Here is a 72,089-nt window from a genome sequence, read left to right as displayed (position 1 = left end):
ATAATCGTAAGGACCAACTACCCAATTTTTAAAATTTTATCTAAGTCGGACCTTGCAGGGAGAATGATAGGTTGATCGATCGAGCTGTCCAAGTTCGACATTTGGTACAAACCGAGGGGAACCATCAAATCTCAGTGCCTGACCGACTTCTCGGCCGAGTTGACACCACTGCCCACCCTCTTGGGTGGGTGGACGCTCTACGTAGACAGCTCATCTAACAAAACAGCCTGCGGAGCAGTAGTCGTCCTGGAAGGATCGGGCGACCTCCTCCTGGAGCAAGCACTCCAGTTCGGGTTTAAGGCGACCAACAACCAGGCCGAGTACGAGGCCTTGCTCGTAGGGCTAAACCTAGCCTATGACATGGGAGCACGCGAGGTCGTGTGCAAAAGCGACTCACAGGTTATGGTCACCCAAGTTAAGGAAGAATTTGAAGTGAAGGAGCATCTACTACAACGTTACTACCATGCCGCCTAAAATAGTATCGCCCGGTTCAACAAAGCACCCTTGGAGAACATACCGAGGGAGGAAAACAAAAGGATCGACATCTTGTCCAAGTTGTCGGTGACCAAGAAGAAGAGCCACCAGATATCAGTCATATAGATATGGTTGAGGCACCCCAGTGTGTCCGAAATCGAATGTCTTGCAATAGTCGAGGCCAAAACCGATAACTGGATGACACCCATCATCTAGTACTTGGAGGATGGCACATGCAAGCCAGAACAAGAAAAAACAATGAAACAACAGTGTGCTCGATACACCATGATCAACGATGACTTGTACCGAAGAGGATACTCCAGTCATACAGATATGGTTGAGGCACCCCAGTGTGTCCAAGATCGAATGTCTTGCAATAGTCGAGGCCAAAACCGACAACTGGATGACACCCATCATCCAGTACTTGGAGGATGGCACATGCAAGCCAGAACAAGAAAAAACAATGAAACAACAGTGTGCTCGATACACCATGATCAACGATGACTTGTACCGAAGAGGATACCCTAAACCCTAAACCCTAAACCCCCACTAAAGTGTTTCACCAGCAAACGGACCGAGTATATCTTGATCGAGATCCACAAGGGGGTATGCGGAAATCACTCAGGGGCGAGAATGATGACCACTAAGGTTTTGAGAGCTAGCTACTATTGGTCGACCGTCTAGGGCGACTGTGCCGAGTATGTAAAGAAATGTGCCAAGTGTTAGGAGTTTGGCCCTCTCCACTACACAAGATCGGAAGAGCTGCAAAGTACTATCTCCCCATGGTCGTTCGCAATCTGGGGGATGGACATTATCGGTCCCTTTGCGCCAGGAAAAATGGCAGATCAAGTTCCTCCTTATGGAAATCGACTACTTCACTAAATGGATCGAGGTTGAACCCCTTGCATCGATCTCAACAAAAAATGTTCAAAATTTCGTATGGAGGAGCATTGTTTGCCAATTCGATGTCCCACACACAATAATAACTGATAATGGCTGACAATTCATTGACCGAGGCCTGTAGTCCTTCTATGATGACCTGGGCAACAAGTCAATTATGGCCTTGGTAGAATACCCGCAAACCAACAGACAGGCCAAGGCCGCCAAGAAGGGCATATTGAATAAACTAAAAAAGCATCTAGGCAAGGCAAAAGGCCGATGGACCGAGGAGTTGATAGAAGTACTCTGGGCGTATATATGCACCCCCCAGACTACCATGCAGGAAACACCCCATACAGCCTGACATATGGGACCGAGGCCATGATCCCGATCGAGGTGGGCGAGCCCACCATACAAAGGGCAGATGTTCAACCTCACCCTCAACGAGGAAAGCCTAGCGGTCAACCTCAATTTGATAAGTGAGTTTTGTGACAAAAGCAGAATTCGGGAGGTCGCCTGCAAGATCCGAGTGTCAAGACAATACAACACAAAAGTCCGTTCGAGAAGCTTCCAGAAGGACAACCTCATCTAGAGGATGCGCAGCGATGCGAGGAAAAATGAAGGGAAGTTCTCTTCCAACTGGGAGGGACCTTTCCGAGTCCGAGAAGTTGCAAAGGGGGGAGCTTATCACTTAGAGTGGCTTTCGAACAAAATTGTACCAAGGACGTGGAATGTCACGCACCTTAAATTTTATTACAGCTGAATAAATAATGTTACGCACTCTTTCCTCACCCTACCATGGAGGTTTTGACGAGGCATTTCACTCAAAGTACTGACATCATTCTCCTGCAACTCCTCGGCTAGGTCTGGATGTAGCCCTAACCGGCATACCTTGCCGAGACCGATCAACCAGGTTTGGTCTGGATGAAGCCTTAACCGGCATACCCTGTCAACACCTCTCACTCGGCTCGGTCTGGATGCAGCCCTAACCGGTATACCCTGCCGAGACCGATCAACCAGGTTTGGTTTGGATGAAGCCTTAACCAGCATACCCTGCCAACACCTCTCACTCGGCTCGGTCTGGATGCAGCCCTAACCGGCACACCCTGTCGAGACCGATAACTAGGTTTGGTCTAGACGAAGCCTTAACCGGCATACCCTGCCAACACCTCACACTCGGTTCGGTCTAGATGAAGCCTTAATCGGCATACCCTATCCAGACTGATCAACTAGGTTTGGTCTGGACGAAGCCTTAACCGGCATACCCTGCCAACACCTCACACTCGGCTTGGTTTGGATAAAGCCTTAACCAGCATACTCTGCCGAGACAGATCACCCAAGTTAAACTTATAACTTGGCACAAATAAACTCACAATTAATGGTCGACCGCCATTTAATTTGTTCGATTAACGCAAGCACAATTAATGGTCGACCACCCATTTAATTTGTTCGATTAAAGCAATCACAATAATGGCTGACAGCCAATTCAACTTGTTCGATTAAAGCAATCACAATAATGGTCGACAGCCAATTTAACTTGTTCGAATATGTCTTCGCATCAATGGTCTACCGCCCAAACAAATAAAGATCGACATTTTAACTTGTGAATTTTTCTCATAAGCAAAAAAGACCGAGAGCACAATGATAAAGAAAAGGCCGATACATTTAATAAAACCAAAAGGGGAGGTCACACCCCGACCTCGGAGGAGAGAGAAAAATATAAAGCAAGAAAAGGCCACAGCCCGACCAAAGTCAAACCTATTCTTGATTACCTTCAAGGCATTTGCCCACCTTGACCTCGATCGCTCCAGCCTCCTGTACCGCCAAAGCACTCGCCTCGGCACTAGGCATTAACCGACCTTGGTAAACCTCGTGGTCGAGGTCAAAGTCACAAGAGGCTAGCAGCCCCCCAAAAAGCATATGGGCTTGGCGCACAGCCGGAAGAAAGCTCTGCTTGAGCAACTCCTCGGTCTCCTCAAAGTTGCGATCAAGCTCGGCCTCGGCTTCATCCTTGGTGGGCTAAAGGGTGGCCAACTCATCGGCCGAGGACGAGAGTTTCTCATCTCTCTCCTCGGCCATCTTCTTTAAGTTGGTGTTCTCGGCCACCACCCTGGCCATCTCAGCCTTCAACTCCTTCAGCCGACGCTCAGCCTCAACAGCCTCTTGCTGAGCTATCTCCCTCTCGGCCGCCTCCCGAGCTATCTTCTCCGAGAAGTCAGTGTTTGTAGCTAGATCTTGCTTCAGACGCTCGGAGCTCTCGATGCCCTTTTTGCTCGGCCGCCCGCTACCTATACTTGTCTAGTACGCTTGCACCGGCCAATCTCTCTTGAACCATGACTTCTGCAAAATCAAAAAATCACAAGTGTTAAAGGACGAGAAAGTTTAAAAACCGACCGACAGAACAAAATACAAAGACTCATACCCCTAACAGCCGCCCATCGCGCCGTCTTGGCATAAGCACCGATCAACCTCCTGCATGAAAGCTTCTTCTAGAGGGCATCAAAAAAGAGCAAGAGGATCTCCAGCTCATCGGCGCCCTCCATCGGCCTCGGCCACACCTTAAAATCACAAGGTTGGCGAGTCAAGTAGAGGGGAAACCTCAACCGACCAGCCTTGTCGAAAAAATAGGTCGTCACCTCTGGCCAAATAATGACCTTCACAAACCTCTCTTTAAACCTCTTGTAAGAGACTGCGAAGGAGTCAAATAACACGTTCCCCGACCGACTGACCAAGGAGTGCCAAGAGGCAGGTTGGATGGGGTGAGAGGTGTAGTAACAAAGGAAAGAAGAAGGAATGGGGTGAAGACGCATAACATCACATAACAGGCGAAAGGCCTAGAGGGACGCCCAAGTGTTTGGGTGAATCTAGGTGGGAGCTACATTGAGCGTCCGAAGGACGTCCATTGTGAATTCGTCGAAGAGGAGAAAAACATGTAGCTCCGAGAAAAGACATGTGTACATGTAAAAGAAGGGGGAACCGGTACCCGATCGCCCCAAACACACACTCTCGATGGGCTCACAAGGCAAAACGCTAAAGTAGCGAGAATGCCCGCCCGCCTTTAAAATCGGGTGCTTGACCAAAAACTTGGTCACAACAACCTCGGTCTTATAGTTGGACGAGATCTCAACCACCTAAGGGTCCATCCAGCTAAGTTTCACTAGAGGAATGGTCGTCGGGGGAGAGTCCGACCGGTCAGTAGCATTAGCCGGATCGTCCCCCCTTATGACCTCTACCTGGGGTGGCGTCTTGGCCACCTCGACCGACAAGGAGTCGGTTGTAGATGAAGAAGAGGATGAGGATGAAGAAGAATGTCCAAGGACGAGAGGAGAGGAAAGGTGACCAGAAGAAGAGGATGTAGGCCAAGATAAAGTCGACATAACTAACCTTATGAAAAAGACGAGACTGAGTCTAATGAAGAGGGCGAGATATCACTCGGTTCTCAGAGCTAGGGCGAGAGATTGCTCGGTTATCAGTCAACTCACAAATAAAAAGCACAGCGTCTCGGCACTGTTGGGACGACTATTTATAGGGCCCAGGGACCTCGGAATTTGAAACTTCGGATTAATCTCAACCGTTAGATCTCTTGGATCCAACGGTCCACAATGCTTCCCGCTCGAAAAACCCCTCATTAATGCAGGTCATGTCATGCCGCCGAAGGTCACATCACACCTCGGGAAGCCCAATAGTCACGCACCTAAGGGAGGCTGACCGACACCTAACATTCAAGACTCATCGTGTATCCATCTTCAAGCCTGGGGGCAACTGTACCGGTATGGCCGACCGACATCATGACGTGTCTCGGTCTGCCTACCCGAGCTGGCCGAGTCACCACGCACGGTCAGGCCGACCGACATGTATAATCATTAACGTTCAAACCAAGGTTAGTGAAACTAAACTATCATTATGGATTAGGTAATGCAACCCTAAGTGTGATCCATTCCACTAATTAGGCCCAATGAGGTAAGTCCATTAAAATAATATAAATAGCACACATTTCAAGGAACAAGGTACGTCATTTATTACTATGCACCTACCCGAGTGTCGATCACCCGCTTTACTGACTTGAGCGTCGGAGTGCCTTCTGCAGGTACCTCCTCCATTTGGCATTCACCCGAGACCGAGAGTCGAAGGAGAAGCAAGAAGGCGAGAAGGATCCCAGTGAAGCCCTAGCAAGCTGCCCTACTGAAGGAGGAAGATGAAGACTTCAATAGTTCTCTAGGTCTCATCTCCCTAGCAGGAACAATAACCAAAATTCTTAATTAGTCCTTTAATGTTTAAAAAGAATGACGATTATATGCGTAATATTTAAGAGAAATTTGAAACTAAATTTTATTTTTCTAAAGAGCCACTTGATATTAAGTTATAAATTTCAAAAAGCAATTTGTATTTGTTTTAAATATTTAGAGATTAAATTGGATTTCTCTCTCTCAAAAACTAATTTGCTACCCATTAACACATTCATGAATCAAATTGTTACTAATAATAATGATTTCATACTGCTCTCAAGTCATAAACTTTTCAAAGATAGCAAGGAACTTTTGTTTTCTAAAAGTTTGCGAAGTCAAAACTTTAAAACCTTGTACGAGAAAGCAATCCTTTGAAAAGCAACAATGTTGTTTGTTTCAGCTTATATGTAAGAGTGAAGATTTGAGGGTGAGGATGGATGGACTGTCCTAGCTATGTAGAGAATATTGTTTGAGAAGGCCAAAAACAACATATGTGCAATTACACATGTCTTTCCTTTTTTCACTTTGCATCATAGAGAATTTTGTCCATGCACAGATTCCTGGTCATGCACTGCACACAATGTGGATTCTTTTGCTTTGTTGACTGATAAATATCATAGTTCATTAATATTTCATATTAAAATATAAACACTTATAAATATTTATTGATAAAATAACTATAATATAACTCCTAATTTAGGAATTTAAACTTTTTTACATATTTATTTATTATAATATGAATAAGAACGATTTATTTTCAAATTTGTGTTAATTTCATAATTCTAAGGATAAATGAAGATGAAAGGGCACAAGGAGAATATACAAAGATAAAAAGGAAAACTTGGAATGCTCCAACACTCGCCCAAGCTCGCCTAAGCTAGAAGCTTCCAGAAGATCTTGTCCAAGCGAGCTCAATCAAGCCCAGGCGAGATCACTCTGGAGACGTTGGGTCTATTTTCGTCCAACTCGCCGAGACGAGAAGTCACTTAGCCCAAGCCCAACCAGGTTAAATATCAGGCATGAGACACAACCCTAGACATCATTGGGAGAATAGGAGGTGAAAGAAAACCCTAGAGGAGGCAACTGTCAAGGAGAAACATTTTGTATCTTCTTTTCTTGCTTTCCATGCTTGTAATGGCCAACATGAGTGGCTAATTCTACCCTTTGGAATTGGGAGTAATATGTTCAAACTCTTATGTATTGAAGTGATATTTAAATATAATATTTTGTTCTTGATTGATGATTGGTATTATCATTTTATTCGTAAGGCTTGTTTACCATGATCTTGATTCTTAGATGTGACTGAAAAGTACTTCTAAGTTTTTAACCTAAATGATAATTCTTAACATATTTGAATGCTAGGAATAGATTTGAAATGTTAATTTCTATCAACATTTAATCGTAAGGATAAAGAGTTTTTATCAATATGTGAAGGATCGATATTTAGGAAACTCTCTTAATAATTTTATATGCGAGAAATTGATATAAATGAATTTAATATGCGCATCAACATCAATCAAATGATAGAATATTATTATGCTTTTCAAAATACAAAAGAGTAAGAAGGATGAACCCCAATCCCAATTGAATCAATAACTTTTTACTTTGCCTTTTTTACAATTCTTGAATAACTTTATTATTTTGTTTTCTATTTAGTGAATCGTATACTTGATAATTCAACTGTTCCTTGTAGGTGTGATATTCGTTCTTACGGACAAATTATTACATTTAACATTGTACACTTGCCGTAAAAATAGTCATCATTGACCATGGTATCTTGAGGCAGTCAATACATCATTAAAAACCATTAGTGCAGAAAGGTAAAACAACGACGACTATTTTCAATTTAAAACGACAGCTATATAGCCGCATTTGATGTATACATAGTCTTAAATCGAAGAGATAAGAAGGCGACTATTTAGCCGCATTCGTAAATTCGATTTATAAATGCGGCTATATAACACCGCATTTATAAATCGCATTTACGAGTGACGTTCAGGGTTTCTTTTCTTTTTCGCTGTTGTTTGGGTTTCTAATCAAAGTTCTCAACTTTGATCTTTTCCGAAGAACAAGGTCATTATTTTAGCATTTATTTTTATCTCTTGGTGCATCCATATCATACCTCTTCACATGCTTAGTATTTCATCCCAATGAAAGTCCAGAAAACGCAAATAAAATTTTTCCAATGAAACGCAAATATACGACGAAGCAGGCGGCAACAGTGACGAGGAAGGCACAATAGAAAGCAAACAAAAACCTTCCCGATGAAACAATGACCTTAGCAATGGCATAAGACAAAACATAAGAGAAATGGAAAACATACAAAACATAAGAGAAACAGAAGCATACAAAAATTAATGGTTAAGAAGAAGAGAGTAAGACAATGCTTACCAATGGCACGACGAAAATGCAAAGAAGAGTGGAAGAAAATAGGAAACACAGTTAATGGAGGAAACACAAAAGAGAGACAAAACGCGAGAGAAAGGAGTGTATGAAAACGTAAGTGGCACGCTTCTGAGTTAAGGTAAAAAAGATTTTAAGAAGGTGACTATTTATAATAGCCGCATTCTTAAATCAAGCACTTGATCTTGATTTAAGAATGGGGTTATTTGTAATAGCCACATTCGTACATAAAGCGCTTGATTTAAGAATGCGGCTATTACAAATAGTCGCCTTCTTAAATCAAAGCGCTTGATTTAAGAATGCTGCTATTACAAATAACCGTCTTCTTAAATGAAGTTAATTTAAAAAATGTCATCGTGTTTTGAAAGACATCGTCTGATTGTAAAAACGCATTAAATAATGAGTTGTTGTTTTAAAATTTTGTACTAGTGAACCCACAATGGTGTGGTTGGATTGGTGCATTTTTCTTCAGAGTTTGCAGTGCTTGTGCGTTGGTGTGAGTTGTGATTTCTCTAGAATTCAGTTTGGTGGTGGACGTGCTCTCTATTGTTAACAAAGGTTGTTTGTGGAGTTAGGGTGAAGACAAAGAAGATTAGTTGAACAATACATGGCTATACGTAGAAGATACACTCACATGCACAATTGTGGGAGCACACATAATCAATTATGCTTACAAAGAAACCACATAATCGATTACATGATTCACCAAATTGTTTATGTGCTTCTTTGGAAGCATAATCAGTCATATTGGCCTCCTACTTCTTTAGAATGTAATAAAATCACAAAATCAATATCTTCCTTTTCCAAATTGGAGCATTCATTAGTAGACGTTTCAGGAAGATCGTATAATGACCTTAAACACAAGGAGCGTCTAGTCCTTCCACAACTAAACTTTCCAATCTTCAAAGTGACATAATTCTTCACAGGGAAATCTTCAAAATTTTCGCAAAGGATAACCAAAAATCGAATCTTCCTCTTTCGAGCAACTTTTCTAGCATTAGATGCTCTAGGGAGGCTGTCTATGGATGTATAGGTGTGTCTATGGATGTATAGGTGAGACCGCTTCTAGTCCTTGTTCAACAAAACTTTCCAAACTTCAACGCACTATAATTCTTTATCTGGATTAACATTAATAAGTTCTAGAATCTCTGCGGATGGTCAAGATAAAGATGAGAGAAAAATATATTTAAAAAACAGATTTAAGCAGTGATTCTAATTATGGTTCAGTTTCATCCAATTATGTAGATTTCGTCTACAACAATGGATTTTACTCTCAATCACAGTCTAAAGAAATTATGTTGGATGCTTTAAGACTGAATGGAAATGTACTCATCATACATTTACATAAGAAGTTTGGATTTAATTAAAGGAAAAAACAAAGTAAGTTTTTTTTTATCAGTAAAGACAAAGTAATTAATATGAAGATTTGGAAAGTTAAAAATATACAATATTAAACTGATATGGATCATATAATAAATTATTATATAAAAAAATATGAGTTCAAGTTTCGTATATTCAACTTATTTTTATTTCATATTTTAAATTAATAAATATCCTAGGCATAATTATTTAATAAGTTGTTATGAAATTTAAGAAATTTATTATATATAACAATATATGATTCCAGTAAAAAAAATTAGTACAATTTTTTAAAATTTAAAAATATTTACATGTGCATTTGTGTTAGTATTGAAACACTAATTATTTCTATAAATTGTAATTTAGTCATAGATATGTCTTTTACTAGATTGATCCTCTATTAAAAAAAATTATTGTGCAATAATTATCTTAAACTTTAATTAAAATAAATAAACTCTAAATAAATTTCACAAAAATGGTATATTAGAAATTTTTTATTGTAATGAAACTTTTTAGATTGAATAATAAATTAGAACAAAACTAATTTAACTAGAAAATATGAAAGATCACATATGTAAATTACATATTTACATCTAAATTAATTTAATTTTTTTAAAAAATTAATAAATTACAGCATATTAAATTTTGTAATTGTATATATGAAAGACATTTTTGAGATGGAACATGAACCACATTGGTTTGGGTATTTTGAGGATGGATGGATGGAACAAGACGTAAATGCCTCACATGTTCGTGAGGATGATTATAGGATAGGCTCACAACACATTAGAGACACTATAACTAATGAAATGGGGATAAATTATGAAAACAATTAAAACTATGTCATAATTTGTATTCTAAATGAGAACTTTGGTTGTCCATGTTCACTTTATAACTAAATACTTGCTTAACGGATTATATATGTCTTGTCTTATAGTTGGATGAGTTGTTTTTTCAATAGGTAAAACATGAATTAGAATGTTGTACCAGAATCATCTGCATATATCCATGAGTTTAGAAAATGGATCGCAAAGATGGACCTACAACTTTTTCCAGCTATGGTGGACGAGGCAGAATTAGGAAATATGGTCAATGAAAGTTAGTTGACCCAAGCCTACAGTAACATTGTTTACGCTCTATTAGTCTGGTTTGGTGGGGATATAGAAAAATATGTAAAAAATAGGCAAAAAAACCTCAAACACAGATGGCACAAGATTCATGTGTGGAATGAATCTTAGTGGATTTGTGTGGAATGAATCAACAAAATGTTTTGAGGCTAAAGATGAATTTTTGGATGACTTCATGTATGCACCTTTAGTAAATAATTTCATCATCCACAATTAAGGAGATCCTAATGTACTTGAACATCTTTATTGCTAAATGTAGGGTTAATCTCTTCTACAACTTGATGGAGGAACTATGGGGAGCTTATTGTGCCATAGGCCATGGAGTAAGGATGCCCTGACAAGTCCAACATCACATTCGTAGACAAATTTTCATTGTGGACCTTAATGACAACATGAAATACATCTCGGAGGAACTTGCATTTAATGTTGCACCTGAGCAAAACTCCTCCATCATCACCGGAGACAGATCATATAACCCAAGTCCAACTCAGTTGATGTCATATAGTGGTACGTTCATTATATTTACAAAAACAATCATACCATGATTCATTACAGGCTATTAAGCATGCAAAGAGGAGCAGCAAAGGAGTGAATCACACTCATAGGTTGCAACTTACGTATTTCAACCAACATTCCTGATATTTGTGCGGATAGACATGTGGTGAATGACACCCAAATTTTGGGCAATAAACATAAATATTACATTTATTTTCATCTTCTTGGGAATGCTTAGCATGGTCCAAGCAAGCCTGACAACAACCAACTACACTATCTTTGTGATGAGTAAGACCCCATCTCACCGTGAATTCACCATAATTTTCCACTGACATGAATTTCACGCGCTTTAACTCCTTGACCTATTGAGACACGAAGACAGACCCTTTCTAGGACTTTACTCCTTGCGGTTGAAACTCTGTGGCGAGGATAGGATGCAGATCCAGTTGGTTCTCCTTCACCTACATTAACTTCTCGGTCTTCTTCCTCTTCCAACTTCACTCACTCTGTCGAGATCAAAAGCAGGACAAAAAAAGACAAATGTAGAAGCACATCAAGAAAACCAAATATAACTATTAAATAAAAAAGACTAAAAAATTATTTTCTAACTATCATCATCAAGGACATATGGTGAGCCTCCATAGTTTCTGAGGCATCAAACATGGTCAACATGTTATCATCCATACCTGTTCTTTTTCATCTTTCACTATTGTTAGAGTCCTACATTTTCACTCCCACTTTTGCCAATTTCTCTTTTCTTCACATACAAAAGAACTTATGAGAATTTGATGAGGGTGAAACTGTAATTTGGAAATTTAAAAAACGTCCAACACCTTCTAAAAATATTCAATATCTATTCAAAAATTGTTCATTCTTTTTATCTGCTAAGGATAGAGTAAAAAACTTATTTGTTTTCCTATTTTATATAAAACATATTTATGTACATGTATTTTTTTTATATGTAAATTAAATGATAGGCAGTAAATAAAACTAATCAAATAAAAAATTTAATATATCATTAATCAAAAGAAAAAAAAAATATGAGTCAACACCTCTTTTTAAAAACAACATCACTTTATAATTTATTTTATTAATAATAATAATAAAATTTCTAAATTTCACTAAAAAATATGATATTTATGACTATTAAAATTAAAAATTTCAATACGTAAAATTCATAATAAATAATTTTTTTGATAATTAATGGTTAAATTTATGTGTGAAAAAAAAATTGAGACAAAAATATTTTAAATCTATACCATGATATAAAGATAAACTATTTGATAACTTCTTTTTAAAGTCATTTTTTATTGGAGAATTTTACCCTTTAATAAATAAATATTAAATTATTTTTATTAAAAATAACTAAATAACTTTTTTAAAATAATGATTAATACTATTTTTATAAAATTATATACGTATATATTAAATAATCTTATTTTTTAATTAATTCTTTATAAAAATAATAAATTATAAAATAATATATTTTAATCTAATAAAAATGTGAACATATATGTACACAGTTGCGCATGTATTTTTTTGTATAATACTAATAATTTTGTTAGAAAATATAAGTATTTATTAACTATTGAAAATTTTCATAAAATGTATTTCTATAACTTTTTCTTTAATATTTTCTTTCTATTAAAAGTGATAACAAAATTTACTCTTATTTTATAATTATTTATCATATTTTGATATTTAATTTTTTTTATAAAATATATTATATTTTATTATAATTTAATATTAATTGAAGGTTACTACCAAAACTATTTAATTATATATTGAAGGTTTAAACAAAAACTTTGATACTTTAATTAAAATTTTAAAAGTTCCAAAAAGCCATTTATTAATTAAATTTCATCAATTTTGTAATCAATAATTAAATTATCTATTTTATTTTAAAATAATAATAATAGTTGTATTATATTAAAAATTAATAATGTAATTGTATCATATAACAAGTAATTATTTTAAAGTAATTACTCTTATGCATCTAATATTATAATATATAAATTATTTTATATTTTTTTTAAAATGCTTAAACTAATAATTCTTTTTAAAATAATATAATTGTTAACTATATTTATATATTTTTAATATTCACGCACTATGTTTGTCTCAAAGGTGAACAACTAACTTTCATAGCTGAATGAAAGAAGGATAAGAGAGTAATAAACTTTATAGTTTGTGCTTAATTTTTATAAATAAAAAAAAAAAAAAATAAGAGGAATAACTATTTTAAAAGCACTTTTTCATTGGATATTCATTTTAAAAGTTCAATAAGTTATGCAGTCTAAATTTCTGTTTAAACTGAATGATTGAAAATGGAGAAGTAGAAAAAACAAAACAAAAATGATTGAGAATGGAAATTATTTGAATTAAAAAAAATTATTATATTTTAAAAAATATTTGAACAAACTTAAAATAATCTATTATTTATGCTATCTAACACACTTTGGTGAAATTTCTCATCAAGATTGTTCATGCTAAATTTGGCATTATTAGATCTACCATTTTATTAAACTCCCTTCTTCCATATTCAGCAGATATCCTTAAATCTTGCATTACAATATATGATACTAAACATAAGATAGATCTTTCATCTTTTCGATGTGGGAGCACAATACATACCTTGACAACTATATACCAAATTGATATTTCATAGCACAGAGGGTGGGTTGGTAAGGTTGCATCCAAAGTCAACAGCTGCAGCTTTTAGAAGTAAACCAAAGAGGAGGAAAGGGGTGGAGAAGAAGGGGCTATGATCACTGTCTAGTTCATACACACTCAATGGTGGCCACCTCTTTATCATGGCTTCTTGTTGCTCTGCCTTCATCACATGGTCTTGCCTTGTCCTTATGTACACCCTTGGCACCTTCTCCACTTCACCATCCTCTGCAAACCTTGCACTTGTCAAGGCTAGAATAGGCCCTGCCCTCAACAGCATAGAAGCTAAGGTAGAATCCTATGGTCACATTAAACATGTTCAGTTTCATCAGTTACATTATCATTCAGATACTTGTGTCTGTTTTTCCTGGATAATAATAACATTTGTATTCATAACTTTGGTCTTTATCTTGAGATTTAAAAATGAATAGCAGAAGTAATAACTAGCACTTTTTAGCTAGAATGTTCTTTTAGGATGTTTTAATTTGGATAAATCTTGTGTATTTTGGTCTTCTTTTCAAGAAGTTGCCATAAAAGGTCCTACAAGTGGCAAAAGCATATGATAATGAAATTGATGGTAGGTATAAGTACATGGCATGTGGGGTACCCTGGAGCCAAAGGGTATGTCTGAGTAAGTGAACATGGGTTAAATAAACAGTTGTGTACATAAAGCACAACATGCATGACCCTTTTCCCCCCTTTTGAATGCATACCTCATGTGGAGATAAATGATAGATGATTTTGCGTTGAAATTCTTTTTTCACCAAAGCACTGGTTGGAGGCTTATCCTGTCCCAATCCAAATCCCAGCTGGTATACATCTCCAAACTCAGATAGGTCAGGTACACCCTGCATCACACAAATCAAAATCACCATCATTGTGTCCATTATTTACATGAGGAACAAAAAGTAATTAGCTACTCCATTCTCATGCAAAAATGGCAATTAGGCTCACTGATTCTTTTGTTTCTTTTCAATCATTGGAGATACTTTTGAACACAGTGAAAATTTTATATGATTCACACATCCTCTCGAACACAAACATCCCCTTTGGAACAGACTGTCGGGTAAGTCATAACCACCATTCAAGTCAAGAATATTAAAGCAAGAAAACTCCAGACTAAGTAATTTCATGTCACCAAACAAGAAAACATGACTAAGAAAGGTGATTATATGTGTTAGTAGAAGAGATAGACATCTTGGTGAAGGTTTAGATTGCACAAGATTGTTGAGAATGATGAGGCAAAGTCTCAAAGGAAAATACAAAATGTTATTATATTGAATAGTAGTTTACTCTGTCTCTGGTGGATGAGAGTCTCTGTGACCACTGGTTAACTTCTAAAATCACATTAACTTACCAAATAAGATTAATTTATCTTTAAATATTGTTAAATTTTTAACTCAAAATCTGTCTCTTTCATTTTTTTTTTACCAACAAAAATTAATTAATTAATTAATTCATCTCTGTGTAAATGCAGAAAATGGAAAGAAAAAAAAGAGGGATCCACAAATGTATCCAGTGAAGTAAAAAAGAAAGAGAAGAATAAGAAAAATATGTGATAGAAATGAGAAAGTCAATAAGTATTTAACTATTGTAAATAAAACCAAATTCATATGGTGTAAAAGATTGTAAATAACTACTTTTTTACAGCTAGTTTGTGGTGAAATGCTTATAGAAGGAGGCTGATTTCTAGCTTAATAATAAAGTATTTATAAGTTTATTAACTTGTATCAAAATCAGAAAGATAGACAAAATTAAAATAGAATAGAAAGAGAGAAAATAAAATTTATCTATTTTCTTTATTTTGTGTTTTTGTTTAACACACCTCGATCCGGTTGCCAAACAGTTACTAGCTACTTTGTTTTGTATGGAAGTATTCTTTTGAAAAATGTGAGAGTTGGTGCGTGTGCCTCAGATTTATTAAGACAGTTGGCCATCGTTTTTTTTTTCAACAGAGCATCAACATCAACTTTGCTGGGTCTTCAAGTGTCCAAAAGTTAGACAGCAATGGAAACCTATCAGCATCACTATCACATACAACACTGAAGCAAGGTTTTCACAGTCACAACCACAACCATAGCATCAAAGTTTTAGAATCAATGGTTGTAGTTATGAGTGTATAATCATAGCTGTTCAGAACATTAAAACCTTGTAAATAAGATCATAGTTTAATATGACAGTACTTAATCTTCTGTTTAAGGAAAGAAGAGACATATATGTATGAGTGTTGAATAATTCAATGGTGAGAAGAGTTGGTGAAAAGGACTCACATGTTTGAGATCTTCATCTGTCAAGAATCCTAACTTGAGCATAGTTGCTGCCACATACACAGCTAAATGGATCTTCTTGGCAAACTTGTGACAAGCCTCGGTAACACTCAATCCTCCTGCACTGTGCCCCACCAATATCACCTACAAAACATATGGGGTCAATTTACATGTGAAAGAAGATAAACTAAGTCATATTATTACAGTCTTTGATGATGATTAAGACCAAAACCTGTTCATTTTCTGGCAAAGCAGACAAGAAATCCATGAGGGGTTGGTTGTAGTCATCAAAAGAAAGAACAGAATCAGCATGAGACTGGTCAATTCCTGCACTCTTGAGGTCTATGCATGAGACCTTGTAGCCAGAATTCTCCATAAGACACCTGATTTTGTACCAGCACCAAGCTCCTCCACCAATGCCATGCACCAGCACAAAGTGAATTGGTCCTCTGGAATCACCACTTTCCTCACTCACTGCCATGGCTTTCTCCTCCTTCACCCTCATGTCACTTGCTTTCTACTTTGCTGGTAAGGATACATGGTGAGAGAATAAATACTCTTTATGGCTCATCATGCTTTCCATTTTTGTATCAATTTAATTTCATTATTTGGTCAACCAGTGTAAAATTAGAGTACATATTTTAAATCATTATTATAAAAATTAATAAAATTATATCCTTTATAATAATTTATATTTATATAACAAAATTTAATTATTTTTATTAGTAGAAGTCCCACGTTGATCTGAGATGAGAGCATTTTATTGTATATAAGTTGATGCAAACTTAATTTAATAAGTTAATTTTATGAGATTGAGTTAATCTTAAACTTCACTTTATACTATTTATCCATCTAAAAATTTGTTATTGTTTTTTTAACATAATTTTCTCTTTTATTATAAAAACTCTTTTCCTCACATAAACTCATATTTCAGAAAATATATTCAAACAAAAGTTTATTCGGAATATTCCATTACAACCATTATTATCTATTACACATTTTATTAAAATAATTTAAATTTAATATACTTTTACTTCTTATAATATGAACAGTAGTAAGCTTTGATTTTTCATTCTTATAATTTTTTTCTTTGTTCTTAATTCATCAGAAATAACCCTTTCAAATAACAAACAAACAATGTAATATGTTGGTTTATTTCACTTAGAAAAACTTCTTAAATTCATCATATTAAATTCATCAAATAAACATGCATCTATCTTAAGTTAAATATTAGAGAGTAAAAATAAGGATGTAAAATATTTTTTAAATGAAAATCAAATAATTTCTTTTTATAACAAGTAAAATTAAAATTTATAATTTTTTATAAAAAAATGAAAAATAATATATATATATTATATATATATATATATATATATAAACCAAGATGAAAACTTATTATTTTGTTCATAGACTAACAATTGAATAATTTAATTTCAGAGAATTATAAGATAGCAGGATTTTATATAATGAAAAAAAAATATTATTAAAAATAATAGTATTGGGAGAGAGGGTCATTTTCATGGATGAAAAGAAAGTTTGAAAATGTGAACATAAAATGGTATGGAAGATAACGTCTTGCGTTGCAGTGGCGTGGGATGCACTCAGATGAGGATTTTGAGTAATGAATCATGATCATGATCACAATCATGTGGCTCAGAAAGGTTTCAAATTGTGCGTTCCTTAAGACGCGCACATAGCTAAAAGTAAACCTCTTTAAATAATTACACATACATTCGTGCAGTGAATAGGATTTTGCATTGGAAATGGAGATTTGTCCTTCCACCACACACCTACCACTCTTTTTTTCTCTTTTCCTACTCACTTCAAAAATTACTATTAATAATTATAAATTTAATTGTAGAGGATTTTAATGTATGTGATTATATAAATATACATTACATGTAAAATAATTATATACGCATTGTATTATTTTATTTTCAAATGATGAAGGTAAAGAACTATAATTGGTTGTGCGTATAATGATAATTGATAAATGATTAAACATTTTATTAGTGGATCAATCATACTGTGATATTATAAAGAAATCGACAAGAGTAACTGAGAAGGGAAATAATTTTTTTTTCTTTTAATTATAGTATGGTGAAAAGTTGTCATAAAAGAACAATGATATTTGATACCGAATTTAGACCACCACTGTAATCCTATTTTTACCTAGTGCAAATCAAGAGTGAAGCTACACTATTTTAAGTGGGGTGATAAAAATATAAAATCCTTTTATAACTATATTAGTCTTATAATAATTCAATACATAATACCGTATAGATAATATTATTTGATAAAATCTGAAGAGTAATTTTAATTTAAGATCATTTATCTTTTTTGAAAATTAATATTCAAGCATAGTTTATGAATTTGATAACTTGTGTTAAAATATTTAATTTTCTATTTTAAATTATTGGGTTTTGTTTGTTTGACTCAACTTTCTTTTTCTCTTTCAGTTAGATCTTAATCTTTTTCTTATATATACACCATGTATTTTACTCTCTAATATAAAAGTGAATAAAAGTTTCTTTTATATTTAGTTTTATCTACAATTAGGGTTCATCAAAATCTCTCTTTCTCTATTACGATTACGTGCGTACGCTACATTAAAGCATCACATCAGGCAAGGAATATTCATCTTCATTTACTATAATATGGTATCAGAGTCATTTCGAGTCTATCTTAGCGAGTGTTTGTGTTGGGCCTATCGTGTCATCCGCTATGGAGCCGCTATCGGACCACCCATAATATATGAGGGTGTGTGTTGGAGATCCCACATCGACTAGAAATTAGAGTCTTACTTAGTATATAAGTGGGTGCAAACCTCATCTCATGAGCTAGTTTTATGGGGTTGAGTTAGGCTTAAAGTTCACTTCATAATAATTTGGTTTTCAAATTTGGAAAAGTCGTGTTTTTAAATTCTCTATAGCAGATTGTGTTAGACGATCTTTTTAAATTCTGTTTTTTTTTAGAATTGACTTTGAATGCATGTTGAACTTGAAACTCAACGTGTTATCTTTATCATTTTTCTATTATCTATTATATTTTCTACTAAACAATCTCAAACATCCCTTCTTTTACTTTATTGTTATTGCTAACTTTGATGGATTGCAAGTAAAATCCAAACACTATTTGACTGAATTCATAATAGGATTCGTTGAAAGATGAATGGTCAACTGACTTTATCTACACTATTATTATTTTTTAAATAGTTTACACTAAAACTATTTTAATTTGATTGAAGAAGGAAAATAATAAATGTCAAACAAAACTTTATATATAGAACTCAAATATAACATAAAATCCTTAAAACACTAAGTATTTACAAAAGTATATGTTCTAATTGTTAAACCGTATATCATACAAAATCTTACCAAGAACACATTCACATCACCATATGCACTCATGGAATTAGACACCAATCTAGTCATAAACACCAATAGGTTACTACATGACCTTCACATTAGACACACAATCAAATAGATAGCCTCCTATGTTCCTTATAAACTACCATTATTTAGATTCAAGCTTCGTATTTCATGAAATCTTCATGTTATCAATGTTTAATGTTAAACAACTTAAATTATGTTTTGATTTTTTAAGCATTTTATGACCCAAATGTGTGTATAAAAAGTAGTTTTATAACTCTTTAATAATATAATAAATAAATATAAATTTTGAAACAAAAGATTAAAACATAATAGTATGTATGCAAATCTCACAAATCAGGTACTAGTTTATACTAAATTAGTTTTACATTAAAGAGACACTAATAAGAGAGAGAAACAAATAAAAAGAAGAAAAAAAATGTACTCGCAACACTTCAAACAACCCAATGTGAAGATAATAAGATGACTTTTAACATCACATCATGAAAAGTTAAAGAAGATGATGGTTTTTAAAGTAAATTAATGGTAGATTTATGGTATGACTCAATCCTTTTCAAAGTCTTTGATCCTAAGAAAGATAGATGAATCCACATATATAATCATAATGTGAAATGTTGTCTTTTAAAGCAATATTTATCATATGACTCAACCCCTTTTAAAAGCCTTATCATTTTTCTAAGGGTTTATTTCTTCTACTGCCCTCCTCATATAGTGTATTCCCGCACTTATAAAGAAAAGTCTAAATTATTCATAAGTTTAACCATTCTAAATTTTACTAAAAATATATTATGATTACGTAATTATGAAATGCATACCATTATAGATAGTGCAATTTCACATTTAGAAATATATTTTAAATTATTTCGAATTATATAATTGAAATATATTTTTGAATTTATAATTTGAAAACCTATTCTAAAGATTTGAAAATATATTTTAGATTATACAATTTAAAAATATATTCTGAATAGCATAATTTAGAAACATATTTTAGATGTATAATTTATAAATAAATTTTACACATTATAGAATATATTTTTAAATTATATTTTTTAAATTATACAATATAAATATTTGAAAATTTAGACTTTTTAAACACTACATAAAGGTGTATAAAGAAATCATGAGTGTGGCTCGAGGAAGAGCAATTGTAAAAGGGAAAATTCTTCTTTCACTTCCATGCCTTGCATCTTCATAGAATAAGCAAAATAATAATTTTACCCTTTTCATAATCTTTTTTATTGAGCACAATTTCTTCCCCTTCTCCGTCGTAGCAATCCCGACCTCCAACTTTCATCGTCATAGCATCCTTCCACCTCTAGTGTCATTGTGCACTAGCCTCCACCGCCACAGCCCCTCACACTCATAGTCTAAGCAAAAAAAGTTGTATTTTGGATTAAACAATTTGAAATACAAATTAATATATTATGGATTCTAGAATTCGGATTACATACCAAAATTTGTATTCTAAATTGTAGAATATTTGTATTTCAGATTATACAATTTAAAATGTAAATTTTGTATTCTGAATTGTATATTTCAAAATGAAAATTTTGTATTCCATATTCTACAGTCTAAAATGTAAATTTTTTTATTTTATATTGTAGAATTTAAAATACAATTTTTTTATTCTAAATTGTAACCGAAATGGAAAATTTTGGTATTTTGAAAATATGGGAGTGCCAAAAATATTATGGAGGTACAGAAAGAATTTGCCTTGTAAACGTGGCCATCACGTACAAACCCAGCCCATTATCGTGTTTTTATTCTATATGAAAATTTGAAAACTTTTGTTTACATCATGCAAGCATTGAAATATATTTTTCTTATATTTTAGAATATGAAAATATTCTAAAATGTCCTTTATTTAAAAGAAAAATATGCACTTTGATTTTTATAGTTAACATCTTCTAACTCAACCCAAAGAGCTAATTTGGACAAATTCAAATTTTGAAAATATAATCATTATATTTTTTTGTAAAGGAATGCAGGTTATGTCTTATATCGTTACAACCTGATTTAATGTTACTATTATTTTAAAGAATATTATTTTTTTGAATATTTCTGACAGTTTATTTTGAATAAGTATACATTATTAATTATGAATAATTTTTATTTAATAGATAATATATTTTATGACATGATATTTTATTTCTAATAAATTTATTTATTTTAAAATATTTATTAAAGCATAAACCCTAAACCTATACCTTTATTAAAATTTATACTCTTTTTTTTAACTTTATCTGTATTAGAATCATGTATTGCATTAAAAAAATTCTTGTAATTTATTTCAAGTTTTAATTGCATCATAATTAAATTTATATGTAATTATCTTTTTTGTCTCTACAATATTCAATTTATTATCATGGTTATTAAAAAATTTAATTTGGTCCTAACATATTGTATTTAAGTTTATTCTTTCTATTAACTTTGGATTAACAATATTAAATGCTTCTGACGTGATAAATGCAAACATGGATTATAATGTTGCAGAGATGTAGACAACGTAGATGTTGCAGAGGCTCTTGATGGAGGTGAGGAAACGAAGTGTGGAGGCGGGTTGGGGAGGGAAGCACGTGGGGGAGGCAGTGGGGTGAAAGGGCATTTGAAGAGGAGGAGACCTACGTGTACAATAAACCACAATCCATGTTTGCACTTATCTATACCACGTCAAGAGCACTTAATGTTGTTAGTTCAAAGTTAACAACAGGGACCAACTTAAATACATTTAAAAAAAAGTTAGGATCAAATTGATTTTTTTAATAACTACCGTAATAAATTGAATATTGGTCCTAAATGTAGGGACCAAAAAATTAATTATACCTTAAATTTAAATAAGTCATTTAAGGCAAATTCTTCTTGCACCTCTATACCTTCTCTCTACACCTTCATATTTTTTTTTAAATTTCAAGCCTACCCCTTCTAAGCATATGTTAGGCCTTTTGATTTGGTGGAGAGTATGGTGACTTCTTCACTTCCAAGTGGTTTTGGTTGCTTGTGGTGGTCGGTGGTTGTTGGTGAACGTTGGTGGTTGAGGTAAGTTTTGTGGTATTTTTACCGTTTGTTTTTCGTTCGCTTATATTTTTCATTTTTTCATGTATACCGGATTGTAAAATTTGTAACTCCCTTACTATAATATGTATTCCAAATTGTATAATCCAGAAAGTAATTCTGAATTTGGAAATACCTTTCAGATTGTATAATTTGAAATACATTTAAAATTATATTATGGATTGTACAATCCAGAAGTTATTTTCAGAGTTGAAAATACCTTATGGATTGTATAATCTAAAATACATATTATAATAAGGGGTGTTACGGATTGTACAATGCAGAATATATTTTCGAATTTAGAAATACGTTCCAGATTCTAAAATCCATAATATATTTTGTAAACAAATATATTATGAATTTTAGAATCCAAAAAATATTTATTGATCCAAAATTACCTTATGGATTTTACAATTCGAGGGTGTAAATAGAAAAAACTACATTTTCAGTAGAATCTAAAATGTATGTTTCAAGAACAAAACGGTCTTTTGCCTAACCTATGGAGGTGCAGAAAAAGTTATGGAGATGCAGAAGAAAGAGCCGTGATTTAGTAATCAGTTTGGCCCAATAAAAGAAATCTCTAATAATCCACTCCTTAGCAAAGGATGAAGAAATAGGATAGCCTAAAAAAAAAATAAGTGAAAAATAAAAAGAAATACACAACTAATTTTTTTAAAGAAAAATGTGTTAAATAGACATAAAAAGAAAATTTTTAAATAAAATTTATATATATATATATATATATATATATATAAACTCCGTTTTTTCAATTTGAAAATGCACTGGCCATACAATATTTACAAATTTGTTTGGGAAATATATAAATTCATGAGTAAGTTATATAAGTGATAACTAAAGACTCGTAAGCACTTTTACAAGAGCTTTTATAATTAAGAAAATGTTGAATAAATATTTCAGATGTTAAATAAAAAAATTTAATTTTAATTTTTCATTTCCTTTCCCTAGAAAAAAAACATAAAAATAATGATGATTTAATTTGTATATAATGACCATTGTCATTATATACAGTTGTGTGCCAGTTTCTCAAGCACCACTTTCAATATTTAATTCTTAGAATAAAGAAAAAGCTATTTTTATTTTAATCAATTTTAATGACTATATTATCATAGACAATAATATAAACAATTTCAATCAATTTATTAACTCATATGTACCTTATGAATAGAAGTATGAACCAAGCCAAGAGTCACAACAATCAAATTTTTAAGAATGGCACGACCAAAAGCAATGTAGGAAATTCTTTACAAATTTTTCATCACATTACTTAGTTTTAGATTATTGTTCAGCCATTAAATTTACAACTACTTTATAATTTTTTATTAATAATAAAAAATATTTTAAATATTAATTTTTTAATTTATAAAATAGTATCTAACTTTATAATGATCAATTATTATTTTTTTCTAAAATTAATATTTAATAATTTTCTTGTGATGATAAAAAAAAAATTTAACCTCACTCTCCTCTTTCCTTAACTTTGATTGGTGTGATGTGAGACATATAATTAGAGCTTTTAGAAGATTTAAAATTTCTATTCCACCTGTTTATAAGCCAAAAATGTACTTTATTTAAATTTTTTTGTTTTAAAGTCATGATTACCTTCATATAATGAAAAAAATTCCTTATTATCTCATCTTGTGTTGTTTTTTTCTTCTTTTCTTTTTTATCCATTAGAAGATTCTTTTAATTAATTATTTTTATTACTTAATACATATTTTTTCATAATTAATTAATTAATTAACTTTTTTCTAATTAAATTTTATTATTATTTTCATTTTATTTAATCATTGTTTTTTAAAAACTAGTTGATTTACTTTTCAATATTCATACTTAATATATATATATATATATATATATTAAATATGAATTTAATTATCAGAGTTAAAAGGTAAGATTTTCTCATATTTTAAAGTTAGAATTTCAAAAGGATAACTTTAAAATATTATAGTGATTAAACTCAATTATATCTTATAATTTTTCATATAAGTCAAATTTATGTTTTAATGTTTTTTTTAACACTACTTGTAAAAACACACGTGATATTGAAAAGGTTAAGAAAAACTCCATTATTTTGGTTTTCAATTCATGTTCTCGACTTACAACTCTAAATATAAATATATTAATATTAAAGACAACGAATCTTTTAGCATGTGGTATTTAACTTTAAGCTAGATACTTGAGATCGTTTGACATTGTACTTAAAATGTCTGAGTTCCTATTCTAAAATAAATTATGAATATGTGTACATATTTTAAAACTCTAAGCTCAAATTTATGAAAACATATTCTACCTACCATTCAAGGAAGCCAACTTGTGAAATCTTTATTAACCATCTTTTTAGGTTTGACAATTAGTACAAGCGAAATTTACACTTTTCAATAAAATAGAAACATATGGTAGATAGACATTTACCTTTCAATGGGTACACCTAATAATAATGTAATGAACTTCCAAGTTTTGTTTCACTATCATAAAAAAGGTAGAAGAAAATAACATTTTCTAGTGACAAAGAGTTTGAATGATGTGAGACTCAAGGTTATCAATATCTAATTGACTTAAACTTTTTGCCACATAAATGTTGAAGAATGAACATAACTCTACTAGTAATGCAACCACTTTGTTAAAACATTTTGGAAATAGGTAGTATTTACTCCATTAGAATATGACAATTATAACTTTTTAGGCGAAGAAAATTTATTCTTTACAGTCAAAGGAGCAAAAAAAAATGTGGAACACTCTTACAATCACTTATGAGAATATCCACCAAGATAAAGAAAAACAAACTTAGTCTTCTTGCCAATATGATCTCTTTAGTATGGAAGAGAATGAAAACATACAAACTATGTTTAATGAATTTCATACCATACTAAATTATCTTAGTTTTTTGGAAAACTTCATAAAATCTTAACAGTTTTTCGAAAATATAAAGATTAAAGATTACAACTTTGAGGATACTCAAAGGATTGAACAACATGCCCATAGAAGAGATCATAAATACACCTAAGGTGCATGCGTTGGAGTTACAACAAAACAAAGTCCTCAAAAAGGAAAGAACAGTATATCTCAATTTTTTTTTTAAAAATCCTACACCCACAAGGTGAAAGATACTAAAGAAAATGCCTCAAGATATGAGGACTCTAAGGGACATGGTGACATATTTCCTTTATCTCTAGAAAAATCCATCAAATATGAAGAACAAAATGAGACTTAGACAAAAGGGTTCAACATCAATAAATCAATAAAGTAGAGAGTTTAAAGAAAAGAAAATTAAATCATCTATTATGAATACAAGATGTTAAAACACTTCATATTAAAATGTCTCAAGACATTAAAATGCCTCATAACAAGTAAGTAAAAAAACTTAAAAATATGTTAAAAGAATCTTCTTACTAACATGATAAAACCATACTAGTAAAGAAACTACAAAAATAAATTGAAGAAACTGAATAGTATGGTTAAAAATAATTTTACATTGAAATTCACAAAATAACTAACAATGAGGAAGGTTGCATTCATAACATTTATTCACACAAATAAATTGCTTTTTATTTTTTGAATTTATTTTCTCCATAAAATGAAACCAATGAGTGATGAAGAAGTGTTTTGGAGTTTGCTTTAAAAGGGTAATCTAAGCTATGACTTTGACTTGGTCCAACGTCAACCCTCCATCCATGGAATTCAAAACATGTTACTTCATCTACAGCTTCATGTTGACAATGCTATTTTAGAATAACTTATTCCTTTTCTATATGGGAATTAAAAAACTAAAAGTCACACAAAAACCAACTTACTGTAGTTGGATCACCAAACTAAGGCACTTAACAAATGTATTATTTTAAAAATCAATTTGATGTATTTATAAATTTTAGTTAAAAATAGCCTTCATTTCCTAAACTCCAACAACAATGTTTAATCAACAAGTTAATGAATTTCTTCAACAAATGAATGAAAACAATAATATATAAATATACTAAAAGAAAGTTAGTAAAAATATACAAATACTCTTAAAATACACTAAAAATAGAAAAAATTAAATGACTTTCTTAATTTAAATTTAAAAAAAGCAACTTAACTAACAAAGTAACCCGTGAGTATAAACCTATTCCTATCCAATTTTATCTTTGGGAGAAAATTTGTCTTACAATGTTTGTTTATATAAACATCAAATTCTTCGAGAAATATTTTTAGAGCTCTCACTTGTAAAATTCAAGAGACAAATTATTGAACTCATACAAGAAATTAAACTACAGGAAATTGAAAACTAAAAATAAAACAAATATAGTGACAAAATTAAACTATAGGGATTTTTGTTGTCATTAATATTGGGATGAGAAAGTTTAAGTAAGGATTATACAGAAATCACGTATAAATTATTTTGTTACTAATTTTAATTTTTTGACATAACAAGAAAACAATTATCAAATTTGAAATGGAGGATGACGACAAAAGAAAATGAATTATTTTGTTACTAATTTTAATTTTTATTGTAGTAACAAGGAAAATATATTAGTTACAGAGGAGGAGAATGGAGAAACAAGATGAAAGGGAAGCATACATGAAATAGTGATATTATCCTTAAAAAAAAACTCACACAAAGACTAAAAGAAAGAATTAAATGATAATTAGTATGAATTTAGTGTTCCATTAGAAATTGACCCTAATATAAAGGTAACTAATGCATTAGGGTGGACTATGCATTAAGACTAAAATTCATAGGCATGGAGGTTTATATTGTCTTCATGATCCTGTTAACATACATGAAGAAAAATATTTGACAAATTGTAATGTTCTTAATTCCAAAGAATATGATATTGACCTATGGCATTTTAGATTAGGCCATCCTTCCAAACATGTTGTTGAACAAGTTTGCAAAAAAATTTCTTATGTTAATTCTAGTTCTGATAAGCTGTGTGATATAGGTCACCTTGCTAAACAGCATAAACTCCCTTTTCAAATAAGTAATATTGTTTCTTTAAAAACTTTTAATCTCATACATATAGATATAAGGGGACCTATTGTTGTTAGCTCTATTCACAGTCATAAATACGATTGTTCCAGGCACTCTTGGATTTTTCTTATGAAAACTAAAGGAGAAACTAGAAACTTGTTACACAATTTTATCATTCTTGTTAAAAACCAGTTTAATCGAAACATCAAAACTATTAGAACTGATAATGGAAAAGAATTTGATTGTAATGAATTGTATGAGAAATATGACATTCTACATCAAAGAACTTGTGTTGAAACTCCCCAACAAAATGTTGTTGCCGAAAGAAAACACCAGCATATCATGAATGTCACACGTAGCCTTCTTTTTCAATCAGGTTTGTCTAAATCTACTGGTCTTATGTTGCTAGTCATGCTACTCATTTAATAAATAGTCTTCTTTCAAAAAATTTGAAAGGTAAGTCTCCTTATGAGATGTTATACTGCGAACCACCTACATATTTAAATCTTAAAACCTTTGATTGTTTATGTTTTGCCTCCACTTTGGAAAACAATCACAGTAAGCTTGAACCAAGATCTAGAAAAAGTGTTTTCATTGGATATAAAACTGGCATTAAAGGGTATGTACTGCTTGATGTTAAAAGTAGAGAAATTTTTATCAGCAGAAATGTTATCTTTTATGAAAACATTTTTCCTTACAATCTAACCAATCACCACAATAAAAATAATGATAGTTTGATTCATGATGATGCTAATCTCTTATTTGATCTTAATAGTTGTACTGGAAGTACCATGGCTGATTCATGTAATATTGTTCATATTCAAAATTCTTATAACACACCAGAAATTGCTCACAATGTTGATTCTGTTTCGGAGATTCCGAACGGTGTTGACAATCTGACAGAAAGTAACAGCTTCAATAATGTAGATCCTGACACTGTTATTCAAGATGACCTTGGTAGTGATCTGAGACGATCTAGAAGAATAAAGAAAATTCCTCCCTATCTTGCTGATTATCACCATCAAACTGCAAATCTGCACAAAGGTTCTAATTCTAATTTCAAAATCAAATATCCTATATCTTTTGTTTTGACATATGATTTCCTATTTGACAAGCATTTGAATTTTACTTTGGCTATTTCTTCACATGTTAAACCCCACACTTACGAGGAAGCCATAAGAAACTCTAATTGGGTTGAAGCTATGAACAAAGAAGTTCGTGCTCTTCAAGCTAATAAGACATGGTATATCACTGAATTACCTCATAACAAGACTTTTATTGGATGCAAATGGATTTACAAGATAAAGTACAAATTAGATGGTTCCATAGAAAGGTATAAAGCACATTTAGTAGTTAAAGGGTATAATCAGTTAGAAGGTATAGATTTTTTAGATACTTTTTCTTCGGTTGCTAAGCTGACTGATAAGTGTCAATGTGTAGTTTTTATGATTGATAAAATTGAACACTTTGGAACTTAATTGTTTCTTAATGTAAGAAAATTACCCTAATATGAGAATTATTGAATCTGATTATATATTTTGAACCAAGAAAAAAATGAAGAAATTTAATCTCAATTTTTGTGTAAATTGCAGATGAATATGAAACATTGAAAGAATGTATTCAAGCTAGCATTGAAAGAAATAAAGCAAAAACTTAATTGGATCACAAGAGGATTTAGCTCAAGCTAGAGGATTTAGCTCAAGCTAGAAGATTTAGCTCAAGCTAGATGATTTAGCTCAAGCTAAATATGTCAAGAGTTGATTAAAGGTGCAGTATTAATCTAGCCCAAGCTAGAATTGCTAGCTCAAGCTAAAACTGTCCAGAGTTGATTAAAGGTGTAGTACTGACCTAGCCCAGGCTAGAATCACTAGCTCAAGCTAAAAATGCACCGAAAGATCTAGCTTAAGCTAAATTGGCTAGCCTGAGCTAAAGTTCATTATATAAATTTTGAAACACAACTCAAAAGGGAGCGGTGAAGAAAGATTGGATTTTTATAGAGAGAGATTAGTGAGAGAAGAAGAAGAAACCTTTGTTCTTAGGAGAAGAACTTGCTCATATCAACCATTCTTATGCAATCCAGATCAAAAATGAAGATTGAAGGAGCATGAGTGGCTAAGTGCTTTCTAACTTGGGATTCAATGTAATCTACTTTGATCAAATGTATTCTTGGTGATATATATATATATATATATATATATATATATATATATATAATATTCTCTTTTCTACTCGTTCTTGGTATTTTCGTTTCATGCTTATTGCTTGATTCTATCTGATCAATGGAGTCTTGATTTTGATCCTTAAATTTAACTGGAAAGTACCTTTAAGGATCTGAAATGGACGAAAATACTTGATAACTTGTAATGCTAGGAATAGATTCCAAGTTATTAATTGCATCATAATTTTGTTCATAAAGCTAAATGATTTGTTAGATATCTGAGGAATCAGTATTTGAGAAATTATCTTATGAATTTCATCTGTGAGGAATCAAGGTGAATGACTTTAAATTAAGCATCAAGAATAAGTAGTTTTGAGTATTATATATTGTATTATTCAAAAATACAGATGATTGAGATAGATGCAATTTAATCCCAAGTATCTTTATCTATATTTGATAAGTTAGTTTTGTTACATCTTGAATCAAATCTTAAACCTTTGAGTACTTCTTGTGAAATCTTTAATTTGGTTATGAAAATGTTCTCAACATTTTTTTTTGTACTTAATGAGTTTTATAACAGAATATCTTAATTAGAATTGTTCCATGTGGGTTCGAGATTCGTACTTTAAAGAGTACTATATTACAATTGATTTGGTACACTTGCTGAGAAAAATCAACACTAACCACTATCCGTTTATTGCTTGATCTTGCATCTGCATATAACTGGCACCTACATCAATTGGATGTGGACAATCCCTTTCTTCATGGAGATCTCGATGAAGAAGTCTATATGACTCCTCCTCCAAGACTTATCACCTCTAAACCTAACCAAGTTTGCAGATTAACCAAATCTTTGTATTGGCTGAAACAGGCAAGTAGACAATGGTTTTCCAAATTATCTTCATTTCTTATTTTTGTTGGGTTTATACAATCTAGTTCAGATTATTCCTTATTCATTAAAAAGACTGCATGCACTTTCACTGCTTACTTGTTTATGTAGATGACATCATCCTTGCTGGAAATTCCATTGATGAGATCAACAATATAAAGAACTCCTTGCATTCCAGTTTCATAATCAAAGATCTGGGTCAGCTCAAGTATTTTCCCGGATTATCGCTAGAACAAAAAAAGGCATACATATATGTCAAAGCAAGTATGCCCTTGACATTCTCAACGAATGCAAATGCTTGCCAGCAAGCCATTTTCTACTCCTTTGATTCATGATACCAAAGTTCTTTTTGAAGACAAGCCTCTTTTTCACAATGCCAATTCCTACCGCAGATTAATTGGGTGGCTTCTCTACTTAACCAACACACGTCCTGACATCACCTTTGTTGTACATCTCCTTAGTCAGTTTGTTCAACAGCCAACCATTCATCATCATCAAACTGCACAACATATTCTCCGGTACATAAAAGTCAATCTTGCACAAGGCATTTTTTTTGCTGCAGACAATAACATTCAATTGAAGGCCTTTAGTGATTCTGATTGGGCTGCATGTCCAAATACAAGGCGATCCATGACTGGTCTTTGTATTTTTCTTGACACTTCTTTTATTTCTTGGAAGTCCAAAAAGCAAACCACCGTATCTCGTTCTTCCTCTGAAGCTGAATACCGTGCTCTTGCCACTACTACTTGTGAGGTTCAGTGGCTCACTCATCTTCTTAATGATTTTAATATAAAGCCTAATGCTACTACAGTTTTATACTGTGACAATCAAGCTGCCCGTCACATAGCTTGAAATCCAACTTTTCATGAAAGAACCAAGCATATTGACATTGACTGCCATGTTATCTGAAAGAAGTTAAATACTGGACTTTTTCATCTTCTTCCCATTCAATCTTGTGATCAACCAACTGATATCTTCACCAAACCTTTGCATCATGCTAATTTTAAAAACATCATTTACAAGCTTGAAATAATGAGTATTCATTATCCAGCTTGAGGGGAGGGTATTGTAATTATTATTTAATTGTTTTTATTCCCTTTAGCGGTTGTCGGTTACCTAACATAAGCTTGTAAAAGCAGTTCAATACATTCAATAAGAAAGAAAGAAAGTTTTTTTATGGATAAAGATCACAAATCCTCTGCCACGTAAGGTTCTCGTTTACTTTCAAAATACAAACTCTGTTGTTTTTCTTCAGTATGGGGTGGCCGTGGCTGAACTTTGGAGAAGAAGGCCGGAAGGTTTGTTACGTGTGAGAGAAAGACCAAATAGTCCAACTAAGTCTAAGATTTTATACCTAGGTTGGTGAATAAACATGATGACGATTTTCACTCTTAGACTTTGTTTGGATTAGAGGGTGTGGGGGAGTGGAAAGTTGAGGGTGTGGAGGAGTGGAAAGTTGAGGGTGTGGGGGAATGGAAGTGTGAAGAAAGTTTAGATTGGGGTATGTTAGAATGGATATGTGAGGAAAGTTTATTAAAATATGTGAGTGATGTGATGGTTGTAAGGATATTTTGAATTATTTTGAATTGTGTATATTGTAAGATTACAAATTTACTCTTATGTAAATTAATGTATTTAGATAATTTTAATATTATTTATGATTCTTTAAATTATATATATTTACAAATTTACTCTTATCTTTAAAATATTTAAATAATAAAATATGAAATATTTTGTAAAATTTAATTTAACTAAATTTTTATACTATTTTTTTATATATATATAGGCATTTTTATTTTATTAGAAATATATTTAATATTTTTATTTTTATTATAAATGATTAATTTTTTTGGGTGTGTACAGTTTATTTGAAATAAAATTAAAATAATTGAAATGATTTTAATTAATATTTATTATCATTATTTTAAAAAATTATTTTAAATATTATTTTTATTTTAATATTTATATTATTAATATAGTTAATTTTTTTATTAATATATAAACTTTTTTACAATTTTAATTAATTATTTTATGTTTTATTATATGTGCATGGATAGTTAAAAAAATAGATACAAAATTAGATGTGATTAATTCATAGTAGATTTTTTAAAAATACGGGGCACATGCGTAATTGCAGACATTCTTAGGTGGCTTTCTCTCTTCTCTCACTTATTTCTCTGCACTTGAGAGAAGAAGCTGAACCTTCCACCCATCCACTTCTTCATCCTCCTTCATCTCCATATCCAAATAGGAGGTGCACCTTCATTTCCGTCCGTAGGAAGAGTACATCCCTGATCCAAACAGACCTTAGCGATTCACTGCAACACTTTCACCACCATGCAGGGACTAGTGAAATCAAGCCCTGAAGTTGGTTCGTTAAGGAAGAGGACGGTGGAGTTGTGGATGATGTAAATTCTAATAACGAGAAGATGGTATATATACATTCAATACCAAAATTGTGAGTGTGACTTCAATATAAAATAAAAATAACTGAAATCGTCACATTTATCCACAACTTTTATTTAATTTTATTTACATTTAACTCATTTAATTTTATTTACATTGAAGCACGTAAAAATTCACTCCACTTCTATCTAAACATATTAAAATATTACATCTTAATTAAAGTTGTGTATACTATAGTGAAACCAACAAATTTATACTAAAATTGTGGGAACCTAGTACATTCTTCCTTTTAACATAGGTCTACTGTGAAATTATGTTCTATCATAACGACTTCTTAATATACTTACAAAAACACGATCTGTCTATAAATATATTTTTTAAATATAAATTGTAGCAGATTGATGAAAACACCTAGATTTTAAGAAATCATGAATATAAAAAAAAAACACTCAGTATAATATTTTAAATTTTAATTATTTAAGAGAAAAGTTAGTAAAAGTAAAGTAAAATATGGCGACCGTTCCTGTTTACGAATCTCCCAAGAAAAGAGCGCCGATTTTCATAATATTTCAGAATCTTCCATTCATCGGAAAACGCGACAAACAATCATTCCATTCCATTTTATCACCAACACTTATGCTTAGTCTCTAAAAATTCTTAAAGAAAACTTGGAAAAAAAATTAGAGTATATTATTCTTAACATTATATATAATTAAGTAGAAGAAAAGTACACATAATATAATAACTAACATTTAATTTATCATATAATTTTTGAGAAAATATTTTCATTTACTTCACTATTTTCTCTTATGTTTCTCCCACATCAAATTCAAACTTTAGTTAGTTAAAGATAGTTAAAGATGAAAAATTAATAATTTATATTCTAAATTGATCTTCTTCCTCTATTATACCCTCTCTTTCTATCTAATTTCCAATCAATTTAGTTATTTATATAAATGTGGAAACAAAACAAAAAAAATAACTAAAATGTATTGATTAAAAAAAATAGAGGAAAAATAGAGGTATCCGCACCCATTAAATGAAAAATATTTATTATTAAAAAAAATTCTTAACTCTAAAAAACAACAATCACTGCAAATAGAAGAAAAATATATTAAAATAGTTTTTTACAAAAACTTACAAGAGTGTCAAATTGATAATTTGCATTTAATTAAATAAATTACTTATTACTAAAATAAAAATTTAAATATGATTAAAAAATACCTACAATAAAAAAGTAATGGAATTTTTGTTTTTTATTCCTTATTTTAAGTAACTTCTTTTTTAACTTGTATTTTCTTTATCATTATCCGGTAATCTTATATAATTACTCATTATTTTAATTTATTTTTATCAAATAATTAATTATTTTAATTTTATAGAAATAATTAAATATCATACATTATTAATATTTAGTGAATTATTTTTTAATTTTTATATAATTCAAATTAGAAAATATTTAATATTATAAAAGTAACTAATATTTCATTATAGAATTCTATATGAAAATTACAACAAAAATTGTAAAATATGAATTACACAAAATTACTTCTCTTCCAAAAATAACTTGTAAAAAATAAATTTAATGAATACTAATTACATCAATACACTGTATAAAATCAAAAGATTATATATAACTTTTGAAAAATAAACAGAATACTAGAAAATTTAATTATTTTTAAAGAGTATAGAAAAGAAAATTCCCTTTATATACTAAAATCTACATAACTCTATTTTTAGAAACTTCTTTTATATTTATTATTAACTAATTTATATGAGTTAATTTGATATGGTAGATTTGGCCTAACACGACGTAGTATTAAATGATAAGATAAGAAAAGCGAATCTTGATGAAACAATTGTAAAAGTCAAATGGTGGGACCCACCCATAGCGCCACCTAATCGGTTAGTGGTTGGTTGTTTGGTTCCGCTTTAAATGGGAACAGCGCCGACTCTAAAACCCCTTCATTCCACTCCTGTCTCTTTCTTCACTTCCTTCAAACCACTTTGCTCAAAACCAACACACACACACACACCAAACACCATCCAACGAAGATTAAAACATCCTTAATGCTGTGTTTGGATTGATAAACAAACACACCCTAAGAGTTGACCAAACCAACACAGACGCTAAACGAATACTTAATTCATTCATAATCCACTGCATCTTCCTCCTCTCTCTCTCTCTTTTATTCCGTGGAAAACTGAAAAAAGCTTGCGGAAAAAGATAAAGCTTCTCGTTTTCTCTCTGCCCCTTCTTTCCCGCCACCTTCGTTTCATTCACCCTTTTCGTTTTACTTCAATTTCTCGCCCTTTTCTTTTCCCTTCTTTATCCTTTTCCTTTCCTCTCTCCACATACCTTCTGATCCGATCTAATCTGCAAACTGAGGTTGTTGCGTACTGGGCACCTTGATTCTCCCGGTGAGACTCACTCTTCTTTCTTTCCAATGATGTTTTTTACTTAAAAATCGGTTTTTTGAGAAACAGATGAATTCTGTTTTTGTTTTTTCTTTTTGGGTTTGTGTGTGTTGGAACGTTTTTGCCTTTGTTTTCACTTAATGGGTGCGGATACCTTGATTCTTCAGGTGAATGCGTCTGCTCCTTTTTTTTGTTGTTGTTGGTTTTCTTAAACCTCGTCTTTTGGAGGAAAAATGGTATTCGGTTTTGTTTTTTCTTTGTGGGTTTGTGTACTGTGAAGAGTGTTTCTTTTCAATGTTTCTGTTTTGGCGTGATGGGTGCGAATGTTGATTATATAGTTGGTGTGGTGGGCTTCTCTTTCGGTTAAATTTTATGCAAACCGCAAATTACGCTATAAATCAGCTCATTTTGTGAGAAGATTTAACATATTTTTCTACATCCGATGATTCGTGATTCCCTTTGTATAATGTGAACTTTAACTTTCCATTCTGTGAAATTCAACTCCATCTTCTCTGTTTTTTTATTTTCTTTTCCTTTTTTTTTTGTTTGGTTGTTGTAACTTTTAGACCTAAAAAAATTATTGATCTTACATTACAACCGTGTGCCGTTTTTTAGAACGTAGGAAAAATGGTAAAGATTCTCTAATTGCTAGTTAAAAATGAGCTTTTGAGGTTGAATACTACGAGCTATGAGACTACCTTTGAAGAGCATGTGATCGATGGATAGATTCTAAGAGTTATGTATTTGCTTCCAAAATTTGGTGCATGCTCTTTTTGAAGTGTATTTATTAATCCGAAAACATTTAATTCGGTAGTTGGTGTATCTTGATGGTAGTGTGACGTCTGCTAAATTTGAGTTGGTAGAGTTAACTGATTCAAGATCCATAAACCCACTTCGTCAAAATTTACTAAATATGAACCAAACGCTTCTATTGTCTCTATCTTGTTGATTTTCTGCCTCTTTCGGTTTTTCTTGAACACCATGCTCTCTTTTTTTACATAATTAAGGAGCCAATATTTTTTGAGAATTCGAACTAAACTGCAATCTTATTCGATGCAGGCAGAGAAAGTTTGGGAGACCTTTTTTCCGGGAAGAATGTTGTGAGTGAATTTGGTATGTCACTTTTGAGATCCACTGTGGAAAATCTGTTAGTAATTTGTCACAAATTTTGAGCAAGATGTCTGGTGAATCAGCTCCCAAACCCAAACCGCGATTAGTGTTATGCCCTAAATGCTGGCAGCTTCTTCAAGAGTCTCCAAACTATGATGTGTATAAGTGTGGTGGATGTGGCACAACTCTTCAAGGTTAAAAATTTCATTGTTATATGGTTTTACATTTTGGGTATCTAGAGAAACATGATGGAGTAAAAGTTTTCAGCTGTGAAATTTGTGGCTGTTGAACTTGCTGTCTGCTGAGCTCTAACAAAATGTTTGGGTTGTTATTTTCTTGTGAACTTCTCCAAATCAAATTAATTTTTCTGATATGATTTATTCTCTCTGATATATTGATATAAAAGTCTTGCTAGAATAGTTATTTCCAACGCTAGGAAGCAAATATTGTTGTTCCTATCTATTCTCTTCCTCTTGTATGTATATTAGTTTTATGAAATATTTGTTGATTCATACATATACATCGATAATTCATAATATGTAACTGAAATAATTTCATTGCGCTCCATACAGCCAAGAAACGAAGAAGTAATGCTGTGAAATCAGAATCCAGTACGCATGAAACTGACGCAGCTCCTAGAAATGAAGTGCATCATCCTAAAGCTGATGATAAACAGTACAACAATGAAGAGAAGCTACTTAGATATCAGGAAAATGGTGTGAGGAAAAAGTTGACTAGTTCTTCATCAGGAAAATGCTCTTTGGATGGACCCGATGGAAGGGGTCAAATTGAAAATGGTGAAGGCAATAGAGAGCAACTAGTTGCTTCTCCGGTGAACGGTTTCAATGAAAAAACTAGTTCTTCCTCTGGAGAATGTTCTTTGAGTGAAAATGGTGGTAGGGATCAAATTGAGGACAGTGAATGCAATGGAAAGGAGCTAATCACTTCTCAGGAGAATGGTTTCGGGGGAAAAGCATCTAGTTCTTCCTCAAGAGAGTGTTCTTTGGTTGGAAATGGTGGAAGGTTTCGAATTGAAGGTGGTGAATGCGATGGAGAGCAGCCAGTTATTCCTCAGGAGAATGGTTTGAGTGAAAAAGAAGCTAGTTCTTCCTCACGAGATTGTTCTTTGAATGGAAATGCTGGAAGGAATGAAATTGAAGACATTAAATACAATGGAGAGCAGCCAGTTGTTTCTCCAGAGAATGGTTTGAGTGAAAAAGCATCTAGTTCTTCCTTGAGAGAATGTTCTTTGAATGGAAATGGTGGAAGGAATCAAATTGGAGATAGTAAATACGATGGTGAGCAGCCAGTTATTTCTCAGGAGAATGGTTTGAGGGAAAAAGCAGCTAGTTCCTGCTCGGGAGAATGTTCTTTGAATGGAAATGGTGGAGGGAATCAAATTGATGATGGTAAATTCAATGGAGAGCAGACAGTTAATTTTCAGGAGAATGGTCTTATGGAAAAAGCATCTGGCTCTTCCTTGGGAGAATGTTCTTTGGATGGAAAGGATCAAAGTGAAAATGGCGAACCCAGTGGAGAATGGATTGAACATTTTAATTTACCAGATGATCAACTGGAAACTGAGATGGATATCTATAAATTGTCAGATATGAGAAGGCAAGCGGTTTCCAACAGTGGTTTTTCAGATGAGCTAACTCGTTTTGACAATGAGGCCTCAGCAGAATTGACAGCAGAGTGTTCGGTAGAAAATGCTAAGAATACAAACTTGCTACTAGAAGGAGAAGAGCTAAGTAATGGAAAGGTGCCATTAGAAGGAGCAGGGGAGCAGTTAATTAGTGCATTGGCTAAAGAAGACGCCGATGATGAGAAATCAGCCTCAGTACAGGTAAAGTCTGTAGTGGACATTATTGGAAATGATTTACAAGTAGTACAAGAGTTAAATAATGGAAACTTGATACCAGAAGGACCAGAACAAGAGTTATTTTCTGGATCAGATGGAGAAGCAGTCAATAATGACAAATTGGCGCTATTTGGTGCAAATCCTAAAGTGGTCATTAATGGAAGCAGCGAAGCAAAATCAGAAGAATTACATGACGGAAACTTGTTATTAGAGGTAACAGAAGAGGAGTTGAATGTGTCTGCATTGAATGGTGAAGATCTTAAACATCCGCAATCAGATCTATTGGGTGCAAAATCTGAAGTGGACAATGCGGGAAATACATCTACTGCCGAAAGGTTAAGTACTGAAGAAGGAAGCATTTCTTGTGCTTACCCCTGTGAACTTGAAAAAGGTACATTTGGTAATCATTCATCTTTCAAAACCATTGCTCATAGCTCTGATGGTGAGATATTTGATAACACAGAAGTAATTAATCCTGGTTTTGAGACTAGTGGTACTCTGGGACGATTGTCTAAATCTTCAACCACTCGAAGCTATCATGCTTATGATGGAAGTGTCTCTTCAAATGATGGGGTGGATGAGCAGTTCCCTAATCAATATTTAGATTCTTTTGAGAACACTTACACTGTTGCTAATGGCGTTTTTGAGGGAGGATCCAGAAAGGGAAAAGACATTGTTAATAGCATGCTACATGGAGATCCTGAAACACGAAACCGTTCATATTTTCGTGAGGGAAGGCCTTGTGTCCCAAGAGACAGCAGGAGGAATGTAAATGATGAAGTTCCAGAGACTACAAGACATGATCATGCACATTGGATGAGAACAAAGAGAGATGAGTTTCCACCCCGATTGCCTCACCATGGAAGTGGTTCACAATCTGGCTATGAAAGTGGAAGCACATCAAATCAAATGATTGATGAGTTCTACTGCGGCTCAAGCTATCTTTCACATGACTCTTTTGATGACCCTGACCAGGAGAAGATGAAACTGTTGAGATTGGTTTATAAATTGCAGGATCAACTCAACAGAACTGGCTATGGAAGTGGTGAAATGAATGGAAGACTGTCCATGGGAAGTCACATTTCTGCATACCAAAGCCATGATCATTATGATAGAAGATTTTATCATGGTTTGGATTACCCGAGGTGTGATGGAATATGTAGTAGTCATGGAATGAACTGGTGCCAAAAGCATAATTTTTCACGTGCACCTTATTCAACTGAGCCCACATGCAGCATACACCATGTTGATCCTTCTTGTTTTAATTGCTCTCCCCAACGGTGGCAACACTCTGCAGAGTTGCCTCCACGTGATCTTTATCAACATGAAGAGTTATGTAGGCCTAATGCTGGTCACACTTGTTGTTCACCTCACCATTCTTATCCTGTAAGTCCACAATGGTCCATGACCTCTAACCACCTAGCACATGCCCATGAAAGAATGTCTTGTGATCAGATGTACAGGCCTGAGGTGAAAAAACATTTTAGGGAGAAACCAATCTTGAGCAGGCGACATTACCGGCCAGTAGCAGGTGGAGCACCGTTTGTCACTTGCAATAAATGCTTAAAACTGCTGCAACTGCCTGCAGATTTCCTCCTTTTCAAAAGGGTTTTTCACCAGCTCAAATGTGGAGCATGTCAAGAGGTACTCAAATTTTCTCTGCAGAACAAAAGTCATATAGTCTCTTATGCATCAAATGCTCTAGAGTCCCCAAACGAGGTTATCCATGACAGCAATCCACCATCAGAGTCTCGTGCCAACTACTATCATTCCCCACATGCAGATCATGCTTCATATTCTGATGATTATGGAAATTCTGTTGGTAAGAGCTACTCCTCTGAAGGAGATCCCATGTCTGCCACACTGTTAGATCCCTTGCATGGCAGTGAATATGATAAACCAACTGTATCTTCTGGTACCTTGGAGACTATAACAGAGAAGGAGAAAACTGCTAATCCTGGTACCAGCAAGGCTTCAGTTGAAACAGATGAATCGACTATGAACTCCTCCAATATCTCACCAGAAATTGAGGCACATTTACAGCCAAAAAGTTCACCACTTCATCAACTGATGGGTTACTCCTCACCAAGTCAAGTAGTAAGAGGAATTCCATAATTTGTTGAAGGAAAAGAGCACATACTCAATTCGGAAAATGGTCGAGTCATAACTCTCAACAGTCATGCGCGTATTTTTATATGGTGAATCTAAAATGAAGCTTGGAGGATCAAGAAATGGGTGACTTCTTTTCTCCAACTTTGGGGTGTTGTGATAAGGCATTTACATAATCAATTATTTTGTTTAATTCTATGGAACAAGGGCAGTAAGATTGACCTGTTCCTCAAAGAACAGTAATTTTGTGTAACACTTTGGCTATATATGCTGAAAGTATATTTATTGTAAAAATGTAATTTTGGCTTGTATAGATGTAATTATTTTGTGATTTTTTTTTCCACTTTTATTTTCTTTAAGTCATAGTTAATTTTTAGGCCAGCAATGTGTTAAGATCAACACTAGCAAATGACTGCAGCCAAAGCGAAAAGCAATGCCGATTGTCGAATTAGTATTTAGATGTAAGATCTGGACTGGTTGATTCCACCATTGTAGCAGTCCAATAAAAATTATAATTTTTAAAATTATTATTTAGATTTCTCCTTAAAAATAAGAAATAAAGTATTCGTGATTTTATTTTCAAATAATATAATCATGTATTCTTGAACCTTAAGTCTAAACACACTTGATGAATTCAATTACCAGTTAGGTTTCATAACATAACCATAGACTGATAGGAAGAGTAAACTTGATAAGCAAATTTTTGTCTAACTCACTAAAGGGCCATCATTTGATAAATTGTACGATCCTTTCAAAATCTGAAAAAAAATTCTTCGCAAATTTCTTATTTATCTGAAAAAATTAAAATCACGTAGAAGAACATACATACATAGCAAGTGTCATGATTATAAAACGGAAGGAAAAACATATTATTTTTCCTCTAGAGGGATAGCAATAAGAATTATATTATATAAGATTAAGGATGAGGATGTTGAATTCCATCCTAGGCTGTCTCACATGACATGACCACTATGGACTATTTTATTTATATACCAATGTAATAATACAAATTACATCTTTTGAACGAAAATGGGGTAGATCTAGATTTTATTTTAATAATTGTCTGTATACATGCTTCTTCTATTGGAGGAAATGGAAATCCTCTGATCTTGAAGCATGTTCAAATTGGGAGCCAACAACCGTGTGTAGCGGTCAAAGTACAATAGCTGTTTCAGGAGAAGAGCAAATTCACGAGGAAACTTTAATCCATATGATTCGCTAACCCGAACCTGTAGAACACACAAAACATAAGCACTACACAATCAAACAGCAAACATAAGAAATTCCCCCAGTCGTGGAGGATCACTGTATAATGGAAACAAGATGCTTCCCATTTCAGTTTCTGGGACTATGGAACATTGCAGTGTAGTTTGACTTATTAATATGAAAATTTCACATGTTTATCTAAACTCATACTTCAATACCGTTTCAAGTTGAAGACTTTTGGGCTTATGGCTTAAAAGATTGAAATATTTTCTACTTCCATGTGCTGTATTAAATGGTGTTGTGTTGACATCAAACTATCAGATAACAAACTGACACCAATTTTGAAGCGCTTAATTCGTAAAACAGAAAGGAAGCACAACTAATTATGTTGCTTTATGAGTAGCAAAACTCCATATATGTGTCAATTCAAATACCGGTAGTAAACAATGAGATTTAGAACTTTTTACATTGACATAGAAGTTGTCTTCGGTATCTGGTTAGTTCAATCTAAAATAGCTTACCACATCAAGAAAGAGGGCATTCATCTGCCTTTCATCGACAACTATATTAGCTCCAACAGCAGTTCTATTTGTGGCTGTTCCACTTGTAGTTGTTACAACAATTTCAGTGTCCAACTCCTGCAGTTCCATAGTGGCAACAAATGCAAAAATGTAAGCAATAACAGTAACCCTCAAAAGATTTTGGGGCCAAGTTATATATATATATATAATATTACTCTGATTGAAGTACTCATTTACAAATAATGGGAAAAAAATACCTTATTCTGCCTATTAGATAACTAATATTATTGGAGATCTCACATCGACTTAGAGATAAAGTCAGTTCATAATATATAAATGGGTGCAAACCTTACTTTACAAACCAGTTTTATAAGATTGAGTCAGGCTTAAAGTCCACCTCCTAAGATGGTATCAGAGTTATTTAGAGTCTATCATAGCTGAGAGTTTATTGAGCCTATTGTATTACCAATATCGGACCACCCATAAATATACAGTCTCACGCACGAATTGACTGGTCTCGACATGAGGGGGTCCATTGGAGATCTTTCATCGACTAGAGATAAGATCAATCCATAATATATAACTGGATGCAAAGCTCACCTTACAAGCCGGTTTATAAGGTTGAATTGAACTTAAAGTCCACTTCCTAAGAAATATAATAAGATCTCTTTATATTATTCAACCTAAACCCCTGGAATTTAAGAGGCATGAATATAGACCACCTAATAAATGAGATATCTTAATATTTTTTCTTAACTAGAATGCTAAACATTGTTTACAATCAATTTTAAATTCACACAAGGAGACTGATATACATACATGCATACATACTTAAATAATCATTAATTTTCTCAGGACCACGTGTGCAAGGAATGATAGATGTATGAATAAACAGCAGGTCTCTCTACACATTTATCAAAAGTAAGGTCCAAGTCTCTCTCTCCCCACACAACCATGTCACGTGAAACTCTAGTATGAAAGGATCCAAATCCATAATGGATTCATTAAGCGAGAGCATTGATATATTCTATTGTGAGTATGCAGAGAAAAATTCCAAACATGGGATTTAGTGCAATTGATCAAGGCTGAAAGACTAAAAGCGTGTGTGTAAACTCATACAAAGTTACTTTTAAGCCTAATTCAACCTTATAAAATCAACTTATAGGGTGAAATTTATATGCACTTATATATTATAATCTGATCATATATCTATTTAATGTAAGATCTCAAATTAGCACAATACATACACATTCACTTATGTAGTCACCTATGGCTGACAAGTGAGTAACTATTAGTGAGTTACAATACTTGCCTTAAGTGATGAGAATACTTTTTCCAAATCTCTGGCAAAGGCTTTAGCATCGACATCCTTGTCAGTAGCACCCATTTCAATTAAGGCCGATGACATGGAGTCATAATCTTCAATAGCAATTGATCCCAAGAAGACTTCCATAGCAGCCCATGTTTTAGGGGATATACGACCAACAATTCCTGCAGATAATTTTTTTTGTATAGGCTAAAACTTGTAGCACACAAATCCCCAACAAATATGTGCATAACACAACCGAATACTGTAAAACTTGTAGGTTTTAGAAAAGAAACGGTAAACAAGCACATAAAAAAATTAAGCAAAACAACAATGATTAAAGTTTAGCTGAAGAATAAACTCATTGATAGAAACGTGAAAAAATACCTCAATTTCAAATAAAATGTATAGACTATTTCAAACCTTGGAATATTTATGATGAGAAATGTACAACAAAAGGTTAAAACCATATCAGTAAATGTGCACAAAGAAGACGAAACTGAAGCATACCAAAGTCAAGAAACCCAATACGGCCATCACGTAGAAGCCACAGATTTCCTGCATGTACATCTGCATGAAAAGATTCACATCCAAGCAAACTTCCAAACCTGCAACAATATTTTATACCAAGATACAAAAATTTCACCTTAAAAAAGGAGAAGATGTAAGGAAATACTAACTGCAAAATAGAATTTCAGAGTCATACCACACATTGAGAGCAGTTATAAGGCTGGTTTCTGGATTAGAAACTAACGAACTTATGGAATCCAGATCAGTAAGAGGAACTCCATACAGTCTTTGCATAGTTAAAACTTTCTTTGTACTGCAGTACTGATACACTCTGGGAGCTGTTGCATTCCCTGTTAGTCCCATTGCTTCTAAATATCTCCTGAAAGCCTCAATATTTGCAGCTTCCTTATAAAAGTCAACTTCTTCAAGCATAGACTCGCGTATATCTTTGACAATACCAACCTACTAAAAAATTTCTATCATTACAAGAAAATTCTAACCACTACCATTTATTTACAATCAAGAAAATAACAAGTATTGTGAAAAAAGTTCCAAATTTCTTTTCTATATAACATACTAGAAAACAAAATGATTTTAGTACAAAGGATAAGAACAAAGGAGGATAAAATATAGGCAGCATAGTTAAGAATTTTATTCCGGTTTTGGGAACAGATGCGCTTATAAAGAAAAAAACATTATTTTTCATGTTGTGGCAAAAATATCCATATAGAGGTAAAAAAGTGCCCATATTACTTACAAGTGATGTTCGGCTTATTTCAGGACTCAAGAACTCCAATATTCGAGCAACAACATAAACAAAATTAAGATCTGCCACTAATATGTCTTCTATTCCTGGTTTTAAGACCTTTATGACCACATCCTCCTGTGACCCTTTTAGCCTTGCACCATGAACCTATATGTAATATATTGTATTAGAAGCCACATAGTAATCCAAATAAAAGATTTTGAAAGAGAAATATAAGTGCATATGATATACCTGTGCTATAGAAGCAGAAGCAAGGGGTGTTGGGTCAATGTATTCATAAACACTTTCCAATGGTTTTCCTAGTTCCTTACGCAATATAGATTCAATTTCCTCAAAAGGAACAGGAGGAGCTCTATCAAAACAATTTTGGAATTCTTGTACATACTCAGGTGGAAACAGTGTTGGCGCAGATGCTATGAACTACCACAGAGAACCAAATATAACCATCAGTACAAAGGTGCATTGCATGGCATAAAGAAGATCAACTACCAAATTAGAAATAACTTCTGTATTGAAAAAATGATAATATCACATGGCTATAACTTATAAATTTTAACCAGCACTACTCTTCAACTAAAGTTAATTAAAATATTAAATACTGATGATATAGCCATTTTATACTGAAACAAAACAAGTAGAATCGTTTTTTACTCAATATTATGAAATACAAACTGGGAGGGGAAGGAATAAGTTGTGGAATCCATTCATACCTGACCCAATTTGATATAGGTTGCGCCCATGCGTTCAAACAACCTCCTCAAATAAAAGGGGGAGACTAAACCAAGCTGCATTACAGTCGGTAATCCAGCAGATGTATTTGCCGACTACAAATGATGCAAGAGTTAATAACTCTGTCCCAAATTTTCATAAAAAAATATTAAGATAGAAATAGATGAATATTAACTATTTTCATAAGGAAGCAAGACAACAAGAGCAGGTTCTAAATTTGAAAAGGAAAAATAAAATATACCCATAATCTATTCTGATGAGCTTCTCTACTAAACTCGGCAAAATAATCTTTAATTGAATTATGCACTTACGACACAAGCTCTTCTCGAATTAAGCTGTTGACCAAACCATGTGATAAAGTGTTATGGTTACCTTAGAGACATCAATTAACCACTCCTGACCAACGCCAATGAAGGCTTGAACCCCTTGAGCCAACCTAAGGACACCCCTGGGACCGGTGTTTAAGGATGTCTCAACAATGTCCTCCACCAGCTTCGGAAGCTCCTGCATGCTATCTGACACCACAAAAACACCCAGTTCGTTAAATTTGAAAAGCGAGAGAGCATGTAGAAGAAAAGTGAAGAAAAAGGGAACCTTGAAATCGACGAGAGGAGAAAAGGTCCCGCGTTTGTGCGTAGCGAGCGAAGACAGTGAAGCCCTTCTTCGACTTGGAGCGAAAAATATTGAATTTCGCGAAGGAAGGAGGGGATTGAAGGAAGCGGAGGTGGTGGTGGTGATGGTGGTGGAAGAGCGGTAAACCACCGCTTCTCAACCCCGAAACCGCCATGACGATGGAAGTTGAGAAAAGGAACAAATTTTATTAATTGTTTTTTTGTTGTAATGTTTTTTTTCTTGGTCGATTGATTGAATTTTCTTGTGGCAGTTATAAGAGATTATTTTATTCACCAGTGTTATGATGATGACGTGGATGGTTTAACGAGGACAAATTTTTAAGATTTCCATATACGAAAATTTTCCACCAAAAAAAAACTAGTTTTGTGGAATGGATAATAGTCAGCTCTCATAAAAAAGTTGTGATTTAAAAATATAAGAAAAAATTGACCTGTTATAATTTATAGGAAAAAAATGTTTGGGTATAATTATTATAATCCATTTGAATATAAATTTATATATTATTAATTTAATTTTTTACTTAAATAATTTTTAATATTTATAATATGTGGATTTTGTTTATGCTTTCTATTGAAAATATTCCTTTGTTTTTTTTTTTTTATTTCTTGTTGTCTGTTAGCATATGTTAAAGTGATGAAGTGTCTCTTAAATCACACCTCAACATTTAAACATTATTGGTATATGTAATTTTTTATTTAAATAAGTTTTTGGATCTAGATAATTTTGAAGATTTTTCTTTTGATTCCAACAAATTTTTCCTATTTTTCACCTTGAAATTTTGTAATGTTTTTTTTATCATTTATTTAAGCCTTTGATTGAATGAGATAATAAAAAGCAATAAAGTTAACAAAATTAAAGTTTTTTAAATTATGTGAAAGGGAGTGAAAAAGTATAAAACTAGTAAAGATAATATGAGAAAAGGTAAGTGTGGGCTTGCTATATTGATCTCATGTTTAGTGTAAAAACTCATTATTATTGAAGATGTGAATATTGAAGCAAATTTAAATTTGATTAAAAAGTGAAATTTAATACATGTGATGTTATGATTGAGTATTTATCACAATGTGTGCTTTGCAGAATAAATTATTGAAGATTTTTGGAGATATTTATGATAATAATGTTGACTATTTGATTGTAATAAAAAAATTACTTAATTAAATTTAGGGTTTAAAGTTTTTGAGTAATTTTAATTTAGTTCTTTATTAAAATAAAATGTCTATTGAATACTTGTAATTTTATATTTTTTAGTTGAGTTTTTATCATTTAACTTTTTCGTCAAGTAGGCGATTGATTTGATTGTTATCTTGTTTAATCATATTGATTATTTATCTCCACGTGTTAAAACATATGAAACTTTCTAATTAATGTAATATTGTGGTTAATATAAGATGACAATGGTCTTTTATTGTTTTAATCGAAAACATGTTGAATAATGAGATAGTCATGTTTTTCGATAACTTTTATGTCACTACTTACAATAACAAAAGATTATCGATGTCGTCACCATTAATGTAGACATGAAGAACTTATTTGTTATCCAATACATTTTCAATAAAAATAACAATAAGAGTTTATTGATATTTTATATTAATTATAATATTATTTTATATTAATCACAAAATCTCATATTTTTTAACACAAAGATAAGTGAACAAAATGACAGGACAAGATAAGAATTATGTCACTCAATTAATGAAAAATTTAAACGACAGTTACTTATTTTTTTAATAAAAATTCAATTAAAAATATTTACATTTATAAATTAAATTTTAATAAAATTTTATTAAATCTAAAATTTTATTAAAATTAAGAAGTTGTGTTTTTGAAATAGAATATTATGTATTCTATGAGATATCTTTCATAAATGGTGTTAAGTAAAGTTTAAACAAAAATATATATTTAGAAACCTCATAGAATGAAATAATTATTCTAACACGTTTCTATATAGAAGGAGGAGTAAGTGTATCACCTTACTATGATAAAAATATTAGGTACCAATACTTTAAAAAACCAAAAAAATGGGAAAAAAAAACCAAAAAATCACAGAAAATATGACATCATTAAGAATTGAATGTAAAATAGCATACATTTTATTCTCTTTAATATCAAATAACAAGAAAAATATTATAATAGCATATATATAAAGTGGTAAATTATTAAAATTGGGACAAAGAGGAGAAAAATGTGTAAATACTCACTTTGTTCTCATAACTAAATTAAGAAGTCAAGTTTTATTATACTTATAACCCATCAATCTATATATTTCTTATTAAAATTGGGATGAGTTCTGATAATATTTACAATTATGAGTTTATTTGTGATTTCTATTTGTAGGTATACTTAGTTTATAGAAGTGAAAATTATTTTTTTTACAAAGTTCAAAGTGTTGAGCTTCATTAGTTTTAACCAACTCCAACAATGAAGAAAAACAAAAACACTTTAATATCAAAGGGCATGAAAGAAAAACTTTAGACATATTTGCATTTATGTCTTTTCATTATTATTATTTGCTTTTAAGGACTCAAAATATAGCGGATCCTCAAAATCATTATCTTATTTCTCATCAAATATATATAAACAAACAACTCCAAATGAGTCACAATGTGTTTCTATCTCATTAAGAATTATGTTTAGGTATGATAATTGGACGAGATGATGAGTTTGAATTTGACTATACTCGTTCTCAAAACAAAAAATTCATATCATTCTTGTTGAGTATGCAATTTGTGTTTCATTCTCATATTCGTCGGGTAACAAAGTATACCCATACCCATACCTATATCCATAAGTATGTGCCCCCTCGTATTGTCATAAATATTAATGAAATATGTTTTACAAAAATAAAAATCACAACAAAGTAAACATAATATTATCAAGGATTTAATGGTAAATATAAAAAAAAAGTTAAATTTTCATAAATTGTATAAAAAAAGTAATCATAATAGAAAATAGTAAAAATTATTCATGGTTAAAATACCATGACAAATACATATATTATTTTCCAAATGTTGAGAGGGAAACACTTAGAGATCTAAGTGAACTTGATAGATATTGAATAAATCAAATTATTGAGAGGATGAAAAAATTAAAAGGTTTGTCAAACAAAACAAAACTAAGAACTAAAGAGAAAAAAGAATAAGATTTTTAGGTTACTTAATAAATCAAAGGTTACACAATTAAATACTCAAAGTTGAGATTTATACAACAAAAAATAACAACGAAGTAGAAATGATCAGATGTGTCTTTATTTATGTCGATATTCAATTTTATTTTGTGAGATATAATACACCATTTGAACAAAACTACATAAAAGAAAAAAAAAATGCAATCGAGGTGTTGATGAGGTAGAAAATATTTTGGAAATATGAGTGAACTTGGTGGATATTGAATTTGTTTGAGAATAGGATGAGAATAAAGAATTGTGTGTCGAGAGATTTTTTTTCTTCAAATGAAATGAAACTATGAATCAAAGAAATAAGTGAAAATAAATTTGATATGTTACCTAATAAACTAACAAAGTGTGTTTTAGGATACTTAATAAACTTTGAGTTACAAGGTTGACTACTCAATAATAAGGATCAAACATTCTCAAGTAAAATAAACAAGCAGGAATGATAAGATGCATGTTCTTAATTTGACGAAATTTAGGTTTGTATTACTTAATATGTAATACATCATTTTTGAACGAAATTGCACAAAGAAAAAAATATATGTAACCGAGAGATGATGATGAAAGAAATGTACTTTTGAAAATCTAAGTGAACTTGGTCAATATCGAATAAGTCAAACACTTGAGAGAAAATAAAAAATTACATGTGAGAAACATGACTATTTAAATGAAATAAAGCTAATGACAAAAAATATAGTGAAACACAATTTTTTTATGTCAACTAATAAATTAAAAGAGTATTTTAGAAATTTAATTTGATGAAATTGATGTTTGTGTTTCTTTTAAGATGTATACATGGTTTAAACCAAATAAAAAAAATAAAATGTAATAGAGGATGTGATAATAGAAAAAGTGTTTTGAGAAATAGAGTGAAGTGGGTGAACATTCAATAAGTTAAAGAATTGAAAGAGAATAAAAATAGCTCAACAAAAATTCTTCAAATTAACTAAAATATGAAAATATGTTTTAGATTATCTAATAAACTATAGTAATCCAAAAACAAGAGATAATACTTGTGATGAATATATCCCTACCATATTTTTTAAATTAGGTACTAGGCATGTCCATATTCATGCATATACTTAGTCAATTGTATCTTGTATGATAGGATTATGAAACTTGAAGAATAAATTAATATTTAAGTTTGATTTTGGACTTCTTTATTCTTTTGAGTTATTTTTTTATTAAGTTTTTAAATAGCCATTAAACTTAGTCTAATTATTAATTTATTTGTTTTATTTTGTTTCAATTGAATCTCATATTTAACATATTAATTTAGATATCATAAAAATATTTTAATTAATTAAAATATTAAAATAAAAAATATACAAAACTAAATAAAAATTATGAATTCCTCAAATTTTAAATCTAAAAGTTAGAAAAAGAATATAGACAATCAATATCGCGAATAAAATAACAAAATGAGTAAAATTATAATTTAACCTAATAATTAAAGATGGGTAAAATTGAATAGAAGAGGGGTGGAAAGGTGATGTTAGCAAGGTGAAAGTGGATCCAAGATCTCTGGATTCGTTGCAAACAACTGTTGCGGCTGTAACAACAACACCATCCAACACTTTCACTCACAAACATAGACAAACACACTTTTATGTTGTTTTTCGCATCCTATTTACCAATCTATCTGTTTCTCTCTCTACCTTCTATCCCAAATTCGCTAACTCGCGCGTGTGACTCACTCTCCCGCTGCATGCTCTTTCTCTCTAGCTTCCCCAATTCATGCTCTCTTCACTCTCTTCAGGTTCCAGTTCTAAACTCCCCTTCACATTTTCCCATGCAAAAATTCACGTGCAACACTCATTGCTCTATTGGGTCTCTCAAAATTAACTCAAGTTTCTGACTTTCGGTATTGGTATTGGGTTATGGCGGTGCAATTGATCACTTGCTACCCTTGATTCAGTTGACCCTTTGTTCTTTCCAATCTTTTGTTCCCTAGTTGCATCTACCAAGTCCTGAATGCTTCTCATTCAATCTTCTTTACTTTGCCTTATGATATGTTTAATTATTGTTCAGTTTGTTCTGAACTTTTTATTATGACAGTATAAGAAAGGTGTTTCATTTGTTTTTTGTTTTTTTGCTTGTGTTGTTTTTGTAACCGAAGTGTAAGTGTTGATAAGTCTCTGAGTTGTTTGGCTCCATGTTGAGCTTTCAGTTTCAATTCTGTAAAATCATGAGTGATCTTTATATAGTATGATGTTATGAAATATAGCTTAGCAATTTTTGTTTTTGCCAGTGGTGAAAAGTGATGGGTAGGCGAAAAAGCAAACCAAATCGAGCAGGCGGGATAATACTTGAGACAGATGCTTCTGCTGAGACAGAATTGAATAAACAAAATGTTGGAGAAGGAGGGGAAGAAGCAAAAGGTAGTTATGGTAACATCGATAAACCTTATTTTGTGGAGGTTGCTCGGTTGGATTGGTTGTCGAGTGAACACCTTGATATTTCTGAGGTTGTTTTGAGGGATTTAAAATTGAGTGAAGGTTTTTCTGGTTTTGAATTGTCTGAGGATTTTTGTCGGGATCAGCAGTATTTGTTAAGATTTCGAGTATGTAATGTCAGTAATGTTCTTGGTCGAATCAAATTAGGCCATTGGCCTGTGTTACCCTATACTGATATTCATCTAGAGTTTGCAAGAAGAGTTACCGTTGACCATGTGGAAACATGTACAGTGTTGTTATCTGGTGTTTTTGACGGACCTGATGAAGGTGTTACTGGTCTTCTTCACTTGGCAAGTTTGAAGTTTGTTACACTGAGGCCAGTTCTTGGGGTAAGGCTTTCTGAGGAAATTTCCACTCTGAGGGTAAGGGTTGAGGTATTAAAGAGTGCCTTTAATGCATGTGAGTCGCTTCTTGATACTTCTAGACAACTATGGAAAAAGAGTATGGTAAATGTAATGTCTTGGTTGCGTCCAGAAATAATGGATTTGGAAGTTAGGTATGGGTTCTTTAGCTGTATGAAAATGGATGGTGATCCACAGACAGAGATGGTAGATGACACTTGCAAGGCAAGGAAACATGCAAGATTTGATCCTGCAGGTTTATATGAAGCCATTAAGCCTTCAAAGTAAGTTAAACATTCTCTTTGTCATTGGATTCTATTTTAAGGGTTAGAATAGTTGGTACATTGGTCAATTGATCATACAATAACATACTTCAATTTTCACCAAAGTTTAGTGATAATCAATCTCATGTAAAAGAATTGTTTAGCTTTTTTGTTTATCTTTCGTATATCTTGTGTACAGAGCTGAGCCAATGCTTGAAGATGACATACCAGAGTTACTTCCTAAATTGAGGCCATATCAAAGGCGTGCAGCTTTCTGGATGGTAGAAAGAGAGAAAGCAGTGGAAGAAAGTCAGGGTGAAAGAGAAAGAAATCAGTTTCATTCTCCATTATGCATACCTGTGGATTTTCTGAACACCAGTTCTCAAATGTTTTTCAATCCATTCAGGTAAGTTTTGTCGATGAGTTGTCAACTTATAATTTCTGTGCATTCTTTTTTTATTGTATTATTCGTGTCCGGCTGGTCACTCTATCCCCCAACTATTATGAATTCATTCTCTCTTCCCTTGTGCTTATTTGAATTACAATGGCTTCAGTGGAAGTATTTCATTGTACCCAGAGACTTCTTCGCCTTATGTATTTGGAGGCATTCTTGCTGGTAGGTCCCCACCTATGTTGCATATTTCATTTTTTCCCTCATATAATCATGCAGATTTTTGCTACATTCTAGTTTTGAAAGGTTCTAGATATTTACTACTGTTTTATATATAAGGAAAGTCTTTTTTCTTGTTGCCTCTTTTGACGGTTTACTATCAAATTTATTGCATAATGAATAATCCATTGGATCTTGTGGCTTTAAGATCATGAGTCTGGTGATAGCATCTTGCTGTTGAAATTCTATCAATTTTTGTTTATATCTACTGTTTATATGAACCATTCTTTTCCATCCACCATTAGCTTAGGTTTTATGGAGATGTTGGTCTTTGACTTAGTATTATATTATAGTTGGTATTTATTGATGATATTATTGACAAACTATGTGGGTGTTGTATGCAATATAGTTTTCCATTTTTCAATACAATTGAAAATTCCGTCTTCTATGACTAATTTATTTTGATGCAACAGATGAGATGGGCTTGGGAAAAACTGTTGAATTGCTTGCTTGCATCTTTACTCATCGCAGATCAGCATCTGGAAGTGACATATTATTTGATTTAGAGCCACAAATTAACGGGGACCAAAAAGTCACTTTGAAAAGAGTCAAAAGAGATCGTGTGGAGTGCATGTGTGGAGCTGTGAGCGAAAGTCTTAAATATGAAGGACTATGGGTTCAGTGTGACATTTGTGATGCTTGGCAGCATGCGGATTGTGTTGGTTATTCACCTAAAGGAAAATCTTTGAAATCAAAACAAGGATGTGAAAGCAAGACATATAAAACTACCATGGCTGTGAGGGATGGAGAATATGTATGTCATATGTGCTCTGAACTAATTCAAGCTACTGAATCTCCTATTGCCTCTGGTGCCACTCTCATTGTCTGCCCAGCTCCTATTTTGCCCCAGTGGCATGATGAAATTATACGGTATTTAAGTTTTTCTTAATCTCTTTATTTGTGTGTATGCCTTTAGGAGAACTTGATCCTCCTATTCTATATAATTCTGAGTAAGGTACTGTTTTTAGTCTTATCTCTTACAAAAGTTGTTTAGGCCCAACTCAACCCTACAAACCAACTTGTAAGGTGGCGATTGTTCTCATTTATGTATTGTATTTTGACACTGTAACTAGTCAATGTGGGACTTGGGCTTTCCACACATCCGTGTGGACTTGAGAGTAACGTTCTTGCTCCATGATTTAGTATGTCTGTGACGTATGACCACGACGTGTAATGCCTTTTTAGTTTTTTAATTTAGTTATGGTCAAAATTGTCTCATTAAATTTATTTGTCCTTGTAGCCATACACATCATGGCTCCTTGAAAACTTGTGTCTACGAAGGTGTGCGAGAAACATCTTTTTCCAATGCGTCTGTGATGGATATCAGTGATCTTGCCAGTGCTGACATTGTATTAACTACATATGATGTGCTTAAAGAGGATCTGTCGCATGATTCTGATAGGCATGTGGGTGATCGACACTTTCTGAGGTTTCAAAAGAGGTTTGCCCTAAAGAGTGCCATATTCCCCCTTTGTTATCATATAAATTATAATATGTATGATATTTTATCTATACATTTCAAGACGAGTTTATGAGTTTGATCGAACTTTTCATCCATCAGGTTTGATTGTCTTTGAGGTGTTATATTTTGTTTATGATTTCTAATTTTTAAACCTTTAGACAAACCATCCACACTAATGTAATATTTTAGAAAACAATTAGATCTCAGTGTGTCTATTATGGTCCCAAGTGTTTTAGTAGCCTCTTTTTTCTTGTAGGTACCCTGTCATCCCAACTCTTCTTACGAGAATATACTGGTGGAGGGTTTGCTTGGATGAGGCACAAATGGTGGAAAGTAATAGTACAGCTTCCACTGAAATGGCTCTAAGACTCCATTCAAAGTATCGATGGTGCATTACTGGTACCCCAATTCAGCGAAAACTTGATGACTTATATGGACTTCTAAGGTTTCTTGTGGCCAGTCCTTTTGATAAATACAGGTGGTGGACTGATGTTATTCGAGATCCTTATGAGGTATTTTATCTTTAATTAATGGTTTACAAACTTGGTACAGACTGACTTTCCTTATTACAAGTTTTTTCTTTAATTTTATACATAAAAATTGAATATGCACTTGGAGTAAGTTATATTCTCGTATGATCACCTAATTGCCATAAACAACATAATAATCTTGGACTCTTTGCAGGTAGAATTAATATGGAAATCTAAGTCCAAATTGTATTCTCATATGACATGCTATATAATAAGCCTTGTTTGTATAGAGACAATCAATTACCTTTTTGCAATTTTCTTTTAGTTTAGACATCTCTAATTTTGTCATGTCCTACATCTAATCACTTCTCCTTTCAGCTGAGTTCATAAAGGTTTGTAAATTTATCTAAACTTAGCTTAGCTATTACTCCATACTTATGCAGAAGGGAGATGTGCGAGCTATGGAATTTACACACAAAGTTTTCAAACAAATCATGTGGCGTTCTTCTAAAAAACATGTTGCAGATGAATTGGACCTTCCATCCCAAGAGGAGTGCCTTTCTTGGCTTTCACTCTCACCAGTAGAGGAGCACTTTTACCAGAGGCAACATGAAACTTGTGTTAGAGATGCCCATGAAGTTATTGAAAGTTTGAGAAATGATATTCTTAATAGACAAGGCCCAGGTTTTGCCCATTGTTGAGTAATTTCGTTTTATAAGTCATTTGAAAGAAATGTGCATCCATGGTGATGATTGAACTTGCAATATTTGATGCATATTCCAGATTCTATCTCTTTGCAAAGTTCCTCTGATCCTTTAATCACTCACACCGAGGCAGGGAAGCTACTGAATGCTTTGCTGAAGCTTCGTCAAGCTTGTTGTCATCCCCAGGTTGGAAGTTCTGGGTTGCGCTCCCTACAACAAACACCAATGACTATGGAAGAAATACTAATGGTATGTTACATGGAAGGATCTTTGATTTGTTTTTACATACAATATACAAATGTCCATCAAATTTTTATTTTTATGGAACTTAATATATAGGTTCTTATAAGCAAGACCAAGATAGAAGGTGAGGAAGCTCTCAGGAAGTTAGTTATTGCTTTGAATGCGCTTGCAGCTATTGCTGCAATACAAAAAGATTTTTCTGAAGCTACATCACTGTACAGTGAAGCTCTTACTTTGGCTGGAGAGCATTCTGAAGATTTTCGCCTGGATCCTTTGTTAAATATTCACATTCATCATAATCTTGCTGAAATACTGCCACTTGCTTCAAACTTTGCATTAATATTGGCATCCAAAGGAAAACAATTATCTGAAAGTTCTGAATTTAAGATGACCAAAAGGCATTTAATTGTAAAGGTTGACAGTTGTCATGTGAAGAGGCAAAAAATAAGTGGTTGTGATGACATAAATGTAACCGTGCCATCGGCAGAACTATCAAATGTTAGCCTTTCAGAAAATGACACAAAGGAGGATCAGGAATTTGATAATTTATCAGCCAATTCTGTCAAATCTCTAATAGCAGAATGTGAAGATTCAAAACAGAAATACTTATCTGTCTTCAGTTCAAAGCTATCTGCAGCCCAACAGGAGTTTCAAAGTTCTTACATTCAGGTAAACATCTTCAATGGATCTTAAGGAAGAATTTGTTCACTTATACTGAACTTGGAGATTTGTTTATGTGAGTTGATTACTTCCCGTGGAATGCAAAGAGATCTTAGTCTGTATATAATATCATAACTACCTAATATTGGATATAACCAAACTATTTCATACTACATTGATTCCTAATACACAGTTTGTCCACCATTATTTTAAGCCACAATAACCATTTCTGTGACCATAGAGACTTATTTGAATGGCACAAACTAACACATTTTTATATGAGATTGATAAACATAGTGATGCTGCTATGGAATGGTCCTTATTGGGAAAACCCCCAGTTCTACATAGGCTAAAGATAGAACGTAGAAAGAGAATATAAGAGGAGAACAATCCTCATCTTATAAGTCAGTTTTGTAAGGTTGATTTAGACATAAATTCACATTCTATGATGACATTAGAGCTTATCTTCAATTAATTATAGGGGCCACACACCATATAATGTACTCACCAAGCCTAATAGTGTTGTTATGCATGAGAGGGTGTATTGGAAAAACCAAGATAGAACTTGAAAAGAGTATACAATACCCACATGTAATGACATTTTTTCTCCAAAATCAATTCACATCTCCCTTTGTTAGATAGGAAGTTGATTCCTATAATAGACTAATCATATACCTCCGTTTGCCCACTTCATTTTCATTCAAATTGAATCACTGTACTCATGCCTGCTTTCTGTTTTCATAGTTTTAAAAGGAAAGAATGCAAGATGTGTTGCCTATAGAGGCCAAAAAATTAAATATGATCACTGATTTTGTTTCATTTTGAGGATAAGCAATTATTATGTTATGTAGTTAATTACATGAGATACATAGTAATACCGAACCATGTTGAGATGCTTTATTATGTTAAAATTATGAAGAGATGAATCTACTCAAGGTTTTTTCTAGCTTTGATGATATTTTCTGTAAATGACATTTGTATTTTTTGCAGGTCAGTAATGCTTATCGTGACAGTAGAACAGATCAAAATACATTTTGGTGGTTAGAAGCACTCCATCATGCTGAACAGAGCAAAGATTTCTCTACTGAGTTGATTAGAAAGATTGAAGAAGCCATCTCGGGAGCTTCAAGCAATTCAAAGTCATCAAGAATAACTGCTCGGTCAGTCAGGCTTTGATTATGTAACACAATTGTCTAGTACTGCAGTTTTGGTGTTATCCATATACTACTTTCTGAATTATGCTTGATCTTTGTATGTAGGATCACCATAAAAGAGTTGCTGAACAATGTAATACATTTAAAACTGATATCAACAACATACAATATCTAGTTTTGAACAATGTTCTAATATATAATTATTACTTGTCATTTTCATATATATCTTGTTAAAGCCTAACTCAATCTTACAAAACCAGTTTGAAATGTGAGATTTACACCTACTTATTTTTGGTCATATCTCTAGTCAATGTGAGATCTCCAATAAAGACTATAGAGAAAAACTCAAGTTCCATATTGGCTAAAAATAGAGCCTAGAAGAGTATATAAATGGAGAAAATCCTCACTTTGCAAGGAAAGTTTGTAGGATTGAATTAGGCCTCAATTCACATTCTAAGATTGTATCAAAGTCTATCCAAGATTCATTATAGAAGGATCATCCATCATATTATCCATGTACCAAGCCAATAGTGTTGGACAAGAGTTGTATTTTAAAAAAGCCAAGTTCCACATTGGTTAGAGATAGATCCTAAATCAGAGTATATAAGGGAAGAAATCCTCACCTTACAAATTAGTTTTGTGGGGTTAAGTTTAGGTCTAAAACCCACATTTAAGAATGCCCAACTTTCATTGCTATAGTTGTCAGGCAAAAAGTTCCTTAATGGTTTTTTATACAGTGCAAAATCTCAATTTAGTTTATGCCAAAATTGAACTTAATTATTAAGAGTGTGCAGTAATGATCAAACTTCTAGGTCTAACCACTTGGTTAGAGAGGCTATGGTACCATGTCATAGACGAATACCCAATAGCTTAAGCAATTAGCAAACGCTTATGAATGATTGTAAATCTCGAATACATGGCATTTGGGAGGGATCTTCTATTGTGTAATCAGATTTCAAAATTATTTGCTTAGAGATTTTCATAAATAGCTTCTAGTAAATTGACTATGAGATAACTATTACTAATGTGTGTTACTTTTAATCCAGTTTCCGAAGCATAAGCTCTCTAAAGTATCAAATTCAGACAGGTTTGGATCAGTTAGAGGCCTCTAGAAAAACACTACTAGATCGACTGTTAGAAATTGATCAGACAATGGAAAAACCAAAAGAAGAAGATATTGAACGTGTGGGCAAATGTCAAAATTGTCAGCCTAATTGTGATGGTCCCCCGTGTATTTTGTGCGAACTAGATGGATTGTTTCAGGTTTACCTCTTAATTTATCTGTCAATTTTACTTTTCCCGTGTCTAATGAATGTGATAGGGTCTCATGAGTTTTTTTCCCTCAGGATTATGAAGCAAGACTCTTCATTCTTAAGAATGAACGTGGAGGAATAATTTCATCTGCTGAGGAGGCAGTAGATTTTCAGAAGAAAAATGTTGCACTGAATCATTTCCTCTCAAAGCTATCACAATCTAGTAACAGTTCTACAACATCTGATATTGGTCATGAGGAATCAAAGAAAAGGAATGTTGGACAAAGAGTAGTGGTTAGTTACTTCATTTGATTGACATTTGCTTTGGGTCATAGACTACTGCAGATTTATTATACCTCTTCTCTCTCTCTCTCTCTTGTTGTTTTAAAGATGATACTTCTCTTTCATTGATATATGGGCATCTACAGTGCAAAAGTCTTATTCTAATTTAAATGAATCCCACTATGTTACATCACTTCTCAACAGCTCACGTATTTTTATAAGTTTTGCTTCAATGATGAGGTCTTATTATAAGAACCCCACACTTCAATTTGTTAATACTTAAAAATGTAAGATCCCACACTTGAAATATTGTATTTATTGTTAAGACCTAGCTCTTAAGCTTTCTCCAATCAGAGTTTCCTATAAGACCTGATGCTTAAATTTAGGAACCTTCTTAATATCTCTGCACTGAAAATATTCAGTGTCTATTGAAAGAGAGTTTTGAATTGTTATATTATGAATCGAAAAAGGAGAAAAGGACTCCTGAAATATATCAATGGATTCAACACAATGTTCCTTAATATAGTGTTTGGAAGTGTCAAGATGCACTCTATGCAAATTAGATTCCGAGGCGGACCATCAACACTGATTGGATCTTTTTTTCATTTCGAGAAAATTTGGCTAGTATTTTGAAACATGTAACATTGCCTTTTAACCTTCCAAATTTATTATGTTTTTCTTTTTAGGTTTCAAGATCAGCATCTGAGTTGGAGCTAATTCTTGGAGTTATAAAGAACTACTGCAAGGCTCGATTAGGAAGGGACTCTGTCTCAGCTGCCACCAAGGATTTACATGTTTTTGAGGTATAGCCTTATGAAATATTTTCTATGGATAGGATTCCTCTAGGAGCTATTAACTTAATCTAAAGTGTTTTTATTTTCAATTTTAATCTTCTCTCCTCCCAAAATACAAGTAAACCTTTTCAGGATCGTTTGATTTTGCTCAGTAAGAAAGTAATTGACTGACAGCTGTAATCTTTTTAAACACTAAGATTATCTGTAATAACAATTTTGATTGACTTGGTTCCTTTTCCTCTGTAAGGGAATGCGAAAGGAGTTTGGCCATGCAAGGTCTTTGGCATTAGCTCAAGCTCAGTATCTGCGTGCACATGATGAAATACAGATGGCTGTTTCCCGTCTGCACCTAAGGGCAAGCGAAGATGATAAATCTCTTGATGCTTTAGGTGAAAATGAGTTAGTTGCCGCTAGCTCCAACTTTTCCCATGAAAAGTTTATGTCATTGACCATGTTGTCCCAGACGAAAGGAAAACTCCGTTACTTAAAGGTATAAAGAAATAACTCTTAGAAATTTGTATATATTGAAATTGTTTTCTCTTTATATATATGTATGTATATATTAAATTTCTAAATAATCAAATTCAAAATTGGTCACCATTGAGCAATTAATGATATATGTTAAGTTTGCTGAAGTTGATGGGGAATTTTATTGCAACTGAAATCTTCAATAATTGAATATTTTCATTAATAATCGATAGAGCTATAAAATCCCTCGCAGGCATCCATATAACTGTTTTTGGAGAGGTAAGTGGTTAGTTTAATCCGTGTAGTCTTCATTCTTTGAGTTAATTTAAAAATTTTAGCACTAGGTGAGCTAGTTTATTGTTCATGCTTCAGTCTCACAGAGATTTTGCATGGGGTGGGTGGGGTAATTGTTGGAAACATAAAACCATTTTAAGAACTGGTTCTTGACAATAATAATCGTGAATTTCTATATGGGACGTGGGAAATATCTCTGAATGGTCATATAAGAGTTCATTTATAAACCAAAATTTGTTATAAGAAACTCGTATACTTGTGAAATAGAATGAATAACTAAAGGAAACCTTTACCTTCTAAAAGATTCAGTGATTCTCATTTTTGTCCTTGAGACTTATTTTTACTTTTAGCTTCACAAAGATTCCATTGTACATGGTTAAGATGTCTCATGTCTTGTTTCGTGGTTATCAATATTGTTAGGATACACTACTGATTGATGTAACTGTCAGTTGAAACTGTTGGTTATATTTCTGTTAATTGGAACTGTCAGCTGTTACAGTTGGTTAGTGTTCAGATGCTTTAAATCTGGACAGTCATCCTTTCTATAAATAATTCTGTACTCTGCTATATGGACCAGTCATTAAAGGCATTACAGTTTCAGTTTATCTTTCTCTAATTTTGTCTTTTCTTTAAGTTTTATGATCTTAACAAATATAGCTATGGTACTCTTTGGAAGACTTGAGCAAACCTCTCCCCTTGAGCTAGTTTCTGGGGTTGAGCTAGGCCCTTTTTGTTTCTAATATATGTCAATACTACCATTCTGTCAACATCATTTATGTCAATATTAATGAGGGTTGTCAATGGATGATTCTCACTGTTCTGTTTCTAACATGAACTCATAAGAGTTGCAAGGTTTTAAATTGTGGTGGTGGAGTCCTGAAACTATTGACTTCATGAAATTACACTCAAATGCTGCCGTAATTGCAGTTACAATGCAGTTTGGGAGACCCCTAAAACCTTGATGTTGTGACCAAAATTGTAGTTTTGGCCTGCACTTTTAAAACTTTGTGAAGAGTTGGTTGTTACAAAAATTTAATGGTAGCACATCTAGTGTGTGCCTATAAAAAATTTGGTTAAAAAAACTTCATATGACAGTTGCACTAAATATTAACATAACAGCGAAATATTTGACTGCTAAGATGTTTTGATTCAATCTTAAACACGAGACTTGAGAGAATACGTTATACTTACTTAGAGACCAACATTTGTTTGATATTTAAATAACCGGCATAAATTGATGATCCACCTGTGTTTTCATCTTCCTAGGTGTTTTTCATTTGCCAATCTAACTAAAAACTCAACGTGATATTTTTAAATTCCCCACTAAGATTTCCTGAAATATATGATATTTCTTTTCTGACTTGGATGCTTAACCTAAGCTAAACCATTTTTCAGGGTTTGGTTCAATCTAAGCAAAAAATGCAATTTGAAAGTCCAAACAGTTCTTCATTCACACGAGAAACAACTGCAATGTCAAACTCTACAGAAGAGAAGGCTGTACTTATAGCTAAAACTGATGATGAAACATGCCCAGTCTGTCAAGAAAAGCTAGGCAATCAGAAGATGGTTTTTCAATGTGGGCATGTTACATGCTGTAAATGTAAGAATTATACGAGGAAACTTTATATCATCCTTCTTTAGTTGTGTTGGAGATTTAATTAAAGTCATTTCTCTTCACCTAGCAACTTAAGCTTTTAGGAGAGTTGGTTTTTGACTTGATTTTGGAGCCTCTATGATCAAGTAACGTAGAGTTTGATAATTGTTCATTTCATTCTTCTAAATAAAATGTTGAATTCTTATATGGTAAATGAGTCTGTGCATTGGCCACACTTTTAGCTCAAATTTATGGCTGGTTGTGTGTAAAAGGCATGTTAGAGATCTAATGAAGCCATTCTATTCCCATTATCTAATAGCTTAAGATTTCAATAGTTGGACTTTTATAAGTTGTTGAGTCCTGCACGTACTTCAATCTGTGTTACCAGACATAGAATTGCTGCTATATTATATAGAAAAGTCTTTTCTGCATTACTAAAAAATACTGGTATACTGAATTAGCATTGATCATCTGCATTTCTCCATGTCCACATAAAACATTAAGAAAGCAATCAGTACCAGTATACATAGCGTGTGCTCTTCTAGTATTACATTCATCCATCTGTTTTCAACAGACATTTAGTTAAGCATTTATTGACTCTGAAATGAAGCATTTATTGACTTTGAAATTAATATTATATGAAAAATAACTATGCATCTATTTTTACAGGTTTATTTGCTATGACTGAGAAAAGACTTCAAAATAGCAAGGTTCATAATTGGGTGATGTGCCCTACATGTCGGCAGCATACTGATTTTGGAAACATTGCCTATGCTGTTGATTCACAGAATGAATCTTCCAATCTTTCAGTGCTGCATACAATTGACAGCAGTGAAAAGTGTGAAGCGTCCATTAGCGTCAAAGGATCATACGGAACTAAGGTCTTTTTTCTGCAGAAGATCTTAAATTCTATTGATACCCTTAAGATAGACGAGCATAATTCTTTTCTATAAGTCCGCATGCCTCTATCCAGGGATATACTTTGTTTTCTTAATTCTGAACTTTCATGGATTTTAACTTTTTTGCACTGGATATTTTACTTGTAATTCCATAGCACAAATATCAATGCTTGTCTGCAAACCTTTTTTCTTTGATATAGGCTTATGCCTATCATTGTTGGACTTTAAAAACTGGTAGGTAGAGTTGATTGTGTCTCTCGGCATATAGTTTAGACTTTAATTCTTTTTGACTGGATTGCTATGATATTGAGATGCTTTTCATTTTTGCAATTCGTGGCAAATTGATTTTCTATGAAATTAAATTTTCATAGACTAATTAAGCTAGTAATCCAATAATGATTAAGAAAATTTCTATTAGTAATTAGATATGAAACCATTTTTCAGCTGCCACTGAGCATCATAAGGTATTAGTAGAATAGGTTTGTTCTTGTTGAATTAGAGTCTAAAACGACCCTTTTTAATTTTAAACCTGTGATAATACAGATTACAAATTTGCTAAATAACTAACATTTCTCAAAATATATTGTTGCTACAATTACACTGTAATTTTACTTGCTTTAGAAAATAGGACATGCTTTGGCTTATTTGATTTATACCATATCCCTGATGCCCTCTAACTCTTGTATTCCTCATATTTTTCTATATTTGGTGTTCTGTAGATTGAAGCAGTCACAAGAAGAATCTTGTGGGTAAAGGCTAATGATCATAAAGCAAAAGTTCTTGTGTTTTCAAGTTGGAATGATGTACTTGATGTATTGGAGCATGCCTTTACTGCCAATAACATTACCTTCATCCGGATGAAGGGAGGCAGGTATGATAATCTGTGCAGTTATTTGTGTTTTTATGCTGAGCTACTAGACATTCATTTAGGGGGAAAATAAAATTACAAGATAGGCAAAGAAAAGATTATGACTAAGATCCTATTGTAGTCCCACACATTTATTTTCTCCCCAATACATTCCTAACTTTCTTACCTTTTCTCATTTTGGCCGAACGAGGTTGTAATTCTCTTCAATTTGGTCTAGTTGTGTTGGATCTTAGATTCAACACATAAAACCTGTCTCCGGAAGAGGTGAAGATTGAGTTAGATTAAGTCGAGTTTGGTTTGACCCAATCACAAAAGAAAACTCAATCGAATCTGTTCAAGTTAGATTGAGTCGGATCGGGTTGTGTTATCTGACCCGGTCAATAACCCTAGTATAGTCCATAAATTTGGTTCAGAGGATTATTTCTTGTGGAACCATCTAGGCTTTGCTTCAGTTAAAAAGAATGGCTGATGATCTTCAGCCTATTTCAACTTTGTTATGCTGATGTTATTTTGGTTATGAATTTGAGTTCAGAAAAGCACATGTTGCCATCAGTCAATTTAGAGGAAAAGAGAATGATACAAAAGGATGTGAGGGGTCAACACCAAAATCTATTCAGGTGTTGTTGCTTTTAATCCAACATGGTGCGAATGGACTCAATCTTTTGGAAGCGCAGCATGTGGTTCTTGTAGAGCCATTGCTAAATCCAGCTGCTGAAGCACAAGCAATCAGTCGTGTACATCGGATTGGACAAAAACATAAGACCCTCATTCATCGTTTCATTGTAAGCACTCTTATCTCTCTCCCTATCCTTCATGTGCCAACTCATTGTAACTATTATCCTTTTTTATTTTATTGTCATAAAATTAAATTCAACACATGAACTGTTCTTACAGTTTTGTTCTTGTATGTGTTAGGTGAAAGACACGGTTGAAGAGAGTCTATATAAATTGAACAGAAGCAGGAGCAATCATTCATTCATCAGTGGAAACACTAAAAATCAAGATCAACCTGTTTTGACCCTGAAGGATGTGGAAGCCTTGTTGTCTAGAGCACCTCTTACTATGCCAGAAAGTGAAGAAAATCTTGGCACAAACACAAATCTTAGACACTTGCCACCATCAGTAGCCGCTGCTATAGCTGCTGAGAAGAGACTTAATGAACAAAGGACATGATTTTACTTCTCTCTTTGTTCCATTGATGGTTTCCATTGCATTTCAAAGATGCCACTAAACACAAATGCAGTCATTTCAAGAGGCAAGAGGAGATGCAATGCAATAATCTGTCAACTGTAGATTCTTACCAAGATTCTACTGTCTAACATTTATAAATTTGTTTATTCTTGTACATAATTTTAAGTGTTGAGTAGAGATCTGTAAAATATATATTAATCCTGTTCTCCATGTAAACTTAGCACACCGAAAAATGTATTTCACTAGTTAATTGACTAACTGAATTATTTAGTTATTAGTCTTCCCTACTAGTGTCTAAAGAATCAGTGAAATGAGAAAATAAATGTTAAAAATTATGAAATAGTGTTTTGAAAATCATGGAAGCACTGTTACGTATTTCAATAATTCTCTTAATTCTTTGATGAGAGTCTTGAGCACCGGGTAATTATAAATTTGTTAACTTATAAACAATATTAAGGTACTGTTTATACCTTTTTAAGTTGAAATTAAGTTTCACCATCATAATTTGCAGTCTTTTACTACGTAAATTATTGAAGTAAAACGAGTAGATAATTGAGTTTCTTATAAATGTTGATTTTCTAAACAATGGCTTTCCTAAGAAAAATTAAACTTATCTAGATGATATCTGTGCTTCGAGATAATGGCTTTTGATTATTGAAGAAGTCCTTTCTTTTAGCAAAAGAAGTTTGTTAAAGTAAAACTCTAATTTTAATTGAGAACAATAAAATCAATATTTAAAATATTGTATCTTTTAACTTTTATTTAAATAATTCAGTCACTTGCAAAATAATTAATTACTCGACAAGATAATTGTAAAACAGGTTATTTAAAGTACATTAGACTTATTTTAAAAACACTAAAAAAATTGTTAAGAAACAACTTTTGGCAGACAAATTAGGAGGACATTTAGAACTGAATTGTGTTACGTCAAGTAGCAATGGTTTTTTTCAACACGTGGCCTCGTTCTATCTTGCCAAATGCTGTTAGGAGGACCTCCAAAAATCTAGAAACCTCTGTCAATATACTAGAATGATGCCATCTGTATATCTTAACCATGGTGTTCCACTGCTTCAAATCAAACCCTCTTATATACTGATATAACATCTCCCCACAAACATTCATACATAATCCATCCAAAGTCCTCAGACATGACATGGTCCTTGCATGTTGCTGATTCCCTCAAGATCTCTTCTCTTTCTATGAGTAACGCCTATAACCCTGTTATTCCATGCCAAACCCTTGTCTCCCAATATAAAGTGACACCGCCATCAGTTAACAAGGTGGGAGCTTTGAGCTTCAAGGTCAGAAATCCTTGTCAAAGCCATGCTTCTTATGTGGTGCAACTGAGAAAGAATAATAACGGGGGTGATGGGTTTGTAGTAGGGTGTGCAAAATGGGGTTTGGAGAGAGAAGTGGAAGATGAGATGAAACCACATGAAGATGAGGAAAAGGGTAGAAGTGGAATGAAAAGGTTTAGACATAAGTGTGGAGAAAGAGAGGGGGATGTGGAGCTGTTGGAGTGCTTGGAAAGGGAAGCAATAATGGGTGAAGATGTGGGAAAAGAGCCTACTGATTACAACCGAAGGGCTCAGATATTTGATAGAAGCTCCCAAGTGTTCCAAGCTCTCAAAGAACATAACAATGATGTTTTCCCACAAGATTCTTCATAATAGCAGGAAGTAGCTTTGTTTTCACTTTGAATCCATGTTTGTATTTGAAATAAACTAATAGTGTCCCATTGTATTATATCGTAAAATTTGGTTGTTTATATACATGAATGAATATCATAGTACTCAGAATTTCCCTTTATTATATGCTGTGTCTATTTGCTTATTGAATGTTGAGATACCAGGCTACATTCAAGTGAAGTGAAACCGAAACCGAAACCTGAGTAGAACATTGACAGTTTAATTTGAATACACCACTTATTATGCAGAAATTGTCAAGTAATCCGTTACGTCGATCATATATCAAATTTATGAAGTTTTTTTGGAAAGTGAATTGGTATACAAAATTAGTGGTTTCACAACATTTTACTCAAACAACAGAGTAAAGATTGTGAAGAACAAAATTTTCTAGCCTTGCCATTGTGTTACAACAATACACACTGAATGTAAAAAATGTGGTGCCCTTTATAAGACAGACACCAGATGGTTCTTATAGAAGGAAATCATATTTAAAAGCTAATACATCTATAGTTTCATGCACTCCAAATAAATTCAAGGAGCAGAAGAGTAGGACAAACATTTGTTCAAAATGGATAGGAAAGAAGCAATCTCATCTTTCCTTGTCTGACTGACTAGTTAAATAGAACGTGAAAGCTGGTTTGGATTCCTGCCAGCACTTTCCGGTTCTTGAGTAGTTGGGCGGCGACCCTTGTCTGGACCACCTATGATTCCCCATCTCTCAAATTGTGTTTGTCGAGCACGAGCTCTCTCCTTCTCTTCATCAGATTTCTGTGCAAAACAGTGAGGACAGGAAACTCCATATTCAAACTCTGGGGCCTCCATGTCAGCATCACTCACGGGCTGTTTACAACCGTAGCAGAGTTTGAAATTTCCTGGCACCAGGCCATGCTCCACAGAGACGCGTTTGTCGAAAACAAAGCACTCCCCTTCCCAGAGGCTCTCTGTCTCTGGAACCTCTTCAAGATATTTTAGAATTCCACCTTCCAGGTGATAAACCTGGGATGTTTTTTAATAGAATTATGACAAAATCATATTATATGACAGTAACTAAATTGAATCTAGAGCTGGTAAAGCTCATAATCAAAGCAGCAGTAATATCACTATTACTTGTTTACCAAATATCAACAAAAGTCTGTGTATGTAAACAGTAAACTAATTTTTGAAACATAACGCGGCATATATGATATGAGATCTGCTTGTTTGGTCACGGGATGGAGATTTTAGTTCAAATCATTGATAAGCTCCACTACCTCAAGACAGTCGGTTTTGCACACAATCTCGTCATAATGCCTTACCATGGAAAGAAATAATGGGCCAGAAGATAGCGTGGATACATGGAAGGGCACCTATCCCTGCTTTTAGCAATTGTTTTTAAGTTTCAAGTATTAATAATATTAGAGGTAGAACAAAAAGTACGTCAAAATCATTTCAGTTTAACAAAAATGTATTACTTTGTTAAAAAAACAGATTTTATTATGACAAATTGCTTCAATCCCAACATTCACCATAACCTTATTATATGAAAGACTGGAACCTATTAGTGATTTGACCAGATTTCAAACACAAATAAGATTAACATCGGTTCTTCACTTTACCTTTTTTATAGGTTTTAACATTGACATGTTCCAAACCGAACCAAGAATCCCTAGAGATATTGGGTCTGTTTATATAAAAAAAATAGGAAAAAAAGCTTTCTTAATAAAATAATTACTTATTATGACTCTTAACATATTTGGATAAACTTACTTTAAAAAACAGAAGCAGAAAAAAAAATTATGCTTTTTTTTAAGTAACAATTTGGAGTTAATACGAGGTAGAAGAGAGAAGATTTTTAAAAAGTACATTTTTTACCGTAAACAAACATATCAATTTCTGCTTATATAAAAATCACTTAAGAATAAATCACTTTTTAGCAATCACCTTTTTTAGCACAAACAAACACACCCCATTAATATATCGTGATCAAGAATTCTCAAATGAAAATCATGTCAATTTTTGATAGATAAAGAGGATGAAAATAAAGGTCAAATGACTTTTCATAACTCAACTATTTTGTTTGAACCAAACAGTAAAATTTAAGGAGAGAATCACCTCTTTGAAACCTTTGCTGAGAAGTAGACTTGTAGCTTTCTCACAACGAATACCTCCAGTGCAATACATTGCAACACGTGGCATATGTTGTTTTTGATTCTCCATTTCTTTTTCAGCAGGTTGGACTGAATTGTTTACCTCAACTTTTGGATGCTCACCATCATCTGTTTCGCTAAGCTGGAAATGCTCCTCTACCCAAGACGGGAATTCACGAAATGATGTAGTACATGGATCAACTGCTCCTTTAAACTTTCCAATTCTGGTTTCATAGTTATTACGCACATCAATAACCACCTGCACATGAGAATGTTACAACAATGAAAATTCACATTCTGTCATGTACAACAGCAATAACATGTCGTCTACTTCCCAACTTGCAATACATAGAATTAACTACAGCAGTTCTCAGGATTATCGAAACTTTTATCTAACTGCACATTGCGTACAATTTGCAATCCTAACATGCAGAGGTGACAGACAGAAATTACAACTTTTTAGAAGTAAAATTTATACAAATTCTCCGCATATCCTTTTAAAATAAATGATGAAGATACCCATAAATATAATATGTTAAAACTCCATTTAAATTTGTTTGTATATTACAATACCTTTTCACCCTTTTAGCTATAAAACCCATAGTCTAACTTTAAAGCCGTATTAGACTTGTCTCCAGCAATGGAAAACAAACAGATATTTAATATGTTCAATGTTGGAGCAGCTTGATTCAATTTTCTCAAGAAATTGAAGCTGTACATTTTAATAAATTAAGTCCCCATAGCTTATAAGATCACATAAAAGACAAATCCTCATAATGCAGATATGAGAACGATAGCAACTCACTGTATCTGGATCATTGATCAAAGCATTCCACTCTTCTGGGCCAACATACTTTCCAACCCTTTCAATAGGCGACACAGTAGGCATCCCAAGAGTAACAATCTGTAAACATGTCGCAAAAACAAAAGTCTGTAAGTTATTTGCATACATGTTAAATTTGAAAAAGGAGTCCATTCTTATGGCATTGCACACACACCTCTTTCTTCAACTTGACCCTCACATGATCCCATCGGAAGGGCGCATCTTCCCCAGCAGCAAGAGGAGAAGCAGCACTATGCCCATGATGGATGGCCTCTTCCTCAGGACTGACAGGTGATTCCACTCGCCTTAGCCCCTTCAATCGATCATTGCCTTCCACAAATGCCAGAACGTCCTCCACTGACTCCCGAGACCCACATATGCTGCCATTGATCCCTTCAGGCGCAAGAATAATTCCACCTGAAACACGCTGAGTAGCATCAGATGGGTGAGACACCACATCTCAACAAAACCAAGTGAACAATTTGCATAAAAGTCGTTGTAATGAACATTACACCACTGGCATACACATAAATACTAAAGGGGACAAGGTTCTGTATTATTAAGTATAACTGAAACTAACTAATTCTGCTTTGAAGTTGATGTGCCACTTCGATGAAAATATCAAGTATGCCACTTCATGTTAAATCAACTCTCATGTTATAGATTATCATATTCAAGAGAGCGACTCACTCTCCTTAGTCTTTCAATCAGAGGTTCTTAGTATTTTCCCACTTCTCTCCTCTGGACACATTACTCACACAAGAGTTAAAAAGCTTCTCTAACAACCATCACAAACTAGCATTTATTTTTGTATATTTGACCTTGTTAAAATTCCATTTTACGTACGAAAACTAAATTTTAACATTTTTAAAAATTGTGTAGTTAAAGAAAATGCCTGCAAACTACAATTAAAGTTAGGCTAAGATAACCTTATAGGAATTTTAGATAAATTTATCTAGAAACGCTTGTAAGAAAAGAAAATAAGGTAAAATAAATTCAGCTCGTTACATAAGCTAAAATGAATTTGTCTACATCTTAGGACATGTTTGGACAAACTTCTGCATAGATATTCCTGAGAGAAAATGAAATGAATTTCTAAGTTAATTTGTAGAAGTTCTTTCATATTTTTTTTTGTTTTTGCTTTTTAACTTACAAGTTAATTTTTTAGCTTATGAAAAAACTAAATTACACTTTTCTTTCGTTCTTATATTTTCTTTTCTAAAAGTGCTTATAGAGAAGTTAGTCCAAAGCATAGCCTTTTTCCGAGGTGATCTCACATAATTTATGTTTAACTTCCAAAAGCCTAATGAATAGTTGATTTCAGCTTATAGATGACATCAACGCATTTTACCTTTAGATTTTCTTCTCTGAACAAGTTTATCTAAAGTCTAAAAGAGTGTGCAAAAATAATTTATGCAGGAAATAGTTAGCTATCAAATCAAACTACCGCATATATCTTAATCCGCTAATCTGCTAAAAGAATGAACCGAGAAAGTGAGTACCAGGCGTTGACAGAGTTGCTTCAAGGGGTTTCGCATGAGAGTATGATCGGGAAAATCCGCAAATTTGTAGAAGGAAACCACCACGAGAGGAGAATCGGGTTGGGGTTCGGATCCTGGTGGCTCCGGAATGGGGACGGTGGGCCCAGTGTGAGAGAAGCACTTGGAGAGCGTCATGGTTTGAAGAGTGTGAGAATGGGAGAAGAGAGAAAAACGGTGGAGCGAGGGTTTCGGGGTTCCTGAACACGATAGTGTGGGTTTCGAGAGGGTAACGGAGGGTGACAGTAACGGTGACGGTGACGGTGACGGAAGCCTTGCACTGAGAGCGAGTAACGGTGGAGGAGGAGGTATTGTAGTTCTGCTTCTCAGCATGGAGGCCGCGTTTGGATATGCTTCCATTTCAGTTATTTTGTATGGAAAATAACCAAGCCAAGCTTTTCAACCCAAAAGTACGATCCGGGTCCCCGGCCCGGGCCCAATTGATTGTTTTCTCTACATGGGCTTCCTATTACTTGTGGGCAAAGGCAGTTTCTTCCTGCACCTCTACATTTTTCTTCCTGCAGCCCCACAATGTTATGCAAAGACCAAATTGTCCCTATTATTCTTTAAAAACCCTAAAATGCACTTGAACTGTATTTATTTTTTGCATTATGGATTATGGAATCCGGAAAAATTTCAGATTGACACTTCCGGTAAAATTTCGGATCCATCAATCCATAATTCAAAATATGCATCATTCAAAAAAAACATTCTGGATCTACCAATCCGTAACAGAAATATG

At 32.9% G+C, this 72,089-nt stretch overlaps 6 protein-coding genes across 7 annotated transcripts; 3 read left to right on the top strand and 3 right to left on the bottom strand.

Annotated features, from left to right (window-relative positions):
- Positions 1 to 13,443: 13,443 nt before the first annotated feature.
- LOC137826805 (methylesterase 17-like) lies at positions 13,444 to 16,452 on the bottom strand. Its single transcript, XM_068632939.1, has 4 exons — positions 16,133 to 16,452; positions 15,904 to 16,044; positions 14,347 to 14,481; positions 13,444 to 13,931 (listed from the first exon to the last, which is right to left on the bottom strand). The coding sequence occupies exons 1-4, from the start codon at positions 16,403 to 16,405 to the stop codon at positions 13,626 to 13,628; spliced, it is 855 nt and encodes a 284-aa protein (XP_068489040.1). The 5' UTR covers positions 16,406 to 16,452; the 3' UTR covers positions 13,444 to 13,625.
- An 18,283-nt stretch (positions 16,453 to 34,735) lies between these two features.
- LOC137827216 (uncharacterized) lies at positions 34,736 to 40,597 on the top strand. Its single transcript, XM_068633473.1, has 3 exons — positions 34,736 to 35,189; positions 36,246 to 36,490; positions 36,869 to 40,597. The coding sequence occupies exons 2-3, from the start codon at positions 36,364 to 36,366 to the stop codon at positions 40,270 to 40,272; spliced, it is 3,531 nt and encodes a 1,176-aa protein (XP_068489574.1). The 5' UTR covers positions 34,736 to 35,189; positions 36,246 to 36,363; the 3' UTR covers positions 40,273 to 40,597.
- Positions 40,598 to 41,155: 558 nt separating this feature from the next.
- Positions 41,156 to 46,296, bottom strand: LOC137827215 (uncharacterized aarF domain-containing protein kinase At5g05200, chloroplastic). Its single transcript, XM_068633471.1, has 10 exons — positions 45,899 to 46,296; positions 45,677 to 45,819; positions 45,286 to 45,399; positions 44,807 to 44,995; positions 44,567 to 44,722; positions 44,006 to 44,271; positions 43,810 to 43,907; positions 43,306 to 43,484; positions 41,994 to 42,110; positions 41,156 to 41,495 (listed from the first exon to the last, which is right to left on the bottom strand). Exons 1-10 carry the CDS (start codon positions 46,089 to 46,091, stop codon positions 41,319 to 41,321), a joined length of 1,632 nt encoding a protein of 543 aa, XP_068489572.1. The 5' UTR covers positions 46,092 to 46,296; the 3' UTR covers positions 41,156 to 41,318.
- Positions 46,297 to 50,641: 4,345 nt separating this feature from the next.
- On the top strand, positions 50,642 to 65,442 carry LOC137824342 (uncharacterized). Of its 2 annotated transcripts, none has more exons than XM_068629957.1 (20): positions 50,642 to 50,865; positions 51,358 to 52,187; positions 52,366 to 52,572; positions 52,721 to 52,782; positions 53,250 to 53,706; positions 54,077 to 54,277; positions 54,555 to 54,810; positions 55,212 to 55,452; positions 55,552 to 55,721; positions 55,812 to 56,384; positions 57,366 to 57,535; positions 58,576 to 58,792; positions 58,876 to 59,076; positions 59,751 to 59,867; positions 60,106 to 60,348; positions 62,016 to 62,220; positions 62,884 to 63,095; positions 63,833 to 63,984; positions 64,514 to 64,763; positions 64,897 to 65,442. In XM_068629957.1, the coding sequence occupies exons 2-20, from the start codon at positions 51,370 to 51,372 to the stop codon at positions 65,152 to 65,154; spliced, it is 5,010 nt and encodes a 1,669-aa protein (XP_068486058.1). In that variant the 5' UTR covers positions 50,642 to 50,865; positions 51,358 to 51,369; the 3' UTR covers positions 65,155 to 65,442. The 2 variants fall into 2 exon arrangements, with proteins under 2 accessions (XP_068486058.1, XP_068486057.1); XM_068629956.1 differs by having other exon boundaries at positions 50,679 to 50,865; positions 55,212 to 55,464.
- A 785-nt stretch (positions 65,443 to 66,227) lies between these two features.
- LOC137824191 (uncharacterized) lies at positions 66,228 to 66,984 on the top strand. The gene has a single exon (XM_068629675.1). The coding sequence runs from the start codon at positions 66,321 to 66,323 to the stop codon at positions 66,840 to 66,842; it is 522 nt and encodes a 173-aa protein (XP_068485776.1). The 5' UTR covers positions 66,228 to 66,320; the 3' UTR covers positions 66,843 to 66,984.
- A 302-nt stretch (positions 66,985 to 67,286) lies between these two features.
- LOC137824190 (rhodanese-like domain-containing protein 7) lies at positions 67,287 to 71,715 on the bottom strand. Its single transcript, XM_068629674.1, has 5 exons — positions 71,312 to 71,715; positions 69,985 to 70,236; positions 69,792 to 69,890; positions 68,952 to 69,245; positions 67,287 to 67,856 (listed from the first exon to the last, which is right to left on the bottom strand). The coding sequence occupies exons 1-5, from the start codon at positions 71,705 to 71,707 to the stop codon at positions 67,476 to 67,478; spliced, it is 1,422 nt and encodes a 473-aa protein (XP_068485775.1). The 5' UTR covers positions 71,708 to 71,715; the 3' UTR covers positions 67,287 to 67,475.
- Between the last annotated feature and the right edge of the window lie 374 nt (positions 71,716 to 72,089).

This window comes from Phaseolus vulgaris, chromosome 8 (assembly GCF_000499845.2).
Source record: "Phaseolus vulgaris cultivar G19833 chromosome 8, P. vulgaris v2.0, whole genome shotgun sequence".
Classification (NCBI taxonomy): Eukaryota; Viridiplantae; Streptophyta; class Magnoliopsida; order Fabales; family Fabaceae; genus Phaseolus; species Phaseolus vulgaris.
This window is presented reverse-complemented; position numbering and strand designations above follow the sequence as displayed.

Coding starts and splice junctions, on each gene's coding strand:
- LOC137824190 (XM_068629674.1), bottom strand. CDS start 71,707: ATGGAAGCATATCCAAACGCGGCCTCCATGCTGAGAAGCAGAACTACA. Junction 70,237..71,311: donor AGCAACTCTGTCAACGCCTG/GTACTCACTTTC, acceptor GATGCTACTCAG/CGTGTTTCAGGTGGAATTAT. Junction 67,857..68,951: donor TCAGCAAAGGTTTCAAAGAG/GTGATTCTCTCC, acceptor AAAACATCCCAG/GTTTATCACCTGGAAGGTGG.
- LOC137826805 (XM_068632939.1), bottom strand. CDS start 16,405: ATGAGGGTGAAGGAGGAGAAAGCCATGGCAGTGAGTGAGGAAAGTGGT. Junction 16,045..16,132: donor CTTTGCCAGAAAATGAACAG/GTTTTGGTCTTA, acceptor TATGTTTTGTAG/GTGATATTGGTGGGGCACAG. Junction 13,932..14,346: donor ATCATTTATCTCCACATGAG/GTATGCATTCAA, acceptor ATGTGACCATAG/GATTCTACCTTAGCTTCTAT.
- LOC137827215 (XM_068633471.1), bottom strand. CDS start 46,091: ATGGCGGTTTCGGGGTTGAGAAGCGGTGGTTTACCGCTCTTCCACCAC. Junction 44,723..44,806: donor CTTCTGCTTCTATAGCACAG/GTATATCATATG, acceptor TATTACATATAG/GTTCATGGTGCAAGGCTAAA. Junction 43,908..44,005: donor ATAACTGCTCTCAATGTGTG/GTATGACTCTGA, acceptor ATATTGTTGCAG/GTTTGGAAGTTTGCTTGGAT.
- LOC137824191 (XM_068629675.1), top strand. CDS start 66,321: ATGACATGGTCCTTGCATGTTGCTGATTCCCTCAAGATCTCTTCTCTT.
- LOC137824342 (XM_068629956.1), top strand. CDS start 51,370: ATGGGTAGGCGAAAAAGCAAACCAAATCGAGCAGGCGGGATAATACTT. Junction 52,188..52,365: donor GAAGCCATTAAGCCTTCAAA/GTAAGTTAAACA, acceptor TCTTGTGTACAG/AGCTGAGCCAATGCTTGAAG. Junction 59,077..59,750: donor ATGTTGGACAAAGAGTAGTG/GTTAGTTACTTC, acceptor TTTTCTTTTTAG/GTTTCAAGATCAGCATCTGA.
- LOC137827216 (XM_068633473.1), top strand. CDS start 36,364: ATGTCTGGTGAATCAGCTCCCAAACCCAAACCGCGATTAGTGTTATGC. Junction 36,491..36,868: donor ATGTGGCACAACTCTTCAAG/GTTAAAAATTTC, acceptor CGCTCCATACAG/CCAAGAAACGAAGAAGTAAT.